General features: G+C 45.2%; 2 protein-coding genes across 2 annotated transcripts; one reads left to right on the top strand and one right to left on the bottom strand.

The window, feature by feature from the left end:
- Positions 1-15,855: 15,855 nt before the first annotated feature.
- On the bottom strand, positions 15,856-42,818 carry LOC119177013 (uncharacterized). The gene is made up of 5 exons (XM_037428360.2): positions 42,587-42,818; positions 41,219-41,359; positions 37,440-37,601; positions 22,247-22,351; positions 15,856-16,116 (listed from the first exon to the last, which is right to left on the bottom strand). The coding sequence occupies exons 2-5, from the start codon at positions 41,348-41,350 to the stop codon at positions 16,045-16,047; spliced, it is 471 nt and encodes a 156-aa protein (XP_037284257.2). The 5' UTR covers positions 41,351-41,359; positions 42,587-42,818; the 3' UTR covers positions 15,856-16,044.
- Positions 19,677-56,754, top strand: LOC142775815 (uncharacterized). The gene is made up of 3 exons (XM_075877962.1): positions 19,677-19,823; positions 52,482-52,661; positions 56,466-56,754. Exons 1-3 carry the CDS (start codon positions 19,733-19,735, stop codon positions 56,519-56,521), a joined length of 327 nt encoding a protein of 108 aa, XP_075734077.1. The 5' UTR covers positions 19,677-19,732; the 3' UTR covers positions 56,522-56,754.
- The last annotated feature ends 15,335 nt before the right edge of the window (positions 56,755-72,089 follow it).

Below are 72,089 nucleotides of genomic sequence, written 5' to 3'. Positions count from 1 at the left end.
TGTGATGGCATTCTTGATAAGGTATCAGTAAAAACCAACTTCCTGCCTGGAACATACTGATAATCGTATTCATATTTCAGCAGCCGAAGAAGCAGACGCTGCAGATGCAGTGGCATGTCACCAATTTTTTTCTTTGATATAGCCAATAATGGGCGGTGATCAGTTTCTATAGCAATGTCTCTTTGTCTCTTCCAATCACGCAATAATTAAACTTTCCGCAGTTGCTATAGTTATGTCCAATGCCTTCTTTTATATTTGAGCGTACATTTTCTCAGTTATGGGGAGTGCTTGGGACTCATAGCCTACGAGACACCAAAGCGTCCATATTGTTGAAAAAGGACTGCTCCGAGCACAAATATGGACGCATCTGTCGACAGTTTCGTGGGAAACTCAGAGTTAAAAAATTCGGCAGAACCCACGTACGTGGGAATCGACGTTATTCGAAGCATGTGGAGTGAAGGTGACCTAGCTGCATTTTTTTTATTGAACGACACGTCATGAAATGACTCTAAGTATATGTACAAATGTTGCACGCACAGACATATGCTGAAGAGTTTCAGATATTGATATAACCAGTTGTTTGCACTTTCGCAACGATGCCAACTGGAACATGCGTATTAGCAACACCAGAAGCTGATATGAAGCACTGATGCTCGCGAAGATGCTGACCTTGGATACTGCTACATGAATCAATTCGAGCGCACGCCACCTAACCACAATTGACGTTAACCCGACGTGACGGCTGTATCAAAAAAGTGCATATGTAACTTTTATAAAATTAGGTAGGCAGCACTGCAACCACTATTGATGTTTTACGAAGATTAGCGTCTATTTGAAAAGTAGTTCCGAGACCTGGCATAGCTCTGCTAAAATGCTTGACTGCCACGCAGAATGCTTGGGTTCGATTCCAGCTGGGACCCTGAAATTCATTATTTGCATTCAACGGGGGGTCAATGTTGCCTATTTTAGGTTTTTCTGAACACTGAAATTTATTCTATGCCATCGTTGGGTCGACGCTACCGATGTCGGGTATTTGTTAACGATTGCGTGTTAAAATTGCCCATGTGTGTTCTCATCATTCCTAGATAGATACTAAGTGTCAATCACCTGTGGCACATACCCGCACACCAGCAGCACATACCCGCGCATGGGTATGTGCCGCTGCCTGACGGAAAGTGTTTGACGACGTACGCGACTGGATAGTGAGATTATCCATGTCTTGACCAGCGCGTGATGTTCGTCAAACCATCTTACCCTCCCATGCTAACTTTGGTTCACGCTAAGTTAAGGGGGTGACCACGAGAGCACCTAAACGTAAGCGGCTAGATAGGTAGATATGCTCAAAATCACCGAAGTTCGCTAAGAAATGCTTCGCATTTAAAACGAACAGGACTGACGCCTTTGTCAGCATCAATTTGAGCTGCTCTCATTCACGCTCGTTAAGTTACGTCCACTCGAAACCTGTATCGTTTCTTACCAAGCTGCGCAAGGCCTCATTGTGGATTGACAACAGCGGCAAGTATTTCCCGAAATATTTCACAGCTCCAAGTAAACGCTGAACATCTGTCTGAAGGCTTGACCACACATGCGCGTTGCAGTCCGTCACCGCGTGGTTTTTTGACGTGTCATGGCGTTAGCTTCCTACAGAGCGACAGGGCGCGCGGCTACACGAAGCTGTGCACACCTCTCTCTCCACATCGCGCACTTCCCAGGGTTGGCTGATATTTATCTGCCGACAGTGGACCGCGCAGAACGCCATAAGGAACGAAGGTCCAGCTTGAAATTTTTCCGAATAGCCCAAAGAAAGCTTCATAGACCACCTGAAGCTTTTTCTAGAAAAGAAATCACGCTCTTGAGGCAAGCACAAACACATTCTCTGCCAAATGACATTACACTGCACAAAATTCAACACGACCCGAATACACCTCCTTGTCAAGTGTGCAGTTCAGTGCCGACACTATTCCACACATACTGCCACTGTCCCAGAGGCAATACACCACGATGCCAAAATCACTCAGCTCTAACATACCTATATAGATGGGAGGCCTGGGTCGCGAATCTGGGCGAAACAACCTCATCGTGGACTATTCTCTTTGGCCATATACGTAACATCTTAGGGGAGGCTACTAAAGCCTCACCTTAAAGCTCAGACCTGGACTTGGGTTTCAAAATAAAAGTTTTTTCTCTCTTCCCTCTTTCTCCACAAGTATACAGGGCGTGAGCCACGTCAAAAAGCCATGCGTCAATGGGCTGCAACGCGCACGTGTGTCGAGGAGTACAGTCTTTGGCCCAGGTTGATTTAGTATACGCTGTATCAAGTCGGTAATAGGATCAATTCTTTCGGAGGTAATTTTATCACCAAAAAAGTGATTTCTGTTTGTCCCAAAATACACCTTTCTGCATTCGAAGTAAGTTCCTCAGTCTGTGCCCTCGCTAGTTCATTGTGCAGCCGTTCATTTTGTTCCTTTTTGCTAGAGTTCCACACAATCGCATCGTCGATGTAGATGCGCATTCCAGGGAGGTCATCGAATATATGGCTCATGGTATGCTGGAAAACTTCGGATGCAGAAGCTATACCAAGCGGCAACGTGAGATACCAATAATGTCTGAACGGGGAACCAAATGTGCCGATATAGAAAGTGTATTTATCTAGAGAAATTTGGTTTGCATCAAGTCAGCTGAAATACTTATCTTGCGCTAGCTCACCCTCGATTTATTTCTGGCATGGCAACTGAAAATGTTCTTTTTTCAGTACCCTATTAAAAATTGCTCCCGCGTCCTTGCAAACTCTTTTCCCCGTTTTTCTTCCTCACAATAACCAAGGAACTTACTCAGTCTGATGGTTCTTGCACTTTCTCGATGACGTTCACGGCACACATTCAGTCGAGTTCTTTCTTGAGTCGGTTTCTGAGTGCGTAGGGCACACGCCGGGTTGGCTGCCCTACGAGAACAGCGTCTTCACGAAGCGCCATTTTGTACTCGCGCTGCCTCCTTCCAACCCCAGTGAACAGCCTAGCTTACGTCTGCTTCAGACTTGCGTATCCGTCGCTGTCCTCCACCGCGCTGACCGTGTTGACGAGACGAAGCTTTTCACTACAGCCTCGATGCCGAAGATGGCTTGCTTCTTCTTCACGATGAAAAACTCGAGCAGTACACGCCGTTGGTCTAACTGCACGGTGAGGCAAACCTTTCCATGGTGTGGAATTTCGCCACCCCCATAATGATGCAAGACGCTCCTTGATGGGTACGGCTGCTCCCTGGTGTCGAGCCTGTTGAACAGTGAACGCGGCATTGTGTTAGCCTGCGCTCTGGTATCAACCTTCAGCTACACCTCCTTTCCTTCAATGCTTGTCTGATTGCGACTTTCACAGCCACGCTTGCTTTCTGTCCTCCTGATCTCCTGAACGTCAAAGCGCCCATCGCTCTCGGTTCCGTTCACCACCTGCGCGCTTATCCACACAGCCGGCGGCAAAGTGATTGGGCTTCATGCAACTGTTGCATATTTTGCCGTACACCTGACATTTTCCTGACGCGTGCTACAATTTGCGGTACCGACATGTTTTCACACCTTCTTTTCAACTCGCATTTTCGAGACGGCTTCAATCTTCGTTTTTTTAGCCCACCCTTATTTTGCAATTCAGCGAGCTCCTCAGCTTTGCAGTATTCCATTACTGTGACAAGGGCCAGGTCCTTCTTACAAACAAGTTTTTCACGCAGGGAAGCACTGGATATTGCATACACAATTTGTTTTCTCAGTATGTATTCTTCTAAATCACTGAAGTTGCACATTCTTGATTTTAGCTCCAAGTCCCAAAAGAGCTGTTCCAATTATTCTCCATGTGCTTCATTCTCCAAGTCCACGACAATCATTAGTCTAGTTTTTGAGAGACACCCATCTGATGTCGCGCTTGTTTTTATTTTCTTCTCTTTTAATTACATCATCATACTACCAAATGACAAGTGTGCGATGAAGATTGAAGCACTTGGTGAACATCTGAGAGCCGAACATCACATTCACACGGTACTCATTGACTTCTAGGCTGTGCCGCGACGCCCGTGAATAGTAATCAGTTAGGTTCTTTCGTTTCGACATTTATATCCACGTGATTAGTACCATAAAGAGATCGAGCTTGGTATAACTCACATAGGAGAGCGACAGCAGACAACAACTTGTCCATACGTCCACATGTACGCGACATGAATCGCATGGCCAGATGCTCGACGTCAGCGGTCGTATCACGGTTCATAAGACCACTGACGTAGGGGGTTCAGACAGACTTCTCCCCTCTCCTCGAATTCTTTAACATGAACGTGTTTCATGCCAGATCCCACCATGGGTTCATTGACGCACTTCCGTCACGGATATGACGTTGTAAGATATATAGTAGGGGATTGCAAAAAAAACTAGCAGAAAGAGTTCCGTCACCAGGAGCCCAAACTACGACCTCTCGATTCACAGCGTCCACCACGAACCGACTCGGCCCCAAAGTGCACGTTTTTTTTCAGCTTGCTAACGGCAAGCAATTTATACACACCAGTTACCACTGGCAGTACTCAGAGATCAGTGACTTAAGTGTGTTTTTGTTATCACTGGGGAGATGGAGCGAATAGTCCGAAGGGCACGCTTAAAAAGTCGCCACCCCACACGTTGCGTTGCGCGCGCGGGCCTCATCAAAGCGTGGTCGCTCATGCGCTCGCTCTTCTCCCGTGATCGGGGTGGTTTGTACGCCTTGGGCTTTCCCCACAAGTGTGCGTTGAAGTTCCAGAGAGCACGATGGCCACTTCGCTCGCTGCAGCGGCCATGCTTGTTAAAGGAGCACGCTGCTCACACACGAGCAACAGTTGTGAGGTGTTCGCACTCGTCCTGCGATTACTCCCGCGTTCGTTCCGCACGTCCTTTTTTGCTGTTGAGCAAAGCACTTTATTTGTTGAGCTGTGACGCTTGTTCACGCTCATTCTGTACATGTTCTTTTGGTAAGTCCTTTCTGCTTGAGGAACCTGCTGCTACCGACCGTTCTTCGCAGGGCATTACAATTAGTTGCTATAGTATTCATTCCTTCGACCTCATGGCGGAACAGCCCCACCATGGTGGTCTAGGGGCTAAGGTACTCGGCTACTGACCTGCAGGTCACGGGATTGGATCCCGGCTGCAGTGGCTGCATTTCCGATGGAGACGGAAATGTTGTAGGCCCGTGTGCTCAGATACGGGTGCACGTTAAAGAACCCCAAGTGGCCTAAATTTCTGAAGCCCTCCACAACAGTGTCTCTTATATTCATATGGTTGTTTTGGGACGTGAAACTCACATATCAATCAATCATGACAGAACAATACACAATAAACACTCACCTACCTTTCTGAACCTTCCCTTCATTCTCGTGTTATACCGAGTTCTATTACAGAGCGATTAGTCATGATATTTTATTCTTCATGAGCATTATATGCGCACTCACACAAACGCACTCATGAACATACTAAGGGTGGTTAAGCCCCTCTTCCCACCTACTATGCTTTTCGAAATAAAGTTCTGGCTACTTGTCATGTGTGCGACAAAATACTTTGAAGTTATCTAAGGTGTGGCTTACAGATAACGAGGACGACGAGCTTACGTTTGAATACAAAAGGCCGAAGTGAACCTCAATTCTAGATCTTGGGAAGTCCCTTGCTTCACGAGATGAACGTTTGTATCTCATTGTCAGTGAGGCATGGGAGGAAAGTGGGACAGGGAGTGTGACCATGCCCTTGCACGCTGCTCTCGCGCAGCACAATCAGCAGCAAGGAGCGTGTTGCATCCATCACAAGAAGTCTTTCCGATGTCACCATGATACTTTTGTTCCCAAGCGGGCGGCGTGTGTTTGCGGCTCCACCTCTGTTTGCTCTAGTGTTCCCGCGAGTAGATTACTCTGTAGTAATACTCTACTTGATAGATTTTTGCTCTTTTTTGTGTGCTTATCACTGGTGGCAAGCAGTTATTATGTGTTTTCTGTTTAAAAGTGCTCTGCAATCGTATGCGCAGCTTACTGACGTGCTCAAATTTTATCTGCAAGTGAAATAAATGCTTTACGAATGTACACGCCAGGCTCCTTCAGCACGTTTCTCCAGCTTGAGCAGGACCCGCGTTATCGAGCTAGCTTGCGGTAACTGCTTTGCGAGAAGGGCCGTGCCGTATCGCTGTTGACATCCGTCCGAACCTCCACGTTTCGAGGCGTCAAGCTACACTTTATCGGAAGAGTGGCGTGCCGTGGTGTGAAGAAACCTATAGTGCAAGCATTGTTTCGAGCACCAAAGTGATATCTCAGGAAAAAGTAATACGTATCTGATAGGTCCTACTGATTCAACAACGCCTGAAATATGGCGTGACGATGTGCGGCAGTGTAATATAGCGAACTGTACTGTGGGTGAGGTCAAGCGAGGCAGGGGGTGGTTCAAAAAGGGCACTCGCCCCCCTCGAACCACATCAGCACTTGCCCTTCCCCCAAGCTTCACCAGCCCTCTCACCCTCCCCCAGCCGCGACCTATCGAGGGTTTCCACCCTCCAAGACAAACTGCTGACACTCATGCACTGTGCTAATATTAAAGGTGTTTCGGGCTCGTAATTGCTATATGAAAGGCAAAAACTGTCATCTAACCACTTGGAGCATGAAGCTATAAGAAAGCTTGTATGCATATCTCAGAGAAAAAAAGGCCTTGAGTTTACAAAAATTCGTTCTGGCCCGGAGTTCTAACCCAGGACGAACACTACTCCACATCTCGATGCTTTTTCTCATAAAGCTTTTCCCACCGTGCGGGCGTTCGTGAAACTGACATTCTATTATTATTACAGCTGTAACTCAATTTTACAGAACAATAAAACAACCTCATTACAGAGTTCATTCACAGGAGAAAACGCATGTGTCTACCAATGCCTGTTTAACGTCTACTGGTAGAACTGAACTGCTTTAATAAAACAAACACAGCTATTTATCCGCAACGTCATCAAATAGCACAATAACGAATGATCGACTGTCTGCAGTCATTTAAAGAATAGGAAATTTTAAGGGTTCGTTCTTTCTCTGTTTGGCCAAATAATAATATTAACTAACAAACTAACGGTCTGTTGATTCTCAATAATATACATTCATCTAATGCCCTCAACTTTCTGCTTTGGTTTGTACAGTTGCTAATCTGAAAATGAATTTCAAGAGATATTCTCTGACCAGGAGTTATAGACAGAAGCCTTCCATCCTGATTTTGATTCAGCCCTGACGAAAACCGAGCGATTGTTATAGCAATATTATCTCGACTACTGCATTAATGACAATGACAGCAAGAAGGCAACCTACTGGGCGACATATAATATGTCGCCTAATGTGCGTCTAATATGCTGCGCGCTGCAGAAAACATTTTCGCGTGTGTAGAGTAACCTCGTGCTTGTATTCACGTGACAGATATACTGTCACTGTGTAACTTAGCACCATTCGCTGAGAAAGATAAACTAGAAATAATGATTTTTATGTAAGTATCATCACTGCTGTATGCGAAGGAACAACACTGATACCCGGACAAAACAAGAACGTTTGTGTCAAGTAAATTTGCTGTTTACACCCTGTTAATTCTTTAGAGCTTGAGATGAAAGGTCAGGTGTTGGCGAAAGATCATCCGCACCGGTGGTTATCAACAACCAAGCCACAGCTGCGCACCACCTTGGTTTAGGCTTTCCTAGCCGCGCATGCGCCGAGGATCAGCAGCCGCCCAACTGCAGAGAGTGCGCGCAGCCGCCTCACTGGCTTCGCCAGGCGTGGTGCGAGCCGAGTACGTGCGACGTCTTCACTTCTACCGGTGCTTCCACAGCCACCTTTGAACGTTATAGTTCCTGGCGCTGGAGATTGGACATTCTTCGATGGTCTGTGACAGGCTGTGTTTCGAGACTATTCCTTTACGCCGAGGAAAGACCTAGCATCAGTTAAGAAGGTCATGTTAAGCTCCCTAAAGCAACCAGCCTAGTTTGGTGTTTCTTGAACGTTATACTGCTTTTGTACACCTTCTTTTATTATTGTAGGTTTGCTTATAGCACGGATATTGCTGGCTGTTACTATACGATGCCTGTCACAACTCTTGCACAACGTCGGTGTGTGTAAGTAGTACCGCGATGGAAATAAACGCGAACACCGGAAAGCATGGGTTTTGGCACAGTCTAATTACGACGTTCTTAGACTGCCGCGACAATACACAATCACGTCAATGCTTTCAAGAACGAAATAAGGCATTTCACCCGGATTCAATAGTATCATCTCGTCTCACTTCGAACTTTCAAGCCGCACTCTACGTTCAGCACTATTATTGCTTCAGATCACGTGGCGATTCCCGCAGATTCCAAGCACGCAACAAGACCATCATTTCTGTTGCGGTGTCTACATCAACTGAAAGCCTTGATAACAATTACCGGACAACAAAAGAAAAAAAACAGTTGTCACATTGGGCCCGGAACAAGCCATGCTATTGTTTCTGTATGAAAAGCCCAGTGGACGCCTGATATTTACACGGATGGGTTCGTTATTTGTGCAAGCTACACACGGGCACTGGTTTTCCCCGAGAAAGCCGTCATAATAAAATTTAAGACATCGCATTATTCATCTGCGGCTGCAGAACTCAGCGCCATTCATGCTGCTCTAGAGTTCGTAGTTGACGATTCCCACAGACATGATCAAACTTTTCTGATTCCAAAGCAGCCCTCGAACGCATTAGGTCACAATATCACCCGGGACCACATGAATTAGTCGCTGACATAAAACGTATTCATCATCACACCATAAAAGAGAAGCATACCATAATGTATTGATGGATACCGGGTCGTTGCGGTATCTACAGAAATGAAATTGCAGATAACGCAATCTGATCGCACAATACGATCTGCTCCAGTTCCGATTGCAGCTATACCATTATCAAGAACGGACGCTGCTACAAGGCTTCATTCAATTGCAAGAGAACTTACATTATTGATTGATTTGATTGATTTGTGGGGTTTAACGTCCCAAAACCACCATATTATCATGAAAGACGCCGTAGTGGAGGGCTCCGGAAATTTTGACCACCTGGGGTTCTTTAACGTGCTCCCAAATCTGAGCACACGGGCCTACGACATTTCCGCCTCCATCGGAAATGCAGCCGCCACAGCCGGGATTTGAACCCGCGACCTGCGGGTCAGCAGCCGAGTACCTTAGCCACTAGACCACCGGTGCGGGGCAGAGAACTTACATTATAACAGTGGGACTCGATGGAATTTACCAATGCATGTCTTCACAACTTGGAGCCATATCTGCAGCTCTGTCTTCCGTCGGAAACAACCGGAACTCAGGAGCCACTCTTGGGCCACCTGTGGCTCACGATGGCCTTTACGAATACTTAATCGTTTAGAATCGGAATGGCTATAGGAGCCTGACATGGGACAATTGTAGCTGCGAGGAAACAATTGACCACCCTCTCTGTGTATTTTCTTTCCGAGCGCTAAGAACATAACCTACAAAAGTGCGATATATACTTGACAATTACCCGCTAACGCTGTAAAAGGTCTTAGGACACTAGCCGAGACCATCCTCTGTAAGCAGTGCATTGAGAGCGAGAGCAAGAAAGATGTAAGGAAAGGCAGGGTGGTTAACAAGACGCACGTTCGGTTCGCTACCCTGCACGAGAGAAAGGCTCAAAGGAAGAAGAAATACAAGGAAGAAAGATACACATAATCACGAGCACACTTGGGGGAGCACACGCAGTATACAGGCGATCGCTCTGACTTGTTGTGTTCAAATATTGCAGTAGTGCTTTAGCCGCTTTCTGCGGTATCGCATCACTCGGCTAAGGACTGGGACTTTAGTACGAAGCGATCTAAACTGCACTGAACTCCAGACCAGTCCAGTGCAGAGCATTGTTGCGCTTCTTGTAGGCAACTCGTTTCAAAGACAGACCCTAAACAATGTCGTTTATCTAATTGTTAATTGTTGTTCTCCTTTTGTTTTGTTTTATTATTCACCTTTTTAAAACATCTTTTTTCTGTCAACTTTTGTTCCCCTGACCCCCTTCTCTAGCACAGCGTAGCCAACCGGTCTGAGAATCGGCTAGCCTCCCTGTCCTTCTTTTCCTCTTCCTCCTCCATTGACTGTCGCTGAGTGAATCTTTGCTTTTAAACAACGTCATCATAACGCTAGAATCTTTATGTCGCTGGCACTGTCACACTCGGAACATGCACACAATTTGATAGCGCAAGTTAGAGCAATATTATAGCTCCATGGTGACGCCGGATTAAAGCACCGATTAGCTTAGCGACAGTCCAGGCATGTCGCAGTTGTATGGGACCAAAATGCACGCTCTCTGCTGTTCGCGTTTATTTTCCTTGTGATGGTACATTCATACATAGCCGAAATGCATTAAACATTTACGACGCTTTCACCGCACACATTTCCCGTTGTTATCTCTTCATTTTGTTCTTCTTGCCACCCGATTTCACTCTTCTTTTTATCCGTTATGGTACAATACTTGAAAGAGAGTGTAACATAAACATAGACTAAGAAAAACAAAGACAAGCATATCACTTAATTGTCCTTGTCTCACGCACTTGTGGCTGCTTTCCTTAGTGTATGATTAAGTTAACGCACCGATACTTCAGGTATCACCAAACACCAACTCGTACAATCAGCCGCTTTGACAAGTTATTATAATTGTACAATATTTTCACAAGGCAGTAGTGGGATTGGGGCATAAAGCGGTAGAGGGTCTCTGCCTGGAAGAAAAGACTACGAAGTGGATAGAGACTGGTCCCAGCCCGCCAGTGTGCCAGCCATTGTCGCCGCGTGTAAACATCGTAAATGTCTGCAAATATACGTTTCCTTGTAAGATTATTGGTGGAGGCGCTGGGTACGCCTACCTGGCTTTCCCGGCAAACCAGCACGGAACTTCGGAGTGGTCACCACCTTCATTTTCCTGCAATGGCTCAACAGCCCCACCCACAAGAGCAACAGCAGCAGCAGCAGCTGCCTTCTCTGATTCTCCTGCCTCCACGAGACCCCGGAACCTTCTCGGGCACAGGCAAGGACAAGGTAAATGTTGCAGATTGGGTCGCATTGTACAAGCGCGTGAGCAAATACTATAGGTGGGACCCCACGTTGATGCTGGCCAACGTTGTATTTTACTTGCGGGATACGGCACTCACCTGGTATGAGATGCATGAGTCGGAGTTGACCAGCTGAGACATTTGCAAACTGAAACTTGTCGAGTTGTTCAGCAGGCCGCGAGGAAAGACCTGGAATGCCGCGTGCAAATATCGACGGAATCCTATGTATCTTATTTACAGAACGTATCGGGCCTCTGTCGAAAGGTGGACGAGAAGATGAGCGAAACTGACAAAATTGCCCACATAATAAAAGGAATTGCCGATGACGCCTTCAATCTGTTGATCATTAAAGATTGCGCCACCGTCGACGTGGTTGTGAAAGAATGTCTGCGCTTCGAGCACGCCAAGAACCATCGCATAACCCGCCAGTTTGCGCGTCTGCCTAACACTGCAGCCACTTCGACCTGCGAAGACAGCCCCAAGTTCACGCAAGCTACATCGTCCGAAAATGTCACCCGAAGCATTCGCCGCTAACTTGAAGCAACGGCTCCTGCAGCCATTGCTTCTAACGGCCCTCAAGGCAACGCATCCATCATCTCCCTCATCGAAGCTGTCACTCGCCAAGAAATCTCGGCATCGCACCTGTTTGCACTACCGAAAGTTCGGCTTCAGTAACCAGATCTCGGCGTACCCTTTACGCTACCCTTCCCGTTACCGGAACCTTGCTGAATGAAGGACGTCAGATGATCGACCAATCTGCTTTTACGGCTCTCGCGCGGGACACATTGCGCGCTACTGTCACAACCGTTGGGCATCCAATTATTCCTGGAACACTGGGACATGGTGTCGCTTTGAGGGCAACTCTCACCGGTTTTCTACTCCGTACAATCCCCAGCCTGCTCCTACTAACGTTCAGGGCCGAAGGTTCAGCTGGTCACCATCACCCCAAGATCGCCGATCTCTCTCGCCGATGATTTTTTGATCCGGGTGCCTTGCACCCTCTGGGCCCTCAACCTCGAGAAACTAGACCATGCAGCTCCCGGAGGTGACGCTGCATTAACAACCCGTTCTGCAAATTCTCTTTTGATTATTTACACGCCGCAATATTTTGGACCTTTTGGTGAATGACGTAACCGTTACAGCCCTCATAGACACTGGCGCACAAATTTCAGTCATGAGCGCTGCTCTCTGTAGTAAACTGCGAAAAGTGATCACGCCTTCTCTTAAGTGTGCAGTAATGCTTGCTGATGGGAGCACATCTACCATTCTCGGCGTGTGCACCTCTCGCGTGTGTATTGCTGGGCGCCAGACCATCGTCTTGTTAACCGTGCTTGAGCAGTGCCCACATGACGTGATTCTCGGTCTCGACTTTTTCTCTGCCCACTCCGCCCTAATCGACTGCTCGACGAGCCTTCTTCAGCTGGAACTGTCTTTTGATGCCGCTGTGATGCTCAAAGTCACCTTTGTGCCACCGAGCTTCTGCACCTTCCACCGCAAGCCTCGACTTACGGGCCACACATGTGTGATCCGCCTGTGCTTGACGGTGAATATGTCGTTTCACCTATTACCGACGTTGTGCTAAAGCATTCTATTGCTGTCCCGCACACCGTGGTAAGAGTACGCCACAACCAGACCCAATTGTCTCTTTTGAACTTTGGTTTCTTCGCGCACGTACTGCCTGTTGGTATTAAGCTAGGCGTCGTGTCGTAGTTGCGAGAGTGTGATATCTCTTAGCTGTCAGCTGAGCAACCTACTCCGCATGTCAACTTGTTCACTGCGTCCAACATTTCAAGCATTGACATTGCCAAAATGATAGCGCCAGATCTTTCGCCCTTCAAAGCACAATACCTCCACCGTCTTTTGACATCCTATGCGGACATATTTGATCTTGACAACCACCCAGTAGTCCAGACATCAGTTGTGACCCATTGCATCAACACCGGCGATGCCAACCCAATGCATCGCCACCCTTGCCGTGTCTCTGCTGCCGAACGCTCTGTCATCCAGAAAGAGGTCGAGAAAATGCTCGCCAAAGGCGTCGTCGAACACTGATCTAGTCCATGGGCATCCCCGGTTGTGCTTGTCAAGAAGGACAACACATGGCGGTTTTGCGTCGACTATAGACATCTTAAAAAGCTCGCTAAGAATGACGTTTACCCCTTACTAAAAATAGCTGACGCCCTTGACTGCCTTCATGGCACAAAGTTTTTCTCGTACATTGGCCTTCGATCTGGTTATTTGCAGATAACTGTTGACCCACGGGACCGAGAAAAAACAGCATTTGTAACCCCCGATGGGTTATACCAATTTAAAGTAATGCCATATGGGCTTTGCAAAGCACCGGTCACCTTTGAGCGCATGATGGATTCCCTTCTGCGCGGCTTCGAATGGTCCACTTGCTTATGCTACTTAGATGATATAGTTAATTTTCACTGATGTTCGCGAGCCATCTTGAGCGACTGTCCAGCATTCTCCAAGTGTTCCGTAACGCTGGTCACCATCTGAACTCCTCCAAATGCCGTTTCGGCCATCGGGAAATAACTGTACTTGGTCACCTCGTTAACGCATCTGGTGTACAGCCTGATCCGGACAAAATTCGCGCAGTGACTCAATTTCACGTGTCCTCTTCTCCTAAGGATGTCCGGAGCTTCCTTGGTTTGTGCTCCTATTTCCACCACTTCATACGGAATTTTGCCGATATTGCGCGTCCTCTCACCGAGCTTCTTAAAAAAGATGTCCCATTTACTTGGAATTCGCCTCAAAGTGCTGCGTTTTCGGCGCTCATTGCAGCCCTCACAACTACGCCAATATTCCCGCTGGCTCAAGCTCCCCTGTCTCATACGTCCGCGATGCCATAGAACGAGCGGACGCAGCACGGCATATTGCCCGAGAACAACTCATACTTTCTCAAGCCTCTCAGAAATATAGATACGATCGTCATCACCATGAATTTTCGTATGCAACCGGTTCTCTAGTACTCTTGTGGACCCCATGTCATCACATCTGCCTCTCAGAAAAGCTTTTATTTCGCTTATGACAGACCATACAAAGTCCTACGCAAGGTCAGATCTCACCTACGAGATACAGCGTGTCGTCAATGAAGCGCACCCAATGCCACCACCATCTACTGTTGTGCACGTCGTAAGAGTGAAGCCTGTGTCACCCAACACTCCACTTTCGTGACAAGCGCCGGTTGGGCGCTTAAACGCCGCGGTGTAGTGCCACAAAGCAGTAGTTGGGTTGGGGCATAAAGCGGTAGAGGGTTTCTTCCTAGAAGGAAAGACTACGATGTGGATAGAGACTGGTCCCAGCCCGCCAGTGTGCCAGCCATTGTAGTCGCGAGTAAACATCGTAAATATCTGCAAATATACCTATCTTCTTTCGCAACAAAGCAGGGTGGAAATTGCCAGACTTCAGGTATTGTGGGAATGGATGATATATGCGAAGCACCAATGAGAAAGGTTGATATGTCAACTTAAAATGAGCGCAACATTACGTAGCAGACGGATGTAGTACACAGTAAATACAAATAGAAATGTTATGCGCACTCACTTATCTAGATAAGATGCAAGTATCTTGTGTATAGTTACGTACCGAGGGCACCACTAACGTTTGCAATACCAGCACCAGCAGTGATAGGCATGTAAATTATGCCGTAGAAGACTTCCATGTGATGATTATCGTGTTTGCGCTTGGTATTTGTGTTCGCCGTACATTTATATTACGTAATACCAAATTTGGTATACGTGAGGCTAGCGAAATGGCCGCGACTGCCCTATGAACATGTAGTCAGATTTTACAAGGCACGCATGCTATCACTATCATGTTTGGACGAGTCATTTGCCTTTGTCAACTATTCACGTCACGTAATACCAAATTAGGTATACGTGAAGCTAGCAAAACAGCTACGAGCGCATCATGAGCGTGTCATGTAGTCATGTGCTTACGTGACAGGCCCGTCATGATTATCATGTTTCCACCAGTCATATACCATCGTCCCCCATTCACGTCACGTAATACTAAACTTGGCATATGTGAAGCTATCGAAACGACCGCAAATGCACCATGAGCGTGGCATGTATTCATTACTTACATGGCATGCATGGCATGATTTCCTCGTTAGGGCCAATCACTTATGTTCGCCATGCAGTCATGTCATACCATACCAGTTTTGCAATCTGTCATGTGAACGAAACCACCGCAAAAGCAGCGATACTAAGACATGTATATCATGACATTCATGACATGACATGATTTTCTTGACATGAGTAGTCACTTATGCTGTTAATAAAGCCATGTTATGCCATACCAATTTCTGTGTATAGATCCCATTATCGAAACGGCCAGGAGAGCTAAAAGTCGTAGGCGGATAGATAGATAGATAGATAGATAGATAGATAGATAGATAGATAGATAGATAGATAGATAGATAGATAGATAGATAGATAGATAGATAGATAGATAGATAGATAGATAGATAGATAGATAGATAGATAGATAGATAGATAGATAGATAGATAGATAGATAGATAGATAGATAGATAGATAGATAGATAGATAGATAGATAGATAGATAGATAGATAGATAGTCGGTGATTTTTTTTTCTTATTCGAGCCAGGAATAGCATGCACATCTCCACACAAGACTGACATGCACAAATGAAAAAGGTGTACTAACCGCTATGTCTAGCTGGACAGCCTTAGTATAAAGTGTATTTTACCATGTACTTCAGGGCTACTTACACCAGATGTCAAGCCATGCATATCACCTCCGTAATTTGGGTCTATTCAACAAACGACTTTATTTAACAGCTCTAGTAAACCTGTACGTTTCAAGGCGTCTGCAAACATATTCGTGTATAAGCTTTATGGCAGTGGAGTAATCATACGCCCATCACAACACAGAGTGGTCCGGGTTCAATGTGCATGAATCATTGCGCTCAGCCGCACTAAAGCTCTCTGGCGACTACAGCTTGGGTCCCTTGTAGATGAAAGCCACATGCACCACGTGGCAGATGGCAGCTATCAGTCCCATAGCCTGCAAAGCAACATCGAAAAAAGAAGTGAGGTCGTTAGTTCTCGTTCTTTTTCATTTCATCATTTCTTAAGTTTATACAGTATCCTCTCCGGTATCACCTGTTAACATGAAAAATTCTCAGTTTCCTCAAAAGGCGAAGCCCTGATAGCAATAGTGATGCATGTAACAGCTATAAAATAAACGTAGTTTCTGTGGCTTTATGCACGGCACTAAAAAATCACATACTATTTAAATTGACTCGTGTGCGTAGACATGCACCAGCACATATGACTTGTGTCTCTCGCTGCCTCTCTTAATGGTGACGGAAAAAACAGGTCAAGCAGAAGTTAGCAAAAGCAATTGGTTGTTTTGACCATTTCTTACATTTGTACGGTTGTAATGAAAGTGTCCCGGAAATCGAAATTTCTGTGCGTGATCTGACCGCATGCATTTACGAAAATCTAGGCCAATCTGATACACACTACTTGCAAACGTATCGCATTTTACGAACCCATCGTTTCTGAGAATCAGGGATACGAAACCGGCAGATACAAATTCACGAAGTTCTCCAGTCGAACTTCATGGTAGCCATTGGGCCAAAATTCGTATTCTCTGAGCACTTTTCCTCGTCGCTGTGGGTGATATAAGCTTTATTGTATTAAAGTCGTCGAACGCAGCCCGAGAGCAGCGAGCTCAAAGCTTCAGAATTAATAGGCGCGGCCAGCGCAAGCACCGTCGTCTATGCGTGTGGTTGTCGTTTGCCACAACCACGGTGGTCGAAACCGCGGTCGCTCTTCACGCAATTATATATGACGACGACGTAATGACAGAACTTCCCAAGAGTGCTGGCGCCCAAAGCTTGATCAGTTAAAGTGACACCGCCTTCTGCAAACGCTGCAGGCAAAACTGCGGCAGATTCTATGATAGATAGCAACAAAAAAATGGCCCCGTATCTGCATGTTTCATTGCAAATGTCGTCCAAAGATGATAGTCTGGCGTGTGGAGAGAGTAAACAAAACGTTTATTTGATGCTCTGCGTGAGAAATTCGGTGAATGGAATTCTGGAAGCACTGCGTTAGAGATTATCGATCCGTGCAGCGAAGGTGAACGAGCGCATCTAGGCACGTTAGACACGAGCGCTATCTGGCAGTTATCTTCGAAAACGAAGCAAGGCGTGTGCGCCCACGGAGAAAGATGCGCGCAAGTCTCGGAGGTGATAAGGTGTAGAACAGAAAGCGACGGGCAGGTGCCACCACCATGTCGTGTTAGCAAAACGTTAGAAACACTTGCTTTATTGAGCATATCGCGTTGCACCAAAGTCAATTTAAATAGGTCGTGAAAGTCGGAACGAAAAGTGGTCTCAAACCTATTGCGAAAGACATCAACCACCGCGTGTCGATTGAAGCGCGAGTAGGTAATGGGGCGGACAAATAGTGAAAAGGATAAAAATTAATTAAACGTTTATATTCATGAGTTTTAATTTTGTTTGTTACAATAAAATTGTAGATTACTTTAAAAAGAACCTTTGGTCTTTGGTATGTGTCTGAGTGCCCTTTTTTTTTCGTTTGGTATTAGAAACAGCGTGCACATGCAGGCAGTCTGGTAACATGGGCCAACAGATTTGAGGGCATATCTACAGTGTCTCGAAATATACTAGCTAGTGTGCTGAGCGTGCGCATTCCATACGAGAGAGGGTGGCCCCGCATGTGATGACTGCACTCAGATGCCACAAGCGGCGCTGCGTGTCGAGAGGGTGCACGAACGCGCGAAATTCCTCTCGTCCTGTTGCTGCCAGAGCCTCGCCACGTTTGAAATCAGTGTGTGACAGCGGCCATCTGATTTACTGTGAACTTCGACGGCACCATATGTACAGTGCAGCACCCTGAGATGCTAAAAGCTAAGCGGCAATGCAAACAAAGGACGTGTTTTGTGCCGCTGTGTCGAAAACGTTATCGGTCGAACAATTGATATATATGTGAGGTTTAACGTCCCAAAACCACAATATGATTATGGGAGACGCCGTAGTGGAGGGCTCTGGAGATTTCGGCCACCTGGGGTTCTTTAACGTGCACCCAAATCTGAGCACACGGGCCTACAACATTTCCGCCGCCATCATAAATGCAGCCGCCGCAGCCGGAATTCGATCCCGCGACCTACGGGTCAGCAGACGAGTACCTTTGCCACTACACCACCGCGGCGGGGCATCGGTCAAACAAGGAAAATGTGTCTTGTTCCCCGCACCAACGGATCCCACATGGTTTCTTGAATGGAAAAGTAGGATCAAGAGGGCAGACAGAAGGCTGACGCCGAAGGCTGTCGTGTGAGAGGGGCATTTTGGGAGTGACTCCATCTAACTATCTTTTCTGATTAGGGTGAACGGTGTCGGGAACGAAATTGCCGTTTATCATAATTTTAAATATCAATATTTATCTCAAAAATTGAAAATACCCTTTCAAATTTTATTCACACACTTTTTCCCCATTTAAACGTCGGACTCTCTTCGCTACAACGTATTGATTATCATATGTGGCGAGCGTCAGATGGTTCATTGGCATGTTGTCATTCTTTGTTTTCACTCGTATCCTAGTGCAATGCAGGCTAAGATGTAGAGGTTTTTGGGTCTTCTGTGATAATTCTTGCTCTCAAGAACAAAGCACATTTTCAAAAATAAATAAATATATATATATATATATATATATATATATATATATATATATATATATATATATATATATATATATATATATATATATATATATATATATATATATATGTGTGTGTGTGTGTGTGTGTGTGTTCTAAACGAAAAATTGTTTGGGAGGGTAAGAAAGATGGTTTGATGAATATGACTCCCTGGTCCTGACATGAATAATTTCAAAATCCCGTCACGTACGCCATCAAATCCTTCTCGCCACATCTTTTTTAACGCGTACGCGGTAAGCTGGCATTGGCAACGTTGACCCTTTGAATGCAAATAATAAACGTTTGTGCTCCAGCAGAGGAAGAGAAGCCAAGCAATCTGCGTGGAAATCAAGTATTCTACTGCAGAGCCACGCCAGGTTTTCGAAATAATTTGCAAGAAGAGCGTAGTGCTCGTGAAACGCCTATTCAGGTTGTGTTGGCTATCCTATTTCTTGCATATATTTAGCGTCACTTCGTAATGTTTCGCTTAATAGAAAATTTGAACAGAGTCACCTCTCATCAGCATGCTTTGCAAAGCATTGATTCCCAAGTTACGTGGGATCTGCCTTTGTTTTTTGTTTTTTTGCGGGTGGTAGTGGATGGCGAAACATATATCACGAAGTGATCTTCATTTGGTATTGCAAAGCACCAATACTGTGAAAGCAATAGAGTAGTTCTTATACAATAAAGCATTTTGTAAAGAACACTCCGAAAATACAGAAAAATAAATGTTGGCCTCTCGCGGCTCGGCCTCCTGAAAGCTTCGGAGCGCTTGCGGAGCACGAGGGTTGAACGCAAATGCACCCACTTAAAGTCCCTGGATATTCTATACACCCACTCGCACAGCAGCGCACCATGCGGGCGCCGCCGGCAGTCATCAGCTGCGGGGCCATCTCCTAGCACGCGCTCAGCACACTAGCCAGTATATTTCTAGACTTTAGCGTATCCAGGCAATATGCTATCAGAGCTTGTGTCGGCATGTTCTTTGGTTCGGCGTATTACCAGGTCAACGAGGCATCGCTACCTTTTTCGTGGTGGTTTTGTGAGTACGTACAGAAGTGTACTTATTTTTCTTGTGCATTTTATAGCTCAACTAGCTCACAGAATGTGTATATAGCCGCTCCTGTGACTGCCGACTGCTTTCGCTGGCTGACGGCCAGCGCATTGCCGGTGTGCCTTCGTTTTTGGTGACTGTTAATGGGGCAAGCTAAGCTACAAGACGCTGTACTCTACGGCTGCCAAAGCTATATTTTTAAAACTGATGTCTCGCTACAGTAGTTTTCAACGATAGGGCAACGTGAGTTTTTGAACTATTATGCTATTGTGCTCGTGAACAGTTGTCTCACAATTGCATCTGCGAAGTTTCTTGTGCATATTGCAAGTGGCTGAGAAAACAACTTTGCTTCCTCAATTTTTGTTATTTTTGTTTCTTTTTTTCTCGCATGCAATTAGCGAGACACAATTAAGCGCAATAAAATCGCGTAGTAATAAAGGCACGTAGCAGGCCAGCAAGTAAGAAAATTTTCAATTCTGCGCCATGCAGGGCAAATGCGCGACGTCGCAAGCGCTTCCTGTTGTGACGTCATATTTTATTTCTTGTTTCGTTTTTTTTTTGTTTTTTTTTTGCTACTGTCCTCTCCTCACGTAAATAGCAACGGTGCCAACGAGCTACCAACTACTGGATCCATGAGCTTCCGTGGAAGTTACGCTACCAGTTTACATATACCTTGGTTGCACTGGCAGCGCTGCGTGATAAATGCTACGGTCCTTAGAACTGCTTATGTGTGCCTTCTCTAGTATAAAGCCACACATACAAAATATTCATGTGTTGTTATGGTGCCTCAGACATGCGCAATATTTGCTTCTTAGTTGTCAATCGTACAAGTATGAACGCTGAAACTTGAGCAATATTGGTAAGTGCTGCGGATGGAGCTGGCCGTTTGGGTACTGCTTGGTGCCGTTTGGGTACTGCTTGGTGCCGTTTGGGTACTGCTTGGTGCCGTTTGGGGTATCGTTGTAGGAGACAAACAGACAAGTGTACAGACAGACCGAAATTTTTGCGTCAAAGGTCCCCAAGAGAGACCATATGAGACTATCGTCTTTAAAACGACCTATGAAGACACGCGCGCAGCCAGTGCACGTGGATTGAAAACGGAACTACCGTTAGCTGCAGCCGCCACGCACGTAACCGCTGTCGCGGCGACGCAATGGTGATCTGCGAGCTCCTAGGGCACGCGGTTAACGCAGCGGTAGATTAAAGAGAATAAAGACATGAAGAGAAAGCTAGAAGCATTTTGGCATTCCTTTCCAAGGAATGTAGAAACGTTGCACAGCTTTGACCCATGCTTTCATGGCAGCCAGCTGCTGCGTCCTCTCCATTCACGTGTGTCTCAGGAAGACATACGCCAATGTTTTTGCCAGAATTGATTTTGCTAGTTGTTTTGATGGCACGGAATTCCGGGCAGTATTTGCGCTCCCCCTTCGAGGCTCACACCTTAGTTGGGAAACCCTACTGTCGCGTGTTCGGCCACTGCGAGCCATTTTAAGACCGCAACGCCAATGTATGTACTTGCGAGGTTGTTGGGAACCCCCACCCTCTCATGTTTTTTGAGATGTTGTTTCTTTGTTTTCGCATAAAACGGAGACCAAATAAATCGGTGCGACCCCCCCCCCCCCGCCCACGTTGTGGTAATCTCCCGAATTCAGAATCCTTGAGCTTGCGCAGATAACAATTAACTTGTCCTTTTAAGCAAACGATCAGCCTTTAAAGCATATATTGGCTGTAGGGGTGTAACTCTTCTTAATCATCGAAAGGGGGGCCTTCATTCTTTACCATAACTTTACCCAGTGGGACTTTTCACATCATTTTTTAATGCACAAGGTTTACGGCGACGCATGCGTCTTGACAGTGATGGCGACCAAGGACCTTTGATGTTGCATTAAAATGACTCTTCACTTTCCACCTTTACCTCCGGAAAGCCAAGTACCAATCGTGAGAAGCACGTGATCGCTCAACTTTCATTTGTGCATCCATCGTGGAGCTTGTTCTCCTTCGAACTCATCATAAACAGCGGAAGGAAGAGAGGGGGGCGCGCTGTGACAAAACTTGGCTTCCACTAATTGAGAACCCTACTCTCGCCTGCTGTCGCACCACCTTAAACACACTTCTTTGTTGGCTTCAACTACTTTGTATTTCAACTTTTAAGTATATCAGTTCTGATCAAGCAAAATACTATTTTCTTCTATATATAATAATTGAAATAAAATAAAGTAAAAAGTTCTTCCACCAATGTGCGTTCAACGGGCAAATGCTGACACCACATTTCATTCTTTCCTGCGTACACGGATCAGCTTAAAACCCATATCAAGACCACTGGGGGCCTTTTTTCCCTTCACCGAGTGGTCAATGCTGGTGACAAAGGACAAAATAAAAAAGGAACCTTTACAAAATGCATCAATGTTTACTTACCCCCGAAGCAATGTAGCCCGAGGAGCTAAATCTCGTAACTTCAGCCAGGACAGCGATGCCACCGGCAGCGTACAGCAACATTCCGAACACGTGGAACAGGAAATACTGGAAGAAGAAATGGAAGTCACTCGTGATGCTGAGACAAATTATATAAGGAAAAAAGAACTATTAGTTGTTCTGTGTACGAATACAACCAATGAGCTAAGTTTCTTAGAAATGGCACGCAAACAGCCATGTGCCTGATCTCGCTGCTGACGTTCATGAAGGTGGTAGTATGGTGGTTGGAAGGGGCAGTGAGACGGGCAGAGGCCAGCTGGTGCACATACGGGCGATGAAGTGTGGCGGCGGGTTTAGATGACGCAGCGCGCGTCAGGGGCGCGTTCCGCGGGGTTCTTCGAGCGTGGCTGATGGCTCCTGTATTTTGCAATTTTGCTAGTTGAGCAGCATCCATTCGTTGCAGGCTTAATTTCTCATATATTATGCAAGTGAGCAACTGTATTGAGTTACCAGTCTCGGCGCGGGATATGCGCTAGGTGGGTGCAATAGAAGGGAGGGTAACAGAGGCCACTGTTTGTTATGTACATTTCAAGTTGGGCGTCCATTCTATAACAAACAAATGTGCTGAAGTTTTCTTTTTTCTTTTTATTTTTTTTTGCTGTTGTTACCTCCTTCACCCGTCACGGTGGTGTGGTGGTTAAGGCAATTGGTTGCTGACCCGCACGTCACGGAATAAAATCCCGGCTGCGGTGGCCGCATTTTCGATGGAGGCAAATATTTATGTGCGCTTTAAAGAACCCTAGAAAGTCGAAATTCTTGAAGCCCTTTACTACGGCATCTCTCATAATCATATGGTGGTTTCATGACGTTAAACGGCAACAGTTAATATCAACTTGAATGTTTCAAATGTGGCTACAATTCCCTAACATTTATATATTCTGCTTGTCACGACGCTACTTCAGTCATTTTACTACCACTAAGTATATACAAAAAGTGTTTATGGCAGTGTAAAATAAAATTTTGCACGATGCATCCAGCCAGTTCTGCAAAAACATTTTATTTTAACTGCATGATCATGCATAAGTTAAGCATGGCGAAAAAAAGTTCAATTCATTGAAGAAAAAAAACTAGCAGCAGCTATCAGACGGCGGCGAGTGTTTGCATGTTTTCTAAAGCGTTTAACTGAAACGCCACGCTTCCTTCGTGACTGTTGATTTTGCAAGAGCTTTCGTAGATACTTCCAGTGCATGCAACGACCTTTGCTTACACGCGTAAAGCTGCACTTAGCAGAAAAGTACGAGCCAACAAAAGACTCATACTTCCCAACTGTGTTCGGTTTCATACCACAGCCACCCCATAACATCAGAGAATGGGTACTGTTCAGCGCCCACTGTGTCTCAGATGAGGCAACATTGCGTTTTCGTTGCAGTTTGCCCCTTAGAAAAATGGAGCAACCAAATATTCCAACTTCCTCACTAGCCTGCTCGAACTTGACCACTTCGGTCAGCAGTAGGTGATCCAACTCAGCGATTCACAAAGACCGAAAGTAATGGTCTCTAGTTCAGTGGGAAATGATAGTTCGTTCCAGCTTGTGTTAAGAAGCCCGATGTTGCGGCACACGTGTTCCGCACTGCGTTCACTCTGCGGCTCCACTTCTGTCGAGTCAGTGTTAACGGCTGCGGTAAATTCCGATTCTGCTCGAAGCTGTTGTTCTAATAGTTGTTCACTTTCTTCAATCTGCTGATGCTTTACAGTCGTCCTTCTTTTTTTTTAAACTGGGGGCTCACCTTGTTCACACAAATTTCTCTCCTTTCTTCAAGTTGGCGTTTTTTTTTTAAACGATGGTCTTTCTTGGGGACCTTCGACAAAAAAAATTTGGTCTGTCTGTCTGTCTGTCTGTCTGTCTGTCTGTCTGTCTGTCTGTCTGTGCGTTTGTCTGTTTGTCTACCCTAACGATACCTTAAACAGCACCAAACGGCAAACCCCATCCGCAGCGCCCACCAATATTGCTTAATGTTTAGCGTTCATAGTTGTGCGATTGTCAATAAGAAAGCAATTATTACGCATATCTGAGGTACCACAACAACATTTCAGTGTTTTCTACGTCTGCCTTTATACTAGAAGAGGCACGCACAAGTAACTCTAAGGAAGGTAGCGTTTAATCGCGCTGCTCTGACAGTGCATCGCGATGCTCAAAAAGGTGTTTCCAACGCTTTGCTACGACGTCACGATGGTGGCACCTGCCCATTGCTTTGCGTCCTCCACCTTATCACCTCCGAGACTCGCGCGCATTTTTCTCCGCGGGCGACACGCCTTCGTTTTCGAAGATAACTGCCAGATGGCACTTGTGTCTAAGGTGCCTTGATGCGCTCGTTCGCCTCCGCCACATGCTCGAGGCGCTCTAACGAAGCGCCTGCAGAATACCATTCACCAATTTTCTTGCGCAGAACATCAAATAAACGTTTTTTTTTTTTCACTCTCTCCAGACACAAGACTATCGTCTTTCGACGACATTTGCAGTGTAACATGTAGATTCGGGCCATTTTTTTCGGGAAGTGTTTTGGCGCCGGACGTCCTTTGTTAGCAGCGGCCGATCACGTGGAATTTCAACTGCCTCACCATTGATGACATGACAATAAGTTCCCTGAATAAACGTTGCCTCGAAGTGCCATCCACAAACAACGCAGTCGTTGGTTAGTTTCTTGTTGCCCCGTTTTTTATTACGGGCCCAAATCACCCGTCGAAGTAGGTCCTTGAGAGCTCGAAACGACGACACCCTTTCCGGACATGACTTTTACGCACTTTTGCAGCCGGGCACAAAACACGTATCTACATTTGCTGGCATGGTAAAAGTGCGCCGCTACCCGGGATGTTTCACATGGTGCGCGTCCAGAAGTTGCACAAACACAGTTGCACGTCCAGAGCACAAAACTTGCACGTGTGGCTGCTTGCACACAGTGTCAAATACATGGGGCTGGCTGTCGCGGTGAGACTCCTGCGCACTCCCGACGATGGCTGCGCACCTAGCAGCGTAAAAAAAAAAGTCATTCCAGTTTTGCGTGCCTCTCTCCCATGGCTCGCATATGGCGTCCGTCACACTGCCCCTTCTAGCCACCATAGTGGTAGGGTGAAGAGCGGATGGCGAGAGCGACTGCTGCACTCGGTGGCGGGAACGACTGAGCGAGTGTGTGCAGCGCACGCAGCGCAGCGAGAGCCATATGTCTAGAGTCACTGAGGAAGATTTCAAGACTACCGCAAAGGTATGCTGCACGCAGGCAACATTGAGCGGCGGCGGCCATTACGGTGTCCGGAGCGTTGTCGGCGTGCGCGGAAACCAGACTCATCTTGCCACCGCGATGCCGCGTTAGGCTCGCGTGTGTGTGTGAGGGTGTTTTCAAGAACACACTAGCCGTGATTTCGAGTCGCCGATTGTCATTCAATAACAGCGCAGTAAGCGGTGTTATTGTGAGCGTAATGTGCGGTGAGTGTCGCCATGTGCTTGCTAACTTTTTTGGGGTCATAATTGGGAGTTTTAGCTTGTACGTATTCTTCTTTACGTTAACGTGTTACCGGATACCGGTTTGCGTTTACCGTCTCACCGGAACACATATATTTTTAATGTCTAGCTCTTCATACGTAAATGTTTACGTACATACGTAAATGCGTATTCCTTTAAGTTTTCGCAGACCATAAATAGTGATGCTAACTGCATGTAAACTGCACTTAACTTACATAGGATTGAATCACCGTTGTGGCAAAATCGCGAGACGTTCTTTGATCACGTACAGTATCCTCGTATGTGCAAAAGGGTAAAAAATACAAGGCTACAGCAACGATGGTGTCGACATTTTGTGACACTTCGTGCAACCACAGTCATGAACACGTTGGCTTACGAGTAATGCTTTTGAGGTGAAAATGGTTAAAAAGGTAACTCATTTGTATAACGCCGCTGCACGGTTTTTGCATCACACGTAGAATGCACCATGCTTCTGCAATAACAATATTGTGACTACCTGGTTCACTGTTGCTCCGCTAGTTTGCGCCACCTATCCAGCTTGTCGGGGGCTAGCACGTGTACGGCGTCTATGTCCTAGGCCATTCTAGCTTTGGTAATCCAGCTGTAACAATGTAATTGCTATTGGCACTCACACTTCGGCTTGTTTCAACTCGATGGCTTGAGTCCCGGATACCACGAGTTTCTATGAACGAAAGTGGATTTGTGAGATAGGGTGGAAACGTAAAGCTTTAAACCTCGTCTAATTTGTGCACTAAATTTAATTCAGCGTAACCCGAGATCCTCACCTGCTACTTTAGAAAAAACACTGCTTACAATTCATTTGTCCGCCAGACTTCGGAATATGTGTGGTGTTGTGTGTGGGATTAACAACAAAAGTCTTTGGTTGATCTCATTGAGAGAATACAGATCCGAGCGGCAAGGTTCGTTCTAAGGCGGTATAAACGAGGCGACAGCTGTACTGAAACGAAAGACGTGCTGAGATGGGAAGTGCGGTCTTTTCGCAGGAGAAAATTGCGCTTGAAAATGTTATTTCAGATATACCACAAAAAGACTGGCATTAACAAAGACGAGTACCTCAAGCCACCAGATCATCTGTCCAAAAGATGCGATCATCCTTTCAAAATTCAATAAGATCAGAGTAGAACGAATCTATACGCTAATTTTTTTTGTTCACGCTGTAGTAGAGTGAAATCATTTGTCTTGTGACCAAGTGTACTGTAATAGTGAAGACTTTTTTTTTTTTGAAGCTGTGACCCCCCCTGCTTACACGCCTTTTGGCACAGCAGGGTACATATCTCCAAAAGAGCTTGGGGTTAGTTTCTATGCGTTCATTCAGCCGACTGCAGTAGTGATTCTTTGCACTACGTACTTTAGATTTATATTCATGTAGAACCGTGTAGCACGTTATTTTCAATCACTGAGCAGAATGAACGGATAAGGGGAAAGGCCCTGTCGCATGAGAGTATTTCCTGCAAATTTCGCTTTTTTACTGCATAAACGAGTGCTCCTAGAGGCACGAATTCTTTGTGATCAACTCTATGGAACCACGTTAAACGCCGTTCTTCAGTGTTTTTCCCGCACGTGATGCGAACATAAATAACATTCCCCGGTCACGTTCAATCGCTGCTAAGGTGTACTTCCTCGCGTCTGCTTGGCTCGTTAGAAAAGCGACGAAATAACCCTATAGGGACTTTGATAATGCTAAATGTCTGGCAACGCTGGGCGTTCAACACGCACGGAACAAAAGCGCTTGGAAGGAATATGGTGGTGCGAGGACATTTGATGCGAGTAAGCCGATCCCACTGGCACCGGCGCGCGGAAAACAAATGCGATACCCTGAAATTTCTCCAGGGACTCTTCATCTGTCACAGAGCTGCGCTCCCGCTCGCCGAGCACGCACACCTGGTTTTTTTTTTGTTTTTTTAGCTCGGCTTGCCTGCCAGGCACAGGGAGCTTCGACAGTGACGGAGGAGTATGGGCCTACTATTCCTTTCACACGGCACGTGTAATGTTCTTTGCAACGAATGACATTAAAAAGGAATATCATTGCGATCTTTATTTCCGGGTCCACAAGGTTATGTGAAATGACATTCGCAATTGATGTTAACGTTTATCGGCAAGCTGCTATGATACCAAAAAGTTGAAAATTGCACATTTAAATTGCATAACATTGTTCGGCTGCTTCAAAATATACTGCAACGTGATAAAACAGCATCAGTCAAAAAAAGCCCCGTACATTTATTCAAAGGAAGACTAGCCTAAAGCCGCTCACAACTAGTAGTCGGCAATATTTGAAGTTGTGACAGCGTTCATGAATTTGTGACCGCGATGAATGATGATCATTGCAAATGAACGTAAATGGGTCTCCAGCTGCTTCGAATGAAGCATCAGAACCGACCATACCACCTCAAATTTGCTAGTGAGAAAAGATCACAGACGACGAGAGATTTGGGGCTGCGCCTACAAGTCAATTCGTTTATGTTGCATGCTCTTTGGGCTTTAACCTCGTCAGATTTAACTGAGAACTCTGGTGCTCCCCAAGAGAGAAAAATTGGTTTGAAAACACTCTTTCTTAATTGGTGTCCAACACGCGCTTGCGTATTTTCCTACTAGCGACGCGGTGACACTGCACCAAAACAGCGAGCGTGTGCAAACATGACTTGCAGGAGTGAGTATATAGCTTTACAAATCGCTTTCGCTATCAGGTTTTACTTTAAAAAGTTACCGAAAACATTACAACATTTAATAAACATCATAACGTTGTTTACACCTGCTTTAAGATGTCGACTTTGTAATTTCATGTCAAGCGTCTGTTGACAAGAGAACACATGTCATGTTTCCATTAGTTAATTGAACACATTCAACGGGCAAATGCTATTTGGTGTGAATGTCATTATGATAATGTAGCAGTAACAAAAATGACATTAGCACTTAATGTCATTCCCAGCGAATGACATTACAGGTGCCGTGTGACGGGGGTATAAGGCACTAAAAAATGTTCGTGATATCCTGCTTCTTGACAGCAAAGCTGCTTTATAGGTCGGCCCTTTGCCGTCCGGCATCACGACGAGCGAAGTTAGGTCAGAGAAGAGGACCGTAGGGTATCAGAACATCTGCATCACGCAGGCCACGTGACCATCACGCCGAGGGAGGCTCATAGACTACGCATAGCTCGAGAGGTGGCGGGAGCGTACACAAGAGCGGCAACGGCGAAGTCCAGCAGCGAACTCTGAGTTTCGAAAGCAGAAAGTGCGAAGGAAACGGCAAGACTAATGATGTTCATCATAGCGAAGCAATCAAGAAACAAAATTAAACGCAACACCAGTAATTACAGCAAAACACACATTCAACAAAACATGGAAACAAAGCACCTAGAAACAAAGCAAAACACGGGAAAACACCATACGTACCCTATTTCTTTACATTTGACTTCAGGGAACGGTGTTGCATTTTACATACATTTATTTATTTTGTACCCAAATCAAAATTATTTGTACCAAAATCAAAATCAGTTATCAAAATTATGTAAAAGGCTTGTAATGGGATTTTTTCCCATATCGCGTCATGTAGGGCAAATGCGTGACGTCGCTGCACCTTCTGGATTTCACGCCATATTTATTTATTTTTTACGTCCTGACAGTTGTCCCCGCCATACACAGATGGCGACGGTAACAACTAGCCACCAACTACTTGATCCATGAGCTTCTACGGAAGTTATGCTGCCAGTTTCCTGCGAGAAGATATGGTCAGCAGTAGAAATAAAGTTACCTTGTAGAAATAAGGATGGACGTTTGGGTCAACTGACAGTCAATAAGGACCCTCAGCTATTAAATGCGCTTAAGGAGAGGTTAACTAATTTGCCTTCAAGTTTCACGTGACGCACCACATCAAGCAAACAAGGTGTATCCGGGGTAGCGGCTACATGACGCTGTTACCGAGTGATTCACAGTCCATCCGCATATTTTGAAGAATAGTTTTTGTGTAACTTTAGGTGGTCTGTGCTAAGCGCAGGAAGGAAGACGAAGAGGTGTAATCCAGGGTAGAAGAGAAGAAGAAGTAAGAATAAAATGTTGGGGTGTGCCCGTCTCTTTGAGGTTACGTCTTTTTAGAGTGTTAGTTCCAAGGAGGAACATTACATAACATTACAAAGTAATCCTATTTTTCTATGAGGATGTGCCCTGCTATGCCGGGTATTGGGATTGTTGAATCATTGGAACAGGACGCAGTCGAGTGGCCAGGGACCTTCTTCGTCTTCACTCGCGGGGACTTTCAAGTGTATTGTCCGAAATATTCCATAAATGAAATGGATGAATACGAATGCATCATCCAATATGTGCAAAAAGCACTAAAACAGTGACTATTTCACCATAAAAAAGGCAGTGATTTCTGTAGTATTGTTTCAAGAATATTACTTTTCTTTTGTTTTATTCTACATTCTGTGATGAAGATATCGGGAATTAAGGTCAATAGCCATAGCAAGCTACCACTATATTTGAAACCGTAAACACACTGCACCTTTATCGCTATTATATCGAGTTATATCGAGCAAATTAAAAAGAGAGGGCATGTTAACCAGACGGGCATCCAGTTTGCTACGCTACGCTGGGGATAAGGAAATGGGGCACAGTACTCAAGCGTACGTCCAATACATCTGCGATGCTTGCACGCGTTGTATAAGACAATACCATGGCATCAGGTGGTTTACCTGCTGTAGTACCTTTCCTGTAATAGCGTTGCACCATCGAGCATGAGGTCACATGTTTGACCTCAGCCATGGTGGTCGCGTTCAGCTGGCACGTAATGCAAGCGTCTTGTACTGTACATTGGTTGTATATATAGGGTGATCTCACATAATGACACTGATCATTGAACCAGCTTCCAGAAGCTCGTGACGAGAATGAGCAGTGCCTAACACTGACCAGTTGTACCTGTGTTGCTCGCAGCATGACTCGCTGGAGCTCAGTTACGTCACATTCGTCGTGGACTTACCGATTAGGAGCGTAGCCAAGGGAGGAGGAGACGTTTATCTCCCCCAGCAAGAAAAAATTTAAATTTTGCTTGCGTGTATATACACGCACGCATACAAGCAGACGCGCGAACGTACATAAAGTATAAATGAACCCCCCTCCAAAAAAAATTCTGGCTACTCCTCTGGATTTATCCCACCCTGCGAAATGTACTTTGAACAAACTGTAGATGGTCGAAATTGATTCGAAATCTCACTCAACGGCATACCACGTATAATCAGTTCTTGGCTTTAGCCCATCAAATGCTAAAACCAAAATCTGACGCCTACATGGCGTTCCTTGCGGAGTTTAAAGTTCTTGTGTTATTCGGTTACGCTACGTATTCCCAGTTCACATCCACAGCAAGTCCGATTCAAAGCTCCTATAGCAAAAAAAAAAGCAAGGTATGGGGACAGAGCACGTAAATATCCTTGACGTACAAAATTCACTGCACCTCCATTTATGCACCACATGCATCTAGAACAAACTTCATCACTCTTGCTTAGGGTGTTGGACCATATTAAGTTTTGCAGAACACGGAAAACGATGTTTTGACTTCACGTCTATGGCTCAAGAAAAACAGGTTGTCGCATAGTCAAGCATGTAAATGCGCAAGCCGGGTAGCTCCGATCCTGGTTCACTTTCTATCCAGTACATATAACCGCTTTTGGCGTGCGTAGCTTTTTGGTCTGCATCACGCCGCTCGAAATCTGTAGATAACATTGTTAACGTCTGGATGGAGGTCACAATGGGAATGAATCAGTCTTTCTATTCCACGAACGAAAATAGCACGAAGGTCTCGCTTTCTGACAGACAGAACCGAATGAGTGACTCTCGCTACACAGCTCGTTTTCTCGTTCCATCACCCACACGCCATTTTTCTATCCTTTCGCAATACTGGTGACACGTATACCACACTTCACGTTTAAACATTATTACTTATTTTGTTTTCACGAAGAATTTTCTTTATTTCGCTTTTTTCACTATAGCTATGAATGTGAGGTCAATGCCAAAGAAAACTTTATGTAACCACGCGAAGATGTACAATAATGCTCGTGCTCAAATAAAACATTTTATTGACGTCCGAAAAGAAGTATGAAAAGCTTTTGCCACCCTAACATGCAGCTTATATGTACTGCAAATTCTAGGCTAGTTTTATTGAACTGTTCACTAAAGCACATTTCAAGAAGAATCTTAACTGCTAATAGGTGCTACTGCTTTGTTATTGCTATGCGCCATTGCTTTGAAACATGAAGTACTGGTGTTTTAGGAGCCGAGACCAGCCTGCTACAGTGGGCGCCTGTGAATTGATTTTAGAAATGATCTTGATCTCGTGCAAGTATTTGACGTGCCACACATTAATTCTGTTTTCTTTTGTTCTTTGCGCCTCCGCTCTATCAAAATGCTGCCGCCGCCTGGATCGAACCCACCCATTCGATGCTCAGCAGAGCTATGCTGTGTAGCCAGAAAGTTACCACGAGGGGTCAAGCATAGAGTGGCTTCAGTGTCATCGGGATTCTTCGAAACTTACATTACTAGCATGACGAAATAATGCAGAGAAAGCAAGATCACACAACTGCCCAGCGCTCATGGTTACTGAGCTGGCTACGCGTAATGAACAAGAGGGCTGGGAACAGGCTTAATAATAAAAGCTTATTTTTGCTTTTTCTAATAATTTGGAGTATGTGCAAATGTGCTGGGCGCGTTCATTGCACAAATTGTTCTGCACTTTCACCCACGTTGTTATCGAGAGGCAATAGAACACGATACGTTTTAGTAAGAATGTGTACACAGTACATAAAGTGTGCGATCGGTTGAGGAGTGGGCATCTTTTGTGCATCCTTCGCATAAAATACATCACTCAGATTTCGTATGTATCGGAATAAGCAAGAGCGTAGAATGAGGTAACGTAAACGAGGATTCGCGAGCCTTTGAGATGTTGATAGGTGCTAGCAACCCGACACACTTCGAGCCAGAGGTCAATGGCTTTCAGGCTGCCGACGCCAGCTGGCTTTCAGCGCTCGAAATGCTTGTTGTTACTGATACAAGATAGGAGCAAGACAGATTACGTGCTTAAGAGTGGCCACGCAAGAAGCTGCCGCTTCAGTGTCAGCTCGGGGCGAACAACGTTCGTAATTGCTGACAGTCGCACAACTACGCTCGTACGTCGTAATATATGCGTACTTCTTTCGGGCGTCGTGCCAACATTCCTTTTTGACTGCACTTCTCATTCGAGTGCTGGCGGCTCACGCGAAACGAAAGACGCAGCTGCGCTAGCTTGAGACAGTTGCGCATGATCTGCGACCACGAAGTAAGAAACAAATAATTTAAATGCCATTTGATTGCGTGATGCCAATCGTTTCATTCTTCCAGAAATAAAAATAGGAGCTTTCGTCAAACAACACAAGGACACGCAAAAGCTCAGAAAAACACGTGTTTCAGTTTGTTTAGGTTTGGCGTGCGAATAAAAATTACCCAGCCTCTCATTTACATTATTTGCAATTTTCTTTCTTTTACTGAAATGGGCATTTGGGCTTGCTGGTCTCGCATGGTGCGGTAATGGTTGTGTAATAGACAAGTGACGACTGCACAATAGTAAAGATTGTTCTACGTGCAATAATGTTTAATTAATTCTTTCCTATTACTTCATAAAACAATTCATGGAAGAACCGTACACAAGCGGCGTGCAACGTATGTGGTGAAGTTAAAAATAACAAAAGCGTTTGTTACGTTTGAAAATTTTCTCTGGCAATTATCATTTTAAATATTCGCATTTTAGTCATTTTGATGTGACAAATCCATAACAACACTTTCAATTATAGTTGATTGATGATGCTTGATTATTATGTGACTGCCACTAAAATGAACATGCATGTTCTCGCTGTTACACCTTAGATCTACAAATCTAAAGGTACATTCAAATAAAATTTGTAAGTGACATTACTTAGGTTGTGGTGTTATAACCAAGGAAAGAATATATTTTCAGTTTTAAATTTTCTGACCGTCACTGAAGTCAATGTTCAGTTATGCAGAAAATTATGCATTGTTTTGTGCCTGTCGTTATCGCTCACAAGTACCAATCATCAGATAGATGAACGTTTTAAGATTATTTCCCAGTGTGTAATTGTATACAGTCTGCTCCTACTACTCCGCTGAATGATACATCCATACAACAGGCTCATAAATGTGTCATTCTACAAACCATACTGCGTTTTGTGTTTGTTGCCAACAAATAATAGAAAATACTAAATGTATGGTGTATGCTCTCGGTTCTTAACCTCGAGCAGATGACAGAATATAGCTCTTATCACCTGACTTCCACGTAACATAGCTTGCTTACACTCTACGTCAGCTGCGACAAAATAGGCAGTGAATAATTATGTGTAACGTTACAAAGCAGGCCTTTCCGAGAAATTTGCCCAACAGAAGCCTCAAAAAAATATAAGATGAAGAGGAGCAGGTATTTAGTTTTAAAAAATGGATTCGTTCTCCGGGTGGTGCCACCAAACGCCCATACTCCAGGTCAATATTGTGGTAAGTCAACTACACGTGCAGGACTAACCAGACGCGCCGTCTTCCCGAATCAAGAAAAACCACAGAAACTGAAAAAAATTGTATGCCCTTTTGAAAACATGCTGTGTATACTATACCGGGTGTTCAATGCTAAGTTTTATGTTTCTTTTATTTCTTAGGCGCTGGAAGGCACGCGAGTATCACTTCTGCTGTGTGGCCGGGTAAACACGAAATGAGATGATAATTATCGCTGTCATCAGCCCAAATAACTAAAATTTATTAATTACCTTTTAACTTTTATGTTTGTATTAAAAACAATGTGGACAGTAGTTTTTTCACACAGTTTGGGTAGGAATATTTATTCTAGCACGTCTGTGCTCCGAGATATCCGGCTCCCAAGTTTAATTGTCTTTCACATGATTACGCATGCAAGAAAGAAGATGAGGGCCAACGCCAAGCTAGTCCCAATAGTGATGCGTCTGTTGCGTGTGGCGTGTAATCTGTGAAGAGGATAGATGCCTAGGCAGACATGATAACAGTTCCTTGCCCTCTCGGCAAGCTAAATTAAAGGTGATAGCGCGGTGAGCCATGAGCCGTACGCACGATTTTAATGAATGCAATAACGAGAGACCATTTTTCGCGGTGTTTTTTCGTGACTTTAGATCCCACTAAGACATCTCGCTAACGCGTTAGCTTGAGCGTCCTTCACTAGGGTGCTTCCCGTATCACAGTGTCTCTGCATTGAAGGACTACCAATGAAATCCACGTGGAGTCCTTTCAAGCTAATATAGCTGCTTCTGGAGTGAGGTATTCTACCAAAGAAAAAATAGACGTGGTGCTTGCAATGGCTGAAATTAATGGCAACCCTTCATACGTCGTGAAGCTTTACGTTTCTCACCACCTTCACCGTCCCCTTCAATCTACGCCCACCTTTATAAACCTGCTTCGACGCTTTTGCCCAACAGGCTCTGTCCACATTCCGAGACAGGCCAGTGAGGCAGTCATTGATGACGACTTTCAAATCGACATTGTCGCGTGTGTAACCTCGATGCCAGAGCTCAGCATCTGACAGATTGCCGATCAGGGTGGTCGCAGCGCTGGAACAGTCACAAATGTGCTAAGAAAGCACGAGTTGCATCCGTATCTCGTTTAGCCTCATCAGGAGCTAAATGAGGAGGACTTTGAAAGGTGATTCGGCTTCTGCAACTGGGGTCTCATAAAAACTTATCAAGAAAATAACTTTTTGCACAGACTAATTAGGACTGATGAAGCTGGGTTTTGCCACAAAAGAAGTGTTAATCTTCACAACTCCCGTTATTGGCCACATGAAAACCGACACTGGTTGAGGAGGTACAAGCATCAAGTTCACTGGAGTGTAAATGTGTGGCGTGGCATACTAGGGAACAGGATCATCGGACCTCACTTTTTTGAGGACAACTTGAACGGAAAGATGTAGACAGAAAACATATTAGGTGCTGCAGTCTTTCGCTCAATGACCTGCGCGAAGTATGATTTCATCACGATGGAGCATCACCGCATTTCTGTACGAGGGCAAAGAACTGGTTGCTCATACGTTTTCTACAACAGTAGATAGGGCGCGCAGGAGCGATGTTCTGGCCACCAAGATCCCCTGACCTTTCTCCACTCAACTTTTTTTGGGGGGGCTGCGTTAAAGATCCAGTTTACGTAACAGAGCCCAGCGATGTTAATGACACGAAGGACAGAATAACATCTGCCTTTGCAAGTATTCAAGAAGTACTGCGCCGAGTCATCAAGTTCATATATAGAAGAGTAGTTCATGCTTTTTGATGCAGCAGAAAGCAGGCATTTTGAACTTTTGGGGGGGCATTTACATCTTGATGGGTGAGGTGTTTTGATGAGATTTGTGCATGGCCAAAATAATCTTATGTGGCAGCGGCAAATATGCGTTAGCAAAAGTAAAACTGTTTCAGTTATTAATAATGCAGTTCTTGCTTTTGATTTAAATTAGAGTTGTAGTACAGGGACATCTGCAGCCACGCTGTTCGCGTAGCCCAGGTAAGGACCCCGCACGCTTTTCTAGTCATTATTACGCACGCGCACTGGCGTCCGGACTCTCCGCTATCATCATTATCTTGGCATGGCATTTGACAGTATTTTAGCAGCACCTCCGCTATTAGAGGCTCTGCGGTTGCGTGTAACAACACTGGTTACATGGGTTCTTTTTTTTTTTATTTCGCCGGCCGAGATGGGAAAGGTAACTGTTATCTCTGCCTGCGCATCCACCCTTTTCACAGACTAGACGCCGTACGCAACAGACGCATCCCTTTAGGGAGGAGCTTTGCGACCCTTCCCTCGCCCTTTTGCATGCGTAATCATGCGAAAGACAATTACAGTTTAGAAACAGATATCTCGAAGCACAGGTGAACTAGAATAAATCTTCCAAGTGAAACTCTGAACTAACATCGCTACCCACATTTTTTCAATGCAAACATTTCAACTCACTGCAGCCAGTAAAATTTAATTATTAGAATTCAGTTAATTGTGCTGCTAACAATATAAATTGTCATCTCACTTTGCGTTCCCCTCACCTCATAAATTATTGGCACAAGTGGTCTTTGAGTGCCTTCCAGCACCTCATTTAAAAAAACAAAAAGCTTAACTGGTATATTTATGCATGCACAGATGACACTTGTTCATAGTCATAGTGTTCATAGTTCAATATTCAGCTCATTTCAAAGTTCATAGTTCATTTTATAGTTCAGTGTTCATAGTTCATAGTTCATTTCATAGTTCAGTGTTCATAGTTCGTAGTTATAGTGTTCATAGTAGTATACGCTTCACGTATTGTGTGACGTAAGCATATACGCATCGTACGATCCGTGTGAGACACGCTGGCTGGCATCTGCAATATGAAAAGACTGTAGCAGCAATAAAATAGACTGCGTTCATGTGTCCTCTTCAGTACCACACTGGGAATAATGTCATTCATGTGGCTTTCATTTCAAAGACAGAAATATTCTGCAACGCACTCGAAACCATCAAAGTACCTTCAGTGTTAAAAAATGCAATTCAAATAACACTACATTTCTAGCAAGGTTGCGAATGTTCGAGACGAACAGGAAAATTGTCATAATGAAACAGCACTGCGTACTAAGCCCGTGGAAAAAAAAGAACTTACGAAAAATGTGCTGGGAAGCACCGTCCCCGACATCGACAAGAAGGCGGACAGCAGAATGTACAACGAGATGAGCCAGTAGGCAAATGAGATGAGCATGAGAAAAATGCCCGAGCTGTAACCGGAGTACTGGTAGCACAGGCTGAACACGATGATGCCGAGGATCTGTAATTGAAAAGAATGCGCTATAGACTGTTGAACCAGTTGCCTTGACAAGGAGCTAAACACTGGCGTAGAAAACAAAAAAAAAGCAAGTAGGCAACCCAAAACACTGTTTTCATTGCAATAAGTAACCAGTGATTTTTCAGGCTAAGTTAGCTGACACGGCTTTTGCGGAGAAAAATACTACAACGAGGCAATGTGCATTAGCACGCTGTCGAAGTAGCAGCACCTTGCAGCGCGAAGGCATGCATCAGCCAGCGTTTATATCCTCCGCAGCATGGACACATCTGATACAATTATCCCATTATCGACCCACACCTTATAATGAATTTGTGGAGAGCGTTTCTACGTATAGCCGTTAGCTATTTCAGTCGTCTTAATAGAATTCACTGCAACAACACAGTACCAAAAAATGTGGTGTCACGCAGGATGGCGGTTTTCAGAATCTGAAATGTTGGGCGCGGAAGAGAATACACAAAAGAAGCATTAAGACAGAGCGCTTCAATTGCTATTTATCTTTTTCTTTTCTTTTTTTGCGGCATCGCTTCTGTTCTCAACCTTTTCAATTCTTACGGTAATGTTCAGACTTAGTATTTTCAAATCAAGCGATAAGGCAAAAAGAATGAGCTCTTAGGCAACACGTAATCTTGTTTTCTGCGAAAGGATTCACTATAAGTGACAAAATATTATGTAGGTTCGTATGGACCATGATATCGCTGCTAAATAAAGAAAACTAAAATTAATTTACATATTAGTTTATATAGAGTCCACACATTATGTATTTTAGTGAGTGAGTGAGTGAGTGAGTGAGTGAGTGAGTGAGTGAGTGAATTAGCCACATAACTATAGTATACTTTTTCGACTGAAAGGTGCTATACGAAGGGGTTACGCGTCAAATAACTACAATGATGTGCCATTTCTATTTTTTTAATTATAAAAGTTTACTGCTTCATGCGTAATCACATTTGTGTGTTACCCGATCTGTTATTGTATTGCGGTATTCTTACTCGACGGTTGCGGTTTACTTGAAATTTTTTTTTACCCCAGGTGATCGAAATTTCCGGAGCTCTCCACTATACGGCGTCTCTCATAATCATATGGTGGTTTTGGGACTTTAAGCCCCGCTTATCTGTTTATCTTTGAGTTTTGTTCTAAATTCGTGTAAAACAATGACGTGTGCAATGTGTGGCTATGATTTTATTTTACTTAATACCGGTGTAATGCGCGCATGCGGTGTATCAACGCATGTGAAATCTAAAGAGAATCAATAGTTGATAGTGCGCACGCTCATTCCTTGTACGCGGTGCTCCAACAGCGCGTACCCAAAAGTTGGAAAATCTCGATAAGCTGGTTTTATTATGTGGTTAATAAATAAAATTGGAGCCAATAGGAAAAACATCGGAAACGAAAGGAGAGCGTTTGCTCGCATGTCAGCTAATAGTGATCTTAGAGCACTTTTTAACCAGCCGTTCATACTACGTCGGCGTTTTCAACGTTCGCTTACGTAACTGACTGCCCTGCTCCCCAATTGTGGTTATTGTGGTTATAAGAGGGAAAAGACGAGAAAAGTGAGCCCCGTAACTGTCTGCATCCGCATGCGACACCTCAACAGTAGCTCACAAAGAATGGGGGTGAGGAGGGATTAAAAGGATAGCATTAAACGTATATATATAGAGAAAGATGCGCTCGGACAGTGAGCGACGACATATGAGAAATAGAAGAGATAGTAACGATGGAAACACGGTCACAGGAGTCCGAGGACGGGGCACCACTTGCGAGAGCTCTTGTCGGCGACAGGGGATGTTCCCCACTCACTTACATCCAGCCCATTACACTTCCGTTTAACACGTTTCAAATTAATTCAAATGCGTCACTTGTTCGCACCAAGATCTCATGTATGGTACCACCCCTTTAAGCCATTTCTAGACAGGTGCAGCAGACCTTTGTGCTCTATTGGATTCTGGGGTTTTTATTTGCCAAACCACAATATGGTTATGAGACACGCCATATAGTGGCGCAACCTGAATAAATTTTGACGAGCACCTAAACATGCGTAAACGGGGGTTTTTTCATTGAGCTCTGATAGAAATGCGGCCACTGTGGTCGGTAATCGAACCGACGTCCTGAAGTTTCGCAGGGTGACACCTTACCTAAGTTACCATGAAGCTATGGTGCTACTTCTGCCGAGTGACGGGGCTCCTGCGGAGATCATATAACGCTAGTCTTTCAGAGGATGCAGCATCTTTTTTTTTTTTCCTTTCTGCATTCGCCCTGCGGTGGTGGTCTTGTGGCTAAGTTACTCGGATGCTGACCCGCAGGTCACGAGATCGAATGCCAGCTGCGGCGGCTGCATTTTCGATGGAGGCGAAAATGTTGTAGGCCTGTGTGTTCAGACCTGGGTGCACGTTAAATAACCCCAGCTGGTCAAAATTTCCAGATCCCTCCACTACGAAATTTCTCATAATCATATGGTGGTTTTGAGGCGTTAAACCCTACTCATCATCATCTTTTTTGCCTCTAAACGACGTCTCCTGTACGATTGTATTTTACCGTTACACAATGATGGTCAAGTCTTCGAAAGTAGTTATGTGGGCTTGTTGGTCGAGCATAATAAATATCTTAGCTGCCGTGCGAACATGACACATGGAGAATATATGGAACACACGAAAAAAAAAACAGCACACACGGTGCTACCGGCAACTGCAACAGTTACCAGAAGCACGGTGTCTGTGTTGTCTTTGTGTGCCTTCTTTTTTTTTTCTTTTGTGTTTACGCTGAAACTGAGGCGTTCCTCGTGGCGCACAGTCGGCTCTTAGGCCGTATAATATGAGCATCATCGTAATTTATCACTATTTTCTGATAAAAGTGTACAAAAAACAAAAACTATTCCACACACTCTGAAGTACTATAGTGGCTATGATGTTGAGCTGCTGAGGTCTACGTTAAAGCAGTAGCGTAGGCTTTTGGGTGAGTTGGTATGATTACTTATAGACCACTTGTTAGAGCGGCACCAACTAGCATGAATAAAGAACATATACAGACAAGCGCTTGTCGGTGTACTTTCTTTCCTCATCCTTGTTAGGGTTGCTCTAACAAATCGTCAAAACGAAACCATGTTACAGGCTCAACACGGCTGCAAGGGCTGTGTTTTGGGAGGGCTTAAAGCCGAAACGTCCGTGTATTTTTATGTGTACGTTAAAGGACCCTACCAATGATAACATTTCAGTGTGGAAAGCTCCGGATTCATTTCATAATCATATCGGAGTTTTGAAAAACAAATTTATTTTTCTTGCATTCATCTTCGCAGTTGAAGCTTACTAATACTTTTTGCAGAGCTTTAAGGCTCATTTGGGCTTCTTACGCAGCTTTTTGCTACAATCAAAAGATTTTTCTTTCCTTGCGTAAGACTTCCTCCGTATCATTTTTCTCGCTCACTTTATGAGTTCCTCCTATCTACCACGCTGACACTGTAATTTTCGCGATAGCGGTGGCTTATAAAGGTACGGTGAAAGCTAAAAAGAATGCAAGACTGACTGATAGCTACAAGTATGAATTGTTTCGCGTGCGTGCAGGCCAGAAATACAGTCGTAAAAAATATTGGCGCGGTAGGTTCACCTTACCAGCTCAAGCAGTGTGAGAATGCCTCCGATGCTTGTCAGGAACGCTGTATTCACCGACAGGGCAACTACTGGCGACGAACCGGAAGTTGTCACTGTGGTGGTCTGGCGAACAGTAGTTGTGCTGGACGACATCGTGCTGGCCTGCGTGCAGTCGTCAATCTCACGCCACACCCTTTTTCTCCTGTGTTCTTCTCTTCTTATATAGCAAAGTCATGTACAGCACGCGTTCTCAGTATTTTTTCAGTGTGTGTTTTTTTTTTTTGTGCCAACAATAGAGATAACTGAGCGTGTGCCGATCCCGGGGATAGTGCAATACCCGGCCGACCCGCGCGGAGGGGAAGCAGGTTCAAGCATTGCGCCCCTTATAATAATAGTACTAAATAAATAATAGTGCTTTGAGAACTCGAGTATTGTAAAGGCACCGCATGTCTGGGCAGATATTACAAAAAAGCAGACACAAACGAGAAACAGAGGCATAAGTCGCGTCTCGTGCGTCTGTTTCTCGTTTGGCTTTTTGTTTCTTTTTGTCTTGCGCTACCTGCTCAAGTATACAATTTTACAAACTCGCCCAGATTTAAGTTCTTGTAAGGTGACGCACGTGAGGCGTGCTTCACGTCTGGTTAACTTTGACGCACCCAATTCGGTTCGTCTAGCACAGATTAAAGCAAGGCTGCTGATGCACGCTGCCATAAGAGGCACCATGATCACGTACGTCTGACTAGGTGCCGATTGAGTTGCCAACAGTGACCCTTACTCTGAACTAGAAGACGGGACTACTCAAAATGACTAAACATGTACCTTTATCTAACCCGGCACTGCGATGCGCTCCAGTTTTTATCTGCCTTCCCGCAATTTTTTTTAATACATGCACCGCTTGGAAGTGGTTTCTCCTAGCTCATCCGTTCAGACTGAGAACGTCAATTTAAATATATCTGTAAACGTGGACATCTTTAAACGTAGCTTGGAGAAGGCACAGACACCCATCTGCTATTTTCAGCAATCGATTAGAGTAAACCAAGGTTCCACTTAACGTATGGGACACATTTTCGTCGACTCCTGAAACACCTCGGCTACCAACAATAGGGTTGACACCGCCGCGTTCATTCGCTTCTCCGTCGGCAGCAGTGCGCGCGGCGAACCTCGCTATAACTGCCCCGCCCACTTTCGCGCTGTAGCGATTCGCTCCTGCCGGGAGTGGCTCGAAACGCATCTGTGCTGAACCCTTCATTTGAGACAGGCGTTGCTCAGCTGTTCACTGCCATTGCTAAGTATTGTTGCGCTTGTTTTTACTCCTTCCGCGCGTAATAACGCGCATACTCTTGAGTGCAGAAAAAAAAAAAAACGGGAGTGGATCATAGCGAGCCGTACCTTGAAGGTGAACCGGGGATGCTCCGGAAGCTTGGAGAGCGAGAGCTGTAAGCTGGATCGGAAAAGATCCCCGCAGAAGTGGGACGCGTGACAGTGCGCGTCAGCAGAGCGCTAAGCTTGAATGCCTGCCTCCAGAACAACGGCGATATTCTTTCCGGCAGCCTAGAACGGGATGTGATGTCAGGACGGGCGTAGCTCGTATGCTTTGGGGGAGAGGCTCTCTAGTACGAGACGCGGCGATATTGCGCGGCGCGCATCGGCCAGGAATGCCGGCGGGGGTGGGGGATGAAAGAAGGGAGGGGAGCGCTTTCCAAGGCCGCGTTTGGCTCAGAGCTGCTGAGTTGGGAAGTTGTTTATACGGGGACCTCCATTTGAAGCGCTCCAACGTAAGTGCTCCCCCGCCAGCCGCGCGTGCTTCTTTTCTCGGTCTGTTTTTCCACGCCACGCGCAACGACGCGTTTGTAAGATGCCTCCCGCTGCGCCAATTGAGACAGCGGTCTGGCTACAGAGCAACTTGAACCCACGGTCGGGTCAGCGCCAAGGCAGCCACACGAAGGGGCACTGTATACACTTCATTTCGCCTAATACAGGGCACTCTCATGTTTCGTCGTTTTTTTTTTTTTTTTCTAAACGAGCAGTGCGCAATGTGCGAGCTGCGAGCAGCCAGCTAAGGCAAAGCTATATACATTTTCTTAAATAAAATACCCATTTACATTCTCCGAAGAACACTTGTAATCGAGGGAATTGAAGACATTGCGTTCTGACATCCAACACTAATATAGGACCTTCCTATACCATGCACGCACAATACTCAATCGTTCTCAATACTCAGCAGCTTGATTAGCTCCTGGTTACCCGAGCCTGATGAAACATGCAAGGAAAAAATGGATGTGGTAAAAGATGGGAAGTAGCATTATTTCAATGAACACGTTACGTGCACTTATTGCGGTCCTGTGAAAAAACAAAAACGTCGATTTTTATTCAGCTTTTCCCACCTATCACAAATTGAACGAAAACTTTCTTACAGTTTTCGCTGTACATTATATTACGAAATTATTTATGAAGCGAAGAGCTCGGTGCACGCTGAGGAATATAAACATGTCGATTCCCATGCCGTCGCATGACGGCCATCAGTGGTGGTTGTCGTTAACGAGAGGCAAGCTTGCTCTATGCTGTCCGTGAGGGACGCTTGTCAACCGTGGCTCTTTCCCCTAGCTTGCACGGAAGCATCCGCTTTCTACAGCGAGCGACATTCTCTTGTCACCGAAACGCGATGTAATTCGCACTGGACGTGCACCGCACCGCCTAATTCGCTGAATAGCGATAGCGCGCTATCTGCCGAGTGAACAATCAACTAGCGGTGAGCACGGGATGGACGCGCTGTTCGCCAGATGTTGTCAGGGGCTCGCAACTTCAGTGCACCCGTCAAAAGTTAGATCCTTTTGTTTTGCATGTTTCAACGCTCGTTGCATATCTGACAAAAAGGGTAACTGCATCACAAGGTGCTCGCAAACAACATAGGCACAGGAACCCGTACTTACCAGTCAATCCGAACTCGTTTCCGGTTTTGTCCCAAAAGTCGTCCTTTAGCAGACTTTCCTTGTGCTCGGGGTGGCGTTAGTCGTATAGTACGTACGGGGTGGTTGCGCTCCCATTCAATGAGCATTGCTGCTAAGCACAAGTTATGTGACTGTTACATGACGAGCGAGTCGGACATGGTCATTTTTTTTTTCGAATTCCAAGGCTAGCATTTCTATTGGTTCGCAGCGAGCCGATCCGGCGGCAGACACCGCAAAAATTAGAGAGTGATCGGCGCGGCAGATCTCGGCGCCGCCCAATAAGATTCCACGCGCTTTCTGGGGGCCAGAACGCTCAGTGTTAACTAGCCATTTCTGTTGTTCTCCGTTTGCGTGAGACAGAGCAAAACATGGGAGCGCATTACCCCACACTCTCTCGTCACATTTTCTCTTCTCTTCCTTCGACGCCCTGCAAACCCGCTGGATGTCATGCGGTGGTGAAAAAGTAGGAAAAGTAGGTCGTTTCTATCACGCACACGCAACGCAACATTCATTTTTCAATATATATATATATATATATATATATATATATATATATATACTACAGGTGTGTGTGTACTACAGAGAGAGGTGGCGAGAAGGAGAGGCAGGCTAGGAGAAAGAAATTTACGAGTTCACTACTCTGGAAAAAGCAATTACACGAATCGCAGGGGAAACAGCGCGAAAGACGATTGGAGCGTAGATGAACACGTGTAGCTGTATGTGCTATGTGTGCCTTCACTCATGAACGTTAAGGCCCATGCGTCGTTGTGCGAGTGCCTTTACTGTCCTTGTCTGTCACGCAGTTTACGCTATGATCAACCAACTAGCCGACAAGTTCACCCTTCAATTGCACAAAAACGAACATGAAACACACCATCGGCCACAAAATATTACGGAGCACGTGGCGAAAATTTCATATGCGCTTTGTAGTGGCAAGCCGTCGGCTGTCGAGAGCATTCCTATGTCTATTGAGTGGCCAGAGCTATGCTTTCAACAGCAGATGGCTCGACACTAGACGGCACAGACGGCAATTTTACTATAGTTCTCGCGCGGTGCACTTTCTTTTGGGGCCGACTATGCGTCCCGTTTTCGTAGGTTCTTCTAAAATTATATTGAAATGCAATACGCTTGTTAGCCTCACTTCATCTACATCACCGATATTTACCGACAAGATCCCGTGGAGCACGTCACACTGACACCCGACCGGAGCTAAATATACAAGTTCGTGCCATATCTGTGAACATACGTCAAATTTTGCGAAAAACTTTCAAACTGACATGTTTGCGTATGCTATTTTGCCGCACTTGCGGTGCAATTAAACGTATACAGTCTAACTACGGGCAATGAACTTAAATTTCTCTGAGATATACTGCGCTGCACTCTCCGTAGAGAACTCTTCAACTCATCCCTGCCGTCATTCGCAAGCCTCACGAACGAGAAGTCGCGCGGAAATCCGAGAAAAGTTATCTGAAAGCACGCGTAACATTCAGCAAGACTCCGGCGCTGGAACTCGGGCGCTTGGCTTCTCATTACCTTGGCGTGCCGCATTCTCCTCATGACAAACATTTCACGGTGTTCAAAATCTGCGAATGAAGATACGTCGAGCTTAATTGCATACGTTATACGTGACATCACTATCTGCTTTTCAAATGACAACACTATCCAGCTGACCCGCCATCTATTATTAGACTTGCGGCTTCACAAATATTCACAAATGCACAGCTGAATACTTTGGACACAGCTCTCCAACTACGTGTCCCGCCTAGCCTATGACGACTTGACAGTACGTAGCTGGCCCGTCTGTCACTTGAATTGGTCTTCTAAAATGCCTGTTCATTTGTTATTGTAATAGCTGAGAGCCTGTCATGTGAAGTGACTTTCTCTGTGACTGTACCCGCTTCATCTCCGAAAGAGAGACCCTCTCAGCCGCACTAGGCCAGCTGGACAACCACCCTCTCAAAAAGAACAAAATAACAAAATCATGGGGCTCTGGCCTACCCGGTCTTCAACACGAGCAGCTCTGCGGGCGTTGCTGAGGTTTCTTCAAGCAATCGGACTGAGTGACAAACTATGACTGCTTGAGGGAAATGCTGCTCTGTAGTTCTGGGACGGTGCTTCAGTGAATACATTTTTTTCTTACTCTCACAAAGTTTTCTTTTTTTCATTTTTTTACACTTCTTTGTCCCCTTTCCAAGCACAGGGTAGCGAACCGGTGTCTTCCTCTGGTTAACCTCCCCGTATTTCCTTTATCTATCTATCTCTCTCCCTCCAGCCAGTGAAACCATCGAATATTTTTATTTGGCTGAACGGTGACTCGGAGTTTCCGAGAATGTAGAGGTATAGCGAACGGGTTAGTCCAAGAAGGTATTGCAAGAACGCCTGCTGGCGCAACACTTGGATGGATGGATGGATGGATGGATGGATGGATGGATGGATGGATGGATGGATGGATGGATGGATGGATGGATGGATGGATGGATGGATGGATGGATGGACGGGTGGACGGGTGGGCGGGCGGACGGACGGGCGGACGGGCGGGCGGGCGGACGGACGGACGGATGGGCGGACGGGCGGATGGACGAATGGGTGAACTTTATCTGGTTCTTTGGAACGCGATTTAGCACGTTGCGGGCCACTGCCACGTCGAAACAGAAAGATCAATTGAGTCTCTCTGCTGCGTCGCGGGTCCGTTGGACTGCCCATAGCTGTTGTTAGAGTCCGGAGCTTGTAATAGCACCATCCCATTTGGACGGCGTGATGACTACCCCACAGCGTAACGCGGGGCGCCGCCAGTTTCGCTGTGGCGCCCCGCGGATAGCTAACTTAACTGGCGCCGCCAGTTAAGTTAGCTATATCGTCGGAAAAGGAACATGTACTAGTTGGCTGTGTTTTTAGGTAAAATTTGTTCAATAGCGTGGGGTTAGGGTATGCCCCGACCTGAAGAAGCCTGAGCATCAGAATCTGAGATCTGCTTAGTTTTCTGTGTGGTGGAGGGTATTGTCTCCGCGCCAGGTAAAAAAAAATGTTTTGTTAGTTCGTTATACGAGATGGGTGAGAGAGAGCGTCACGGTTCTCTAAAACATCAGCGCCGCTCCCCCCCCCCCCCCCCTCTGATAGCTACGCGGTGTACTAGTCCTCACGCAGCTATGTGGGCTGACTCGTTGAGATTGGGCGGGGCTCCCTCAATGCGTCCCAAATGAGCTGGGAACCAAATGAGCGTGTGTTTGGCTCGATGTCTTTGTCCCGAAGAATTCGCAAAGCTGGTTCCGATATTGTTCCCTTGGCAAATTCTTGGACCACCGATGTCGAGTCACTCTAAAATGTGGACCTCCTTCGCAGATTTTTTTTATATACAAGACACAGAAATCGAAGGTGATGATCATCATTTAAAGCTGACACACACCCACTATGTCTGATAGCTTCTGAATCAAGTGACAGTATGAGCTGTAATGTCATTCAATAGAAATATACTCCATCAAGGAATGTCGCAGGAGCCAAAGTATAAACAAGTGGATGGGTCTTCGTCAACGCAAGTTGTTGACCTGAATTCCAGTCTTCTTTGGGAAACCACGTTTTAGACGCCTTCCTTGTTCACCTAGATATTATGCACTCATCGCCCAGACATATACACTTGGCAGTATATAATTTAAGTACTAATGGGATGGCAATGGAAGATGATTGCGCAATATTAAACATAGTATACTAATAAAAATTTTCCAGTGCATGTTTGCGAACTCAAGGTTGTGAAAAGTAACAGTAATGAGGATTCTCACTCGGAACATTCGAACTTACCTATAGACTATATGGGAGACTCATATACTGTAGTATCATACCCTGTGTTTTTTGTTATATATATAAATACGTTCTATCATTCCTTTCCATAACATTTTGGCCTTCTGCGCTTGTTTTTGACATGCGCTCAAACCATTGAACTTTTTTTATCTTATGCCCTCACTAAACCTCTACCTCTCTATAAACTGTAACCGCAGAGCTCGGATGCTGAACATGCTATATTGACTGACGCTCAGCTCACGTGATAGGTACGGATGTAGCTCACTGTATTGACTTGTAAAGACTCACAGTCTACCTGAGAAGCCGCGCAGTTAAAAAGGCTTCTTTATGCACCATTTGCCGTTTAGCTCAATAGCATGAACACTGTCTTGATGTAACAATGGTATGGTGTAACAATGGTATTATGTCTTTAGCGCAAATACTTACCCGTCACTATCTGTTTGTCTTTACCTTTCTCTTCTTTTCTTTCTCAGAGCAATACATTCCCCCTATTGTTCTAAGCTTTTCGACAATGGAGTGTATGAGAATACGGAAACAACCTGTATTTGTTCCTGACAACCGGTTTAGCGGCGCCTGCGGTCAGTGACTTTCTCAGAGGAGTCCAGGAGCGAAATTAAACCGATATATATAGCGTCACGCTGCTTTGTTTTAGAATATGAAACCTAAATAAAGTGATAAAAAGAAAACGTTAAAATACGTCACTTGACGTGCAGTTGCCGCTACACCTATATATGGCCGAGCATACGAACCACCGCATGTCTCCTAGAAACAACACAGTCATATAATTTGAAGTAAAAAGACAGTTTGGTAATAGAAAGTGATAAATGGTAATTAAATAGTCTTCATTTGCATGTGTGCATTGACGAACTATCTAATTTGGCAGAGGTTGGTTATTCAACCTGTTGCGCGCCCATGTGAGTGACCGACTCTGCACACAATACTTCGGGTACTGGCACAGATCATGGGACAGATAACAGTGAGAAGTTTATCATATTGCGAAACAGGCTGCGGCGGCAGCCATCCTTACATTCTGCAAAAGGTTGTTGGCATTGTTATACTCCATCTCCATTAATAATAAATATTGGCCTCCCTTCAGGGCACTTGGATAGTTACCGAAGTCGTAACATGTAGGGTCCAGGTGGCGAAGTGGTGTATGTCATGATGAAGTAAGTCGTAATGAAGACGCGCATAAAAGTGCCATATTATAACCGCAGCATAACGCTCACCAATAATCCCCGTCTCTTTCTGACGCGGAACTAAAAAAGGCGAGAGAGGTCAACCACTCCTTTATGCACGACTAATAGAAACAGAATGAGAGGCTGACATAAATGCGAACACCTTAAATACGGTGTGTTCCGGCATATGGTGCCCTTTGTCCATTCATCGGTGCATCGCAAATCACTTTTGGGGAAGTTCGCAAGGTGAAGTAATGTCATCTAAATGGAAAGTAACTGTTCAACCAATTGTATCACCAACGCACAAGTGAATCCACGCTGACTGCTCAGAAACAAAGCTTCGTAGCTCACGAAATTCCTCCTAGCGCGAGACTATTTAATGCTAGGGGGAAGGGGGGACGCCACCCCCGTACGCACGCCTATGCCGAAACCTTTCCTCCTTTCACATGTGACACATACCCGTAAACCCCAGGCCATGGTATGTGGGTATGCACCATAGCTGATTCACAGTTTAAATATATACGTAGAAACCGCAAGAACATAATTGGTCATTTGAACGGGGTAGCGTTGAGACAATGTGATATCAGCCGCGCTGAATGGGCAAATTCAAAGAGCTAAAATCAAGATACCAGAAGGTGTTGAACCCAGGAATTCTGTGCAGCAATCAATTATTCTACAACAAAGCCACGCCAGGTCTTGAAAATCCTTCGTAAAAGACCCTATACAAGAGTCATATCGGTGTAACGTCGAGTGTGGTTGCTGCAAGGCTGACTATCTATACATTTATAAAAAATGGTAACAAACACTTCTTATGTACGATCAAGAAAGCATGTCGATCCACCTGCTAATGATTTACTCACAGTAAAAAATATATATAGCATAAAGAGATAATCACTGACCCCTCACATGAAACCGACTTCCACAGTGCATGGAATCGGACGAATTTTTTTGTGCTATAGAGGCCTCAAAACTGTGAGATGTCACTGAAAGTGTTACGGTACACTAGATGGTCTAATTTTGAGTAGCCCTATGCAACGTCGTCTCTCATAACATACCTCATGATTTTGGCATGTAAAACCCCACAAATTTTGATTGCATTTTTTTTCCTTCCGTATTTATGTCTTATGATACACGCTACGGCCTCATGCACAAACGCAGCAATCGCACCGTTGTCGAATGACGTTTTCAGGCGTCGATTGCGCAAGCTATTTGTTATCAAAATTACAGCGTTCCTAGGCCTCGCACGCAACTAGGTGTAGGTGTTATGCCGTGTATCCAAACGCCGATAAACGTACACCCGCCACAAGTGATGGCCCACGTACGCAGGCTAGAATCGCGATAGTAGGTCACTTATCGCCTGAATCATATCAGAGGTGAACGGAGAATCCCGAGTACATTTGCTGCTGGCCGCCTTCGCTTTAGTCGCTGACATTCTAGACAGGTGAAGGCCATGTGTCGAGAGTGTCGAAGGACGACGCTTCATGAAGGCAAAAACGAGTGAAGTGTGTTTGCAAGGGGGTTAAATAGAGCTCAGTGTTTTTGGATAAATCTAAAAAAGTTCATAAACACTGGCAGGTAAAATTTTTGACAATGCGAATTTATTAGATGATCTCCAATTTTATCGGCAAATATGACACTCTTTCGTTCTTTATGAAAAGCGCGTGTACTAAGTGGTCATTGATACATCGACCAGTTCGTCTAATATAAAGTTTATCACACATCAACGGTAGCTAGTAGGTCACGTGTCACACATTTAACAAAAGACTTGTCGCGCACTGAGCGAAAGACGTCAAAGTATGTAAGGCCCTCGGAAGCGTGAGGCTACATTATTATATAACAGTTTTAGAGCTGTGCGCGGGCCGAATTTTTCAGCCCGAGCCCCGGCTGAGCCCGCTGAATGCGTGGAAGGCGCGCCTGAGCTCGACGCTAGAGGGCTGCGAGTCCGTCCAGTCCGGCCTGACGTTATGAAGGTTTCTGCGGAGACAAGATGTCGCTTTCCAATAATGTGGCATTTTACTAGACATATCAAATGCAAGCATAAGAAAATGACGCAAGACAGTCACTAAATGCAACGATTATGAGTTGTGTAAAATAAGCAGTCCAATGATTAGGGCTTCAGTGAACTGCGGCGCTCCTGTGTTGCACATACCAACTGAAGGTCCCTTCGTTGCTCGCACTGGTAGCCGGATTGACAGTATATTTTTTTTTCGGAAGCGAGCAAGCTTGGATTATTCAGTTAATTTGTTCCTCCAGAAGTTTAGTGCCTTGGATGTAGGAGAGGGGATTTTCCCGTGTATAGATAACCACAGAGCTCGTATTGTGTGACTTCATCTTCTCCCCTTGCTCTTGATGTGGCTAAAAAAAAGAACTAAGAAAGAGAGTGAGGGTGTGGTTGCAAAGGAAGCGCTACGTGGTGGAGGACAGTTTCGGTGCAACCTGCACATCTTGGACTTGATTCGGGCTTTGCATCTGGCACAGCCCACCCGAGAAAAAACAGTGCAGCCCGAGCCCAAGATGAGTAGACGTCGGCCCGTCCTAACCTGGCCCGTGGTCCGGACCGGGCTCAGACTTTCGGGCTACCCGATGCCCGTGCACACCTCTATTAATGGTTCCATATGGCTGCCCTGGGACACGCTAGACAGCATCGAATGAACGGACCTGAAGTATGCATGCGTCATTTACAACAAGTTGTACGGTTGCAGTACGCCTCATTTGCGTGCGTACGTATGCATGCAGTCTCCTCATAGACTTTTCTTGCCTATAACCGTTTGAGCCTCTACTTCCCAACCCAATATCTTATTAGGAAAAGTTGAGATATAACGCGTTATCATGCTACCAGCTTTAATACTGCAGCGAGGTGCGCAGCTGTGACTTGACACTACTGTTTGTGCTATGCAATTACTCAGGCATAACGAAACGTTCGTATATCACATACGTCACCCGCGTGTCCTGGGAAGTCGTCAGTGAATTCGGTCAGTCTTTTATGCAGAAAGTCTTTAGAGAGTTCCGTACAGTGCGGACATTATGCAACTGACTTATAATCTCAGGTGGAACATTGCGCAATACTTTGCGAAGTGTTTTCGTTTTCTTGAATATTCGGGAAACATTGTTCTGAAACGCGAGTGCCACCCAGCAGAAGCAGAGGCGAAGGGGAATAAATCTACTTATTTTCTGCTTTTGACAGCTATATTCTCCGTGAGACTCTTTTTATGGAGTCGCTTTTTAAACATACTAAATATGTGTAGTTCTGTAAAAGCGTGAGATCGTGTTAAAAAGGCTATGTATGGAAACACAGAGTGAAACAAATGGAAATGGCCGCCCAAATGGTTACAACCCTTGGCTATAGATCAGAATTTTTATCTCTTGTAGGTAGCAGCTATGCTTTGCCTGGAGTTGCGGCCCATGTGGAGCGAACGACCATCATGACAGCGTCCGGCATCTCCTTATCGCATGCTTGCCGCCAGAAGTCGCTCACCATCAGCGTTGACGTAACCAAATCCGCAGCCCCTTTGCTGACCACGCAGAAAGGCGATAAGTGGGGTCAAGAAGGTGTGTACTTGCTCGAAGCGCGAATGCGAGAGTGCTTTCGCATTGTTACGTATAGACAGAGCACTTGTGTGTTCTCTTGAATGAATGGGTGAAGAATAATAATCTTTGTTCGCTCTGCCATTTAGCAAGTAGAAAAAAGTATTATTTTATGAGGCGTTGCCGCCTCGTAAAGGTTGTAATGCGTCACGACGACTACCTTTTCATGGCTTTCCTGGCCTTTCTTGTTTTTTACGAGGGTGCAGGAGAGGGTGCGGTCGGCTCCTTTTAGATAACAGATAGAATGTGCTCTTTGACACGTGACGTCACGCGCGAATGCTGGCAAACGCGACATTTTCATGGTGTGTGCATTGGCGACGCCTATCCCGATCGCCATTCCTGAGTGCATGGAACTCAATGAGATGTTCGCCTACTGTAAAAGCACTTCGCAGGTGCTTAGAATTTTGTTGCCGAGAAGCTGCTGGTAGCGGCCGGCTTAAAAAAACCTTTACAACATCACCAGCGAGAACATTTCGGTATTGAAAGCTGGACCAGTTGGTGTGAGTTTAACCTAGGTGAAAATTGAAGAGAATTTTTTACGAATAAATGTACATCATATCATTCACGTCTCACCATTCGCAGGATACGATGGTTTCCTCTTTGTGGTTTGTTGCAAATGTATGAAGCGCAATGAGTGGAATAGTCGGCCAGTCATATATACGCAACCCGATTTCGCCTTTTTTTTTCTAATCTCAGTCACTTATGAATCCATGAAAGTAAGTATATTCGCAATAAGTCTTTTTGTAATATCTGTGTTCGTCAAAAGTTCGCTTCTTGTGTACGCATCTTTAAAGGCTGGGTTCGTCCATTTTCCAAGCTATGTACCAACGGATTGAATGCCAGCAGACTCTTCAACGAAGCAATACTAAAAGAAACTTTTAAAATGATTATCATTGCCCACAAACTTCTTTGCAAGCATGCTTGGTTGCGGATGAAAGTCAAAGATGGTGGTTGAAGAGCCGCTAAGAATAAAGAATGCACACCTATGTTTTTAGTGGTATGCATTATTGAACACGGATACATTCACTGTTTTTTTCCCTCCTACAGTGAATGAGAACAGTGAGTGACTCATTGAAAATGGCGGAAGGGGAAAGGGGCTGCGCTTGCTTGGTCATTCGCGCATATTTCAAATCTCGAAAAGAAGATCGGATTGCTTACTTGTGTACGGGTGCTTGTTCGGAATCCTGTGCATAAATATAACTACAAATGCCATGTTAGAAGATTTAAATAAAATGAAAGTTGATTATGCCCCGCCGCGGTGGTCTAGTGGCTAAGGTACTCGGCTGCTGACCCGCAGGTCGCGGGTTCGATTCCCGGCTGCGGCGGCTGCATTTCCGATGGAGGCGGAAATGTTGTAGGCCCGTGTACTCAGATTTGGGTGCACGTTAAAGAACCCCAGGTGGTCGAAATTTCCGGAGCCCTCCACTACGGCGTCTCTCATAATCAAATGGTGGTTTTGGGACGTTAAACCCCACAAATCAATGAATCAATCAAAGTTGATTATATGAAACATTAAGGTTGTTATCTAAATTTATCATTATTATAGTAACTGAGGCGCCTAGAAAAAAACTGGAAAACAAAATATATCTTCAATCGTTTCATATCATTTCACCATGAACTCCGCCGCGCAACACGCTGGCAAAAAATAGCTACATTTCAGTACCTTCGCGGGATGCCGGCACAACTCCGAATTACGTGGTGGCAACTGCGAAAACACGAGCACTGTCACTCAGAGTGGAGCTGGGCGTGCCATTCTGTCTACCGGGCCAGAGATGACGATCGACAAATTGATTGGGCTGGAGAAAAAGAAAACAACACCAGGCCTGCGCGGAAGGCGCCGCACAGTCACAGCAAAAGCTAGAAGAGCGGTCTTTCAGAGCCTTTTCAAAACACTCATTGGGAAACTACTGCATGCAAGCACACTTGCTTGATATTCAGTAGGGCATAAATAATAAAACTTTTTGGGTAGTAGGCCAGCATTCGTTTTCCTATTTTTCTTCATTCTTACGAAAAGTGTGGTATCCGCTATACACTTACAAGGAATTTTGTGCCAAATGTTCATGCTGTGGCTGACCACGATGCGGAATTATGGCTGAAGTGGGTATGCGCCACAGTTAATAGGAGAACAGGAACAAGCTTTTGTAATGGGTTGGAGCATTAGACGGCCCACTCGTTACGCTATTAGCATTGTGCGATGACTGGTTGTTCTTTCGCTGTTTTAAATCGCTTTATAGGTCGTATTAACGCTATTGCTTACCCGACATCAAGTCTGCCTAAGGCAAGTTTGACAACAAGACATAAGCACCGATGTAGCTCAGTGGTAGAATACTAGGCTGGCAACAAGTGGAGACGGGTTCAAGCCGCACTATGTCATTGGTGCTAGGTATCCTGTCTAAGGCAAGTTTGACAAGTTACAAGCACCGGCGTTACTCAGTGGTATAATACCAAGCTGGCACCCTGGTTCGAGCCCAATTTTGTCATCGGGGCTAGTTTTTTTTTTCTAATTTCGCGCAATGTGGTTACGGACACCGGCGGACGCGGCGGCGGACAACAGCACGTGACCCGAGTTGTGATCTCATAAGAGCTTTCGCTGTAAAACACCCCATCACTTACTAGTTCCCGCGCTATTTTTTTCGTCAGGCCGCTTACTCAGAGTCAGAAGTCAACGTATTGGAACCTGCAATGCCCTGCCTAGAAATTCGAGTTGTCAGTGTGTGTGTGTGTGGTGTGTGTGTGCGTGCGTGTGTGTGTGTGTGTGTATGTGCGTGTGCATGTGTGCGTGTGTGTGTATGTGCGTGTGCATGTGTGTGTGGTGTGTGTGTGTGTGTGTGTGCGTGTGCGCGTGTGTGTGTGTGTGTGCGTGTGCATGTGTGTGTGCGTGTGTGTGTGTGTGCGTGTGTGTTTGTGTGTGTGTTTGTGGGTGTGTGTGGGTGTGTGTGAGTGTGTGTGTGTGTGTGTGTGTGTGTGTGTGTGCACGCACGCACGCACGCGTGGGAGCGTGCGTTTGTACTCAGACGAAAACCTTACTCCAAGTTCTTCGTTGACATCAACACGTCAGTGTGAGCATCAACAGAAGCCTGCATGGTTTATACAGAAATATCTCGAAACACCCTTAACCGTCCCCTCTCTCTTTGGAAACCACGACCTTTCTAGAGACAGAAAACGCAATTTATTTACAGGATAGAGGGGTCCGCAGCCTTCCAAAGCATTTGCAATGGTTTGCTTCCAGTAACAATAGTAGGTCGAACATGATGTTTGTACAAATTGGAAATAGAACGAGGTTTGTTGTTACAGCTAAATAGAGTAGCTGTATACCACACACACATATATAAAAGAAATATAGCTAATGTACCGCTTTGTATACAGTCGTCCTTGAACCTCTTTTTTTTTCTTTTTTATGCACTGTCGTGAAATGGTTTCCCAGCAGTATGCGCTGTATACTTCATATCATTTGTAGCAATATTTGCTCTTTAATTTTTGGCCAGTAGGGCCAACAAAACACATGAGCACTAAGACGAAAAAAAGCGCTGAACTCGCGATTGATTTTTACTACATCAAATGAAAAATATAAGCCCTGATTATATTTTTCTCTAATAAATAGTGGCATTGCTTTATTTAGTATTGGTGACCAGTGTAGCGCTGCGTTTTGTGGGCCCTTTTTAGTGGTCTCATGCTCTGCTTGTCCTGCCATTTCGATAATGCATTTAAACCGACTAAATAGCCCGAGTACCAGTTCTATTGTTGTATTACCTGCTTTCTATATTGCAGCATTTGACGAGACGTACAATCAACTCGGAATGATGGATATGGGCCTGTTGTGCTAGAGGCATTATCTTCGTGCGGGAACCCTTCTTCACATGGAGACGGTGGCGAGCCACCCACAGTTCCGGCGAAGCCTTCTTTTCCCCCGCCAAGCTCAGGAAACCAGCCTCAAAGAATGTACTGGAACCTTCCTTATTTAAGGCCGTGCCGGCCCCCTGTTTGTGGGAATCGCCCCAGCCGACGTCGTCGTACTGGCTGGCTTTGTACCAACAATAATATGCTTCAGCAAATGTTACTGTTTTCAAAATGACTGCCTACCTATTCTGCGTTTGGGCGAAGGCTTCAGCGACGTCTGTTCGGCTTCTCGCCACTCTTGGCGACCGCTATCATTGCGACACAGCAAAATCCTAACAGGCCCAAGACATCTAGGCTTCGTCTAATCTTTTCTGCGCAATTTCCCTATCATTCACGCCACCATTCTCGGCAACTAACGCCGAAACAGCGGCTTCCTGTGCCTAGGAGTCATCATGTGATGCCGTTTCTTAAGGCAGCTATATTTGTCTGAGCCGAACAATCCAACTGTCACCACGTCATCACACTTTGAGGTAGGCACCGTAGACGGGAAAAAGTGCGTAAGCCAAATAGTGTTGCCTAATCCGTTTTTTTTTTAATTTGCACAAATGCGCATTGTATATTGATCAGTATTTGTGGTGCGTTATATGTTTTTTTGGTAAATTAACGTGTGTGCGTGTGTGTTGGCGCATGTGTGTGTGCGTGCGTAACGAAGTCTCTGTAGCGGTAACAAGTAGCTCACGCTCAATGCGGCGCATGAAAGTGAAAAGGGGACGCGTGGTGAGCTCTCTCAAGTCAATGTCCCGCTGCGTACCACTCGTTCTCTCAATTCAAGAAGACCAAAAACAAAAGGTGATCAACCTTGCTCGCAGAACACGAAGACTTGCTGAAAGTACAAGGAAGAAACGAGCGCAGAGGTTGTCAGAGAAGGAAAGTCTGCCGCTGCCAACATCTCGCACGTTCAGCCCAACCGATCACCGTTTTGGCGACGCGTTGTTGCCGCATCTCTCCAGCAGCTCGCTGCACAAGCACGTGCGACCGGGAGTCAACAAGCTGCAGACGCATTTGTATGCCTGGAACGAGCACATTTCTCGCGCTGAGCGGTTGGAAGATAACGCCTGGAGAGGGTAGGTGGCGGTTGCCTTGGCGCTTCTTTCGAAACAGGTATACCGGATACGCCAACGCCAGCTATAGGGGGCAAGTGGCGTCGGTGCGTGCGTACACTGCCTGCCGCAGCGCTTCCCCCACAGCCGACGCGATACTCCGCTCGGCGGAACGAGCCGCGCGCGTGTGCTTGACATGTACTACGCTGACGCCGCGGCGAGACCGCGTCATCGCGCATACGTGAGTGCCTATCTATGGCCACTATTACAAAGGTTGTATTGCGCCCTCGCACCGATTCACCCTCGCAAGTCTGGGCACTGAAACGCGCCAGTGACAACACTGCGAGAGTCACCTTGACTCGGGGCACGTGCACTCTTGCGGAATCACGCGTTATAGGTTGCACGACTGTGTTTGAAGAAAAAGCCCACGTCAAAGTGACGTGGCGAAGAAAATGGCCTGTACAATCTGGAGATAAGTGGCCCGTGTCCCCGGAACGTGTGGACGATAACTTCACTTTTTTTTTCTTTAAAAAAACCAATCAAACATGCGTTACTTAAAGGCTGGTGAAAAAAAGATGTTAGAAAATTATTGAGTTACTAACTGTCGTTGTCAAGAGCTTAGGTAGAGGCAGACCACCTCGTGATCGTCGTAATAGCGTGCGGGAGGCCTTTCAGTATCTTGTTGCTCAAATAAAGAAACATGCTTGAGAACGTGGGCTGGGCACGTGCTCAAGCAACTTGAAGCGGGTGCTCATAGTGTACAGGAAACGATTGCCCGTACATACGAAAGGGTGGGCAACCGTTCCACGGAAGGCAATCATTACGAAACGTTATCCCACTTGCAAGGACGACATGCTGATATATTGTATAAACAACAACAAAAAAAGAAATAGACCTAATACCAAGATTTCATACAGACTTCAGTTCGTAGAACGTATACTTGATGCGGAATCCAGACGGGAATGAACGTTCATGTTTCTTTCCGACAAATGACTGGCTTGTATGCCGGTCTTTCTACATTTTATTGATTTTATTGTGATACCAATTATATAGACAGTCTCGGCTGGTTTTTGCCGTCATCGCCGCTGCTGCCGTCATTCCCGTATATATATATATATATATATATATATATATATATATATATATATATATATATATATATATATATATATATATACGTGAGGTTGCGCTAGCCTGCTCTGTCTGCGGAGCAAACATTGCCTTTGCCGCCAGGGTCGTCTCGCACTTATCTCGTAGGCTTATCTCGTAGGAAGGGGGGGGCCCGGGGACCAGCACTAGAGTTTCCAGGACCACCCTGGTGGTGAGAGCGCGCACTTCTCAGCTGCTCCCGCCGGCAAAAGTGGCGGCTGGTAGAGGTGGTGCGGGGGCGCATCACCGTATCAAAACCAAAGGGTGCTGGCGGTACTGCTGCGTATTCAAGTGCAACAATATATAAAAAGAGGGAGGACGTATAGAGGAAAGGGAGGACGTAGAAACAGGAGGCGGCATTGCATTCAAGCGGTTAGGCGAGCAAAGTTCTGCTCTCGCTCTTCTGTCTAGCGCTGTCGGTTTCGTTTCTAAACCCAATAGTGGAGACGGCAACCAGGGAAAACAAGGGCCTAACCGTCGAGTTTAAACGGCGTTCTGCTGAAAAAAAACTGCGTAATATGCAAGATACGGCGTATGTAAACTTTTTTTTAATTTTTATCTGGCCCGCTGAGCGTTAAGTAGTGCACTTCAGGATCGACTAACATTTTTTTTCATGCGCCCATCCATCTGACCACAATCACCAAACTCCATTTGGTGCCACCACGTGAAGTGAATCATACAATAGGCAGGTAGTCTTTTTTTTGTGTGTGTGTAAACAGCTTCGTGCAAAGGAAAGCGGCCTTGCCTACAAGACTTGCGCGGGCCACGTTCACCTACGCCTCTGAGCTGTTACAAAATATACTCTCGCGGTGAACACTCGATGCTGATATGCCTTTCTTCAACTTAATTTGTGCAAAAGACGGGGTTTCTGTTACGAACAAAGGAGCGGACTACTCGAAGTTTAGGGCAGTAGTTAAAATCCCTGTAGCACTTATTTTATTGTACGGCTTTTTCGGAGGTCAGTCACCTGGTATTTATTAGTTTGTGCGTGTGTGTGTGTTTGATTTTTTGTTTTTTGTTGTTGTTTTTCTTTTTCTTTTGCCACCCCATGGGGGAGGTGCACGTACATTGAACACGCAAATTTTTTTAGTAGAGCTTAGACTTCCTCTTTTTCGTAGGGCAGGGCTCGAGTTTTGTAATTATCGAGTGAGACAAGTCATAGAGACAATTGATGTCGGAAAGACATGGTTAAAAAGACTGTGAAGTGTTCTCGATGTGGGGTTGGTTTGAAAGTGGACCCAAGTGTATAAGCGGAAGGAGAAGGGGCTGACACGAAGTGTAGGCAATGTGAGGTCGAGGAAAAAATGGAGAAAATGATGGTTACCCAGAGTGACCTGCTGATGAGAATCACCAAGCTCGAGACTGCGTTGGCGACAGAGCAAGAGAAAACGAGGGCAACGGGAGAAAGGCTGAAGTCCGCCGAGGAAGCACTAGCCAAGGTGAACAGAGGAGCGGCCTACGGAGAGAACAGTAGAGAACCGGCAACCAGAACGGCGGAGAAGAAAGAGCTAGCAAGTTTGGAAAAAACAGGTTCAGCCGGTTCAAGTGTCGCAAGGCCCAGCTTCCGCGAAGTAGTGGTGAGGCTGGGAGCGGACAAAGGAGCCGGCGTCACAGGTGCAAGTAACCTCCAGGTTCAGGACGCTCTAGCTGAAAAGTCACAGCATGTGATAGTCGCCGGGGACTCGAATTGAAATCCATGCATAGAAGCCATCAAAGAGAGGGTAAGAGGTGACAAGAGGGCTGCAGTAGGGGCGTTCCCAGGACGCAAGCTGGAAGCAGTCATGAGGCAAGCGAGCGCAAAACTCAAAACTACAGCTGATAGACGAAACCTCGTGATAATTTCAGGCGGTTTAAACGATGTCTTATGTGAAGATACAGCAGGACTAGCAACTACACTGGCGAAAGGCGTCGATGACATGCGCGCCACTTCTCCTCAGGTACAAGTAGCGATATGCACGATACTGGAGGTACCGGTGCGTGATAGCATTTGCGTCAAATAGTCCAGAATGGCCTTAGAGGGCCCATAAACAGCCTCTGAGAATACGAAAAACGTGCGCTTTATTATCTCTATGGGCCAGTTCGCGCGGCACAATACATGACTTAAGCCATTTGTTCACGTGACGTCAAGATGAAATACGCTCTCAACTGGTTGATATGTGAGAGATATATGTTATGAATAGTTTCGTATTCTGATTTACCATGCAGTCGCATATGCATGCCCGTTCTGTTTCGTATCGCATGACCATTATGCGCAATAAACTAATTTCAGTTGGTTTTCTGCGTTTGCGATTGCGCAAGCATCGTGTAGTCAAAAAACGTGAAATCCTGAGGGGTTCAGCGATAATTGCAAACATTCCATGTGTTTTATGAAAGAAAAAGTGACGATGAAGGGATAGCCTTTGTAGGAAGGGTAGTGAAGGCGAGAAAGTAACTACTGTCTTACCTTCGAGCTCGGTGTGGTTTCATCATCATCAGCCTGACTACGCCCACTGCAAGACAAAAGTGTTTCCCATGTCCCGCCAGTCAACTTGGTCGTATGCTTGCTGCTGCCACTTTATACCCACAAGAGAGAGAGAAAAACGAGAAAAAAATGAAGGCAGGGAGGTTAACCAGATGCTAGTATCCGGTATGCTACCCTACACTGGGGTTGGGGAATAGGGAGTTGAAAGAGAAAAATAGAGTTAAAAAATAAATAAGAAAAAAAAACACCGACACACACGCACACACAAAATCAGTGCACTCAGACGCGTTCCGACCAAGGAGGATACATAGAACTTGTGGGAGTGGAAGGGGCGCTGTGCGAGTGAAGCCAGCCGCCGCCATCTTGCCAGTGGCAAAAATCGTGCTCAACGCCATCGCGAGCTGCTGATTTCGACCATTCTTGTTTCACCTTGTCGTCATGTAAAGACAAATGGTTTACAATGGTGGCCTCTTGCGTCGTTTACGGATGTGCCAACAGGTTGAAAAAAGGCTGTGGCCTCACATTCCACCTGTACGTACACGAAAACATCTTCGACATATCCATTCCGCGCTCGTTACTAAAGGGAGCTATAGCTGACGCGATCTAAGCGTGCAAAACATAACAGTCCGGATTTGTTTTACAGGTTTCCTAAAGATCCCTTAACGCGGAGCCTCTGGGAGTGGGCCGTTCGCCGTGAGAAGTCGAATGCGAAAGACTGAGATCATCTCGCTCTGTGCACTTCGCGCCAGAGTGCTTTGACCACCTCTTTGACATTGAAGGGAAGCATGTGAAATGGGGTTATGAAGTGGCATTGAAGGCACTTCAACGTGAAGAAGGGTTTTGGCTCGGAAACAAACTTACGAAAGTCCACGTCCAATGGGAGAAGCAAGAAATTGAAGGTATGATATGCTGTACAACTGATCGAGTGCCTCAGTTGCCGACGCTTTGGACTTCTGCGAACAAAAGCTAAAGCTGCCACAATTCAAGGGTGCCAACACAAGATCTACGTTTATTAGAACTTTTGATCGCTTCTTTGACATCTTAAATTCCAGGAACCCGCTGGCAAGGTCGTACAAAGCGCCCCTTCGGCAGGGGAACGAAGCATTCTAGAAGTCATTTTTTGCGGAGACTCGAGCGTACATAAACGGGCTGAGAGATCCGGCAGTGACAGAAGGACTGAAAAAAAAAACGGATTCATAGGTTTTTGGATACGCATGGCAAGCACGGAAAGAATGTATGTTTGACAGACTTGTCAGCCAGGGTCAGCTGAAATACTTACTGACACACAAACTCAGCCAAGGCTATGCCGAAAACTTCTTTGAATCAATACGTGGATGAGGCGGCCATAACAACAACCCAACAGCTTCGCAGTTTATGGATGCATACAAGCGTCTATTGGTTCCAACGGAAGTCACGTCTTCAAGTTCTGGACACTGCTCCGAAGATGTTCTCTCCGTATTCAATGCAACGACTCCTGCAGCCATGGTAGATCCAAGAAGCAATTTCACTGACATGCGCAAGGCCCCAGTCACGCAGCCCGATGACCACGACAATACGCATCGCATTGACTAGCCTGAAAGCTTTTCTGTTTTTGTCGGTTCCGTGGTGCCACACATAGCAGGCTTCATTGTTCGAAAGGTCGAACTGCAACTACCTGTGAAGAGTGCATAGCAGCCATGCACTCAGATGAGCTGACACCTTTAATTAAATGTAAGAGGCGAGGTGGTCTTGTTTCACCGTCGCGAGATGCCATTAGCCTCTGTAAAGAAGTCGAGGAATGAGGCGGCTACAGGCTGAATGTGATTCCATCACAACGGTGAAGTCAAGAGCAAAACACCTCATCCTGAAAGTTCTATGAGCTTCCTCCGAGAAAAACTGGTTCCATAAACTAGAGCAGCACGTCCCAGACTTTGATACGCTTGATAATCAGGTTTACAGTTTGTGCAGGCAAATCGCCGAACAATACGTAAAAGTGAAGATACAATACATGATGAAGGGGAAAAAAACGAGAATCGGTCAAAAGTAAGGAGGGACCGCTTTTGACAAGGGCAATAATTTTCAACCATTAGTAGGGCACCTATGTTTTCGATGATGTGTTTGCTTTAGGCATCGCTATTTGATGCATATGCACTTCAATTGAGTTTTCTACATGCCTCTTGGCTGCGTACAAGTCGCAATAAACATTTACAACCAGAATTACTTGTTTTCGTTACTTTATATAAACACACGAGTCACTTCACCCGCAGCGCGATAAAGCATAAATTTGCAGCGCTCGGCTCTTTTCTGCCACTGGCAACATGGCCGCCGCACGCTCGGCGCGGCTTCACTCTCTCCCGTAGCGGCGCATAGGCGGCTTCCACTCCAGCGAGTTTTATGTATCCTCCTTGGTTCCGACAGGCCAGTAGTTCGCAAAAAGCCCAGTAGCGCTTGCACGGCTTTCTTCTGTGGCGATGGGTCATGACGATGGCGCAGTATACTTTCTTCTGACAGCGGCTGGTCATCTAACCTGTTTAGTGTATTGGAAAGGTGTTGTCTTTCGAGGTTGTATTCCGGGCAGTCACACAGGATATGCCGAATTGTTTTTTTCATCTCCGCTGTGTGCACAGTCGGTGGTGTCGGCCATCCCTATGCGGAACGCGTACGCACGGGTAAACGCGACTCCCAACCATAGTCTGCACAGAGCAGTAGCGTCACCTCGTCGAATTTTTGTTGGAAGCTGTAAGCTTAACGTTGGATCAAGGGATCGTAATTATACCCACAAAGTTCCTATCACATATGCGGACCTAGCTTTCTGTCGGCCCTTCACCCGCTTGCCTTCTACTCGAATCCAGTCTGATTCCTTGTGACCAGCAGTTATCTTGCCTTCACGCTACGTGTCCTGGCATGTCCATTTCTTCTTCTTGAATTCTACTATCATGTCCTGAACACCCGTCTGTTCCCTGATACGTTCTGCTTTCTTCTTTCCCCTTAGGTTTACACCTATCATTTTTCTTTCCATTGATTGATGTGCGTCGTCCGCAACTCAAGTTGAACCCTTTTTGTATTCTTCCAAGTTTATGCTTCGTACGTAAGCACCGCTAAGATGCAGCTGTTATATTCCTACCTTTTCAGGAAGAGTGACAGTCTACCATTCAATATATGAGAATGCTTGCCAAATGGGCTCCACCCCATTCTTACTTTTCTAGTTACTTGAATCTCGTAGTTCCGCTTCGTGGTTTCTACCAGTCCTAAGTAGACGTACTCTTTTACAACTTCAAGTGCACTGCTACGTATCTCGAAGCGGTGTGGTTCAGGGGTCTTTTAAAGGGCCCCTGACACCTAAATTAGAAACTCGAGATGCTTGCGTTGTTTGATAGTCCTGCATGCATGGCCACTTCTGACCGATTATTATGTCCAGCGTTGCCTAAGATATTTTGATTCGGCTTTAAAGTATAGGTGTGGGGTCATCCAAGTATTCAGGTCAAATCGACATTTTCGGTGGTTTGACGTAGACAGGTGGCCCCTCGTGACGTTTCAGAGGTTCAAGCATGCAAGTATTCAGGCGTCAGAGAACATTTGCGGAATAAGCACCCCGACTAGCACCTGCCATCAGGGCTATTTATGGTCACCCCTCTTCTCTACTGTTAGCTGCTTTTTTCTAAGGAGACTTGCTCAAAGAATCCACATCGTTTCATTCTAAAGCGAGCGCGGGTCCCCCTATTTGAAAACAGTGCGTTCAGAGTCACCTAAGCTTGAATGCACAGAGTTTAAGGCACTGCCCCGCTGTATGGCGCTAGTTTTTCATGGTATTTAGGCCCGTGTTTCGAACTGACGCAAGATTGTGCTGAATGAACGATGCTAGTGTTTATTATATGAAGCGCTAAAGCATATACCATTCAATTTCGGCATGACGAGACGCAGAGCTACAAATTACTGTAAAAAAGTTGCAAACAAAACTTTCGCTGTCAGGAGCCCTTTAATAGTATCGCCAATGCATTCATGAGCAGACTTTAGCTGTGCTTATCTCGGGAGTGCTCTTAGTTGTGCTATACCTAATTCGGCTAAACAAAAATGGCTTCCCTTCTTATCTGATTTGTTTTGCAATCGAAACATATGTATTCGATAGGAAATATTTAACAAATATTTAAAGGTTTTAATAAAACTCATGCATATTGTGATCTGTCGCATGGGCGACGGCCATCTCTTCAAGCTATAAACACATTAATAACTATACAGTAGGGCTGTGTAATCAGCCTAATTTGTTTTTCTTTTTTAATGCTAAATAAGCTAGACACGGGCACAAGGGAGAGGCCAAAACACCACAAACATGTCTTCTCAACGTTTGCGAGCGCATTCTTTCAGCTTCAATATTAACTATAGCTCAGTTTTATATTATTTTTTAGTTACGCAGACAATGCAAAAGGTAAGTGTTTCAGATAGTGTTCATTCAACCAAATTAGTAGCCGAATAGATTAAAAAGCTGTAGTTGTGAACGTGAAGTATTCACTTGAAGGCTTACTTCTGGCAAGAAGAAAATTGTCTAGCCTATAATATTAATTTCATTACTTCTTATAGAAAAGAGCCGTTAACAAGCACAAATGTAGTTGCATGTAGTATAATAAGACTATGTGCGTAAGCTACATGAGCTCTCTGTCATACACGGTGGAGTTGAAAGTAGCCGGCGTTGTTTCTGGGGGCTCCACCACATCCACATGTAGGTATAAGCACAACCATAAATATCTTATGCAACAGCAAGTGTGTATTATTTGCTAGCGGTTGGCATTTGGAGACGAGCGTAGGGCTTAATAAAGTGACCATGCAAACGCAAGCGAACTGCTTTTATTTAATTCATTATATATGTTTTTACATCGACACTTCGTATGGGCAAGGCATGCCCGACCATCACGAAAAATGAACCAAACAGCCAAGTATCAAGCTCTTCACTTTCCGCTTATAAGGCTTCGCATATCTCTTGGTGCAGCCCAGCATATATGAAAAGCCCCGCAAATTCATAATGCTTTAGAGACAACATAAGCCCCGCGGTCAGTAGCCGGAGGCCTTATATGTGTGTAATCACGCATAATGCTGCGACAGGGACTATAGCCGATGGGACGTCAAGGACCTTTCTTTATTTCCGTATTGTAAGAGGCGACTGGCAAAACATAAGTCACCAAGATATGGCCACGCGCCAACTACCTTAGCCCAGGTTATGTCACATACTTTACGTAAAAAAAAATTTAAAATTTTTTTCGTGCTGTTTGTGCGGCTAGTTACAACAACTGTCAGAGCCAACATGGTCCAACACCGGGACCGACGGTGTAGAGTAATAAATGCAGGAGGGAAGGGGGGGGACCCTTCAACCATGATTTATGGAGGGCCCGTCATGCGGGCCAGTACAACCGTAAAATATGCGCTTCGGTGTGAGGGAGCCATGTTGTGGCTTTAGAGCCGAGTTATCGCTATATATACTTCACCGCGTCTCTGCTGCAAACTATGTTACGCAAATAGACTAGACGCACCCAACAAGCGTGGGAACGTTTTCCTCCGTGGACTGCGCCCTGTGAGGTGCTGAAAAAAGAAGCTTGTACACACCAAGTATTTATTACAACCACCTCTGGGCTCAGTACGCTCTAAACATTAGTAATTTGTAGCCCCGTATACTGTGTATGCATATATAAAATGTTGTTGCACCGTATTTTATGTGACTGGACGAGCAATATAAAATGCGTGACGAGTGCCTGGACGATAGGTTTCACATCAAATCAAATCAAATAAAATAAAATAAAAAACAGTGTTTATCATTATACACAGACAACAAACACTTCTGAGACATGTAGCCAAAGGCTAGTAGAAAGTCCCATAAAAAAAAATTGGTATATCTTACGTACAGTGGGAATCGGTGATATGCGAAGCACGAATGAGGAAGGTTGAACTGTCACATTAAGCCCCGCCGTGGTGCTCTAGTGGCTAAAGTACTCGGCTGCTGACCCGCAGGTCACGGGAACGAATCCTGGCTCCGGTGGCTGCATTTTTGATGGAGGCGAAAATGCTGTAGGTCCGCGTGCTCACATTTGAGCACGTTAAAAGACCCCAGGTGCTCAGAATTTTCGGAGCCCTTCACTACGGCGTCTCTTATAATCATATGGTGGTTTTGGGACGTTAGACCCCACATATCGATCTCTCAACTGTCACATTAAAATAAGCACAACGTTACGAGGCGGACGCAAATTATGCTGGACGTGACTTGCATCTCATAGTTATCATGTTTGCGCCTGGCATTAGAGTTTGTCGTCCATTCACGCAATGTAATACCAAATTCGGCATATGTGAATCTAGCGAAACGGCCGCAACCACATTATGAGCGTAACATGAAGTCATGTTTTAGATTACACGCATGTCATGATTATCATGTTCGGACGTGCCACATACCTTTGTTGTCCGTTCTCGTCACATAATACCGAATTCGGTATATGTGACGAGAACGGTGACGAGATATGTATATGAAGCCAGTGAAACGGCCGCGAGCGCACTATGAGCGTAGCATGTAGTCATGTTCTTACATGACGTGCATGTCCTGATTATCATGTTTGGACGTGTCATTTATCTTCTTCGTCTATTCACGTCACATAATGCCAAATTTGGTGCATGTGAAGCCAGCGAAACGACCGCGAGCGAATCATGAGCGTGGCATGTAGTCATGTTCTTACATGACACGCATGTCATGAATGATTTGCACGTGAGGGCCCGTCACTTACGTTCATCGTGCAGTGGTATCATATCATACAAGTTTTGCGATCTGTTATGTGAATGAAACCACCGCTGGAGCAGCAAGACCGCGACATGTAAATCATGACATTCATGACATACATGTCATGATTGATTGATTGATTGATTGATTGATTGATTGATTGATTGATTGATTGATATGTAGAGTTTAACGCCCAAAAACCACCATATGAATAGGAGAGATGCCGTAGTGAAGGGCTCCAGAAATTTTGACCACCTGGGGTTCTTTAAAGTGCACCCAAATCTGAGCACACGGGCCTACAGCATTTCCGCCTCCATCCAAAATGCAGCCACCGAAATTCGATCCCGCGACCTGCGGGTCAGCAGCCAAGTACCTTAGCTACTAGAGACATACACGTCATGATTGTCATGTTATGGCTAGTCACTTAGGCTCGTCATACAGTCATTATCCAAACGGCTAGGAGAGCTGAAAGTTGTAGATAGATAGATAGATAGATAGATAGATAGATAGATAGATAGATAGATAGATAGATAGATAGATAGATAGATAGATAGATAGATAGATAGATAGATAGATAGATAGATAGATAGATAGATAGATAGATAGATAGATAGATAGATAGATAGATAGATAGATAGATAGATAGATAGATAGATAGATAGATAGATAGATAGATAGATAGATAGATAGATAGATAGATAGATAGATAGATAGATAGATAGATAGATAGATAGATAGATAGATAGATAGATAGATACGCTCAAACTTGCGAATTTTGCTGAGAAATGCTTCGCATTTAAAAAGACAGGCGTTTACACTATAGCCCTTAAGAAACAGCGGAGCATGTTAATCTCATCTTTACGTGGCCATCTTGGCCTATGCTAGTTCTTTCTTTGGCGTAGACGGAGCATAGTCGAAGCACAGTCTCTTACAAACCACGCAACCATGTCCAAACTCCAGCGCCGAAACTCAAGGGCGGAGCTGGCTGGGGCACCCCCAGTCAATGCGTGGTGGCGGGCAAACTCGGCGCGGCGGCTGCACGGACTGCCTCCGTCGGTGAGTCTGACTGATAAGCAACGACGTGGAAGGTTTTTTGTGGACTCCCGACGTTTAATCTTCACTCTTAAAAAGAATACCTATGAAATTTTAGCACAGCATAGGGAAAAACAGTGGTTGTAACATTTGCAATACACCAAACTTCAATGTTGATTTCTCGAATCAATAGAAAGTACTGAATGAACCCAAAAGTAGCTTACATTAGAGTGTCGAGGAACAAAGTAGGGGCTTCATACATCATCATTATTTTTTTTCTTTGAGCCTTACTACGCCCACTGCAGGGCAAAGGCCTCTCCCATGATCCGCCAATCGACCCGGTCGTCTGCTTTCCGTCGCCACGTATACCTGAGAACTTTTTAATCTCATCAGCTTACCGAACTTTCTGTCTCCCCTTCGTGCGTTTGCCTTCTCTGGGAATCCAGTAAGTTACCTTTAATGACCAGCGGGTATACGTGCTACGTGTCCGGGCCATGTCCATTTCCTCTTCTTGATTTTAACTCTGATATTCTTAACCCCGCTTTATTCCCTGACCCACTCTGCCTTCTTCTTGCTTCTTAAGGTTAAACCTATTATTTTCCTTTACATCACTCGCAGCGTCACCCTCACTTTAAGCTGAACCCACTTTGTTAGCCTCCAGGTTTCTGCGTCATAAGTAAGTACTGGCAAGATACAACTGTTATATACCTTGCTTTTGAGAGTTAGTGGCAGATTACCATTCATGATTTGATAACGCTTGGTGAATGTGATCCACACCATCCTTATTCTTCTAGTTAATTCACTCTCATGGTTCAGCTCCGCGGTTAATATCTGCCCCAAGTAGATATTCCTTTACAACTTCTGTCACTTATCCATCTTTTCGCAAAGTGCTGTTATCTGCTGAGACTGTTGCACATTATTTCTGTGCATATTAATTTTCAGACCTACTTTTCTGTTTTCCGTGTTCAGTTCAGTAAAAATGAGCTGTAATTCATCCCCTGAGTTACTCAAGTCAATGTCATCAGGAGATTTGTCTAACCTCCCTGTCCTTCCTCCTTCCTTCCTCCTCCTCAATGTCATCAGCGAATCACAGGTTACTAAGATACTCTTCATTAACTTTTATCTCTAACTCATCCAAGTCAAGGGTCCTGAAAACCTCCTGTAAAGACGTGGTGAATAGTATATTGGAGAGATCATGGCTCCCAGCCTTACACCCTTCTTCATTGGGGTTCTGTCGCTTTTTTCATGGAGAACTATGGTGGCTGTAGATCCACTGTAGATTTGTTTCAGTATGTTCATGTAAGGGTATTCGATGCTCTGATACGGTAGTGCCTGCATTACTGCTGATGTTTCGGCTTAGTCAAACGCTTTCTCTATGAAAGCTACGCATTGGGGTTGGTTGTATTCAGTGCATTTTCTATGACCTGATTGGTAGTATGAATATGATATATTGTGGACTAGCCTGTATGAAACCCTGCTTGTTCCTCTGATTGATTGAACTCCAACGTTGTCTTAATTCTATTAGCTATTATTTTTGTAAATAGTTTGTAGAAAATGAACCGTAACCTGATCGGTCTGTAATTTTTTTCTAATCCTTGACGTCTTCTTTCCTATGGATTAAGATTATGCTGGCGTTCTTCTAAGGTTATTGTAGCCTTCCCGTCAAGAGACACTTCGTATATAATTGGCTAGTTTTTTCCAACACATCACTTTTAACACAATAACCACACATACCACTTTTGAAAACACCTCCACCACCTCCACCGGGTCCGAAAACACTGGCCTCCACCGGGTCCATAAGACACTTTCTGACTATAGCAAACAAAAGCTTAATTATGAGGCAACTGTGAATATTAATAATATGTTGACGAATGTTAATTTTCATATATCATTGAAATTACTTAAAAAGCAGACAGAGAACTAATTATTCAAATTTTGTCTGTGCTTTGTAAAGTATGTATTTTGTATAATGGTTTGTATCTTGTTACCGCTGCATGCTTGACAGCAGCATTGTGTTACACATGCAAATGCAGTTGACTTCGCGGTTATGTGCTTCAGTTTTATGATGGTCAGGCTGTAGCACAAGGGAGCTGAGGCCTTCGTTAGGTATCCCAGCCGTTAGCCCCAGCTTCCTCTTTCTGTATGAAAGGAAAAGTTAACTTCCAATATGAAAAACCGTAACGTGATTTGAACTGTATAACTTTCGAATCCATTTGTAAATGGTATTTTTTCCCAATTTCAATTTAGGGATCGTTAAGGCACTGCAATCATTGTCGCCATCGCGTCTACTTAACGTAACTTTGCAACATCCATCCTTCGATCCATGCACCTTCACGGACATCACGGAGAACATCAATTGACCGAAGCGAGATTAACGAATGAATTTATTAATTTCTTTTTAAAAAATTGGCACAGATATTTGACCAAGTGACACGTTATGAGAAGTTTTGCTTTCTTTTTCTCCCTCTCCCCTAATATTTTGTTGTGTGGATTCTAGTACATACTGGAGTACATACGGCGAATTTTCACGAACAGCTTAGAAGTGTGGCGGCTTGGGCTAGTTGATATGGCATGACGATAGTTATAGCGCGAGAACACAATGACGACACCGAGATAAGAAGGACACGAAGGACACGAGTGCTCGTGTTCTTCGTGTCCTTCTTGTCTCTGTGTCATCATTCTGTTCTCACGCTATAACTATCGTCATTTCACGAACAACTGTTCACACAAACACAAAAAAAGCTGCGACAAGGCACAGAATATTCGCTGGCTTACGCTATACATAGTAAAAAAAAGTGAACGCGCTTAAGCGCGTTCACCATGTTGAGCCTCATCACTCAGCATAACTAGCGCCCACGGCCGACGAGATCTGCAGATGTCGAATTGAGCCATGTTCTCTGCATAGGCACACGTTGGTGTTGGGCGACCCGTTGGTGTTGTGGAAGGAGGGAAGCGGGTGGTTCGAACCCACCGAAGCGTGACCTTGACTAATTTGATGCCAGAGACAATACCTGGGTATGCTTGAGCTGTATGTCGGCATGCATGGGTAACATCTTGGCAACAAAACCCAAAGCTACGCGCTGCTA

This window comes from Rhipicephalus microplus, chromosome X, assembly GCF_043290135.1.
Source record: "Rhipicephalus microplus isolate Deutch F79 chromosome X, USDA_Rmic, whole genome shotgun sequence".
NCBI classification, from domain to species: Eukaryota; Metazoa; Arthropoda; class Arachnida; order Ixodida; family Ixodidae; genus Rhipicephalus; species Rhipicephalus microplus.
Note: the sequence above shows the minus strand (reverse complement) of the source record. Positions and strands in the feature narration are given on the sequence as shown.

Bases quoted from the DNA above. Each gene is read 5' to 3' on its own strand.
- LOC142775815 (XM_075877962.1), top strand. From the start codon at position 19,733: ATGCTATCAGAGCTTGTGTCGGCATGTTCTTTGGTTCGGCGTATTACC. The intron at 19,824-52,481 runs GTACGTACAGAA...TATCTCTTGTAG, and splicing joins TTTTCGTGGTGGTTTTGTGA to GTAGCAGCTATGCTTTGCCT. The intron at 52,662-56,465 runs GTGTGTACTTGC...TCTATATTGCAG, and splicing joins CGATAAGTGGGGTCAAGAAG to CATTTGACGAGACGTACAAT.
- LOC119177013 (XM_037428360.2), bottom strand. From the start codon at position 41,350: ATGTCGTCCAGCACAACTACTGTTCGCCAGACCACCACAGTGACAACT. The intron at 37,602-41,218 runs GTAAGGTGAACC...TTTCAATTACAG, and splicing joins TTCTCACACTGCTTGAGCTG to ATCCTCGGCATCATCGTGTT. The intron at 16,117-22,246 runs GTAAGTAAACAT...GTTGCTTTGCAG, and splicing joins CGGGCTACATTGCTTCGGGG to GCTATGGGACTGATAGCTGC.